The sequence below is a fragment of the Hylobates moloch genome, unplaced genomic scaffold, assembly GCF_009828535.3.
Source record: "Hylobates moloch isolate HMO894 unplaced genomic scaffold, HMol_V3 SCAFFOLD_10, whole genome shotgun sequence".
NCBI lineage: Eukaryota > Metazoa > Chordata > Mammalia > Primates > Hylobatidae > Hylobates > Hylobates moloch.
This window is the reverse complement of record NW_026652285.1, coordinates 66,963,068-67,026,914: the sequence shown is the minus strand read 5'-3', so window position 1 is coordinate 67,026,914 and position 63,847 is coordinate 66,963,068. Positions and strand designations below refer to the sequence as shown.

The 63,847-nt window shown below is 47.6% G+C and overlaps 2 protein-coding genes across 2 annotated transcripts in view; one reads left to right on the top strand and one right to left on the bottom strand.

Annotated features, from left to right (window-relative positions):
• The first annotated feature begins 5,967 nt into the window (after positions 1–5,967).
• FBP2 (fructose-bisphosphatase 2) lies at positions 5,968–45,540 on the top strand. Its single transcript, XM_032164579.1, has 7 exons — positions 5,968–6,233; positions 11,449–11,611; positions 14,409–14,501; positions 27,037–27,177; positions 31,250–31,387; positions 40,820–40,939; positions 45,128–45,540. The coding sequence occupies exons 1-7, from the start codon at positions 6,064–6,066 to the stop codon at positions 45,320–45,322; spliced, it is 1,020 nt and encodes a 339-aa protein (XP_032020470.1). The 5' UTR covers positions 5,968–6,063; the 3' UTR covers positions 45,323–45,540.
• A 12,914-nt stretch (positions 45,541–58,454) lies between these two features.
• Positions 58,455–63,847, bottom strand: part of TEKT4 (tektin 4) — a 6,305-nt gene continuing 912 nt past the window's right edge. Inside the window, exons 2-7 of the mRNA XM_032164577.2 lie at positions 63,186–63,847; positions 61,697–61,767; positions 61,197–61,340; positions 60,308–60,530; positions 59,553–59,707; positions 58,455–58,729 (exon numbers count right to left, since the gene is read on the bottom strand). The exon at positions 63,186–63,847 is cut by the window's right edge and continues 9 nt beyond it. Of these exons, the coding sequence (XP_032020468.1) occupies positions 58,513–58,729; positions 59,553–59,707; positions 60,308–60,530; positions 61,197–61,340; positions 61,697–61,767; positions 63,186–63,719 (1,344 nt within the window). The 5' untranslated portion in view covers positions 63,720–63,847 and the 3' untranslated portion in view covers positions 58,455–58,512. The remainder of the gene's footprint in view (positions 58,730–59,552; positions 59,708–60,307; positions 60,531–61,196; positions 61,341–61,696; positions 61,768–63,185) is intronic.

The window sequence follows — 63,847 nt, the reverse complement described above, 5'->3', positions numbered from 1 at the left end:
ATCTATCCATATAATTCCACTTGGGAACTGAAAACAGGTGTCTGTGTGAATCCTGCTTCTTCCCCTCCAAACAGTCTCCATTCATTTCACATTTTCCCAGCAGGAAACTGTGATCTTGAGCATTGGATCTGCTTCTGTCCACTGACCAGACAGACCCAAAGCCAGTATTTCCCCACTCCAGCTGGGCTGCCCTCTGGGAAAGTCCCCTGACGCACAAAGCACCTGTTGAGTTTTAAACTTCTTGTAACTCAGCTGGCATCTGGTTCTCAAAGCATGAAGGGAGAGACATGTGGTCTGGGAGCCTTTTCCTGATATCTATATCTATATCTATATCTATATCTATAATCTATAGATATATCTATCTATAGATATAGATAGATATATCAGGGCGCAGTGGCTCACGCCTGTAATCCCAGCACTTTGGGAGGCTGAGGCGGGTGGATCACAAGGTCAGGAGATCGAGACCATCCTGGCTAACACAGTGAAACCCCATCTCTGCTAAAAATACAAAAAATAGCCAGGCGTGGTGTCAGGTGCCTGTAGTCCCAGCTACTCGGGAGGCTGAAGCAGGAGAATGGCGTGAACCCAGGAGGCAGAGCTTGCAGTGAGCCAAGATCACACCACTGCACTCCAGCCTGGGTGACAGAGCGAGGCTCATCTCAAAAAAAAAAAAAAAAGAATGAGGGTCTTTGCAGATCTAATTAAATTAAGGAGTGAGATGAGATGAGCCTAGATGACCTACATTACGGTGGGTCCTCCTCTGAAGCCATGCATTTTTGTACAGGTTCATGACGTGGCAGGAGCCTGGAGGCCTGAGCCACCGCCCTGTTGATGTCAGCCTGGGACCGGAAGGAGAGACAAACCTTTGCTGTGCTAAGCCGTGGGGATTTTAGGTTTATTCATTGCTGCACCATAACATAGGCTATCCTGACTAGACCAGACCAAACTTGGCAATATTTTTAACCTCTCTGAGTCTCCCTTTCTTCATTTGCAAAATGTTAATTGTAATATCTATTGTAGTCAAGGCCATTTTCATCGTAGGTAACAGAAACCCATTTATTCTGCTAAAGCAGAAAGGCAATTTGTTGGAAAGCTTCAGGGGACTCTCATGAAACCTAGCACCCACTGCTTTCCTAACCCCGAGGATACACCCTTAGTCCGTCCTGGCATTGTCAGCCAATTCACTGTGTCTCCATGTCTCACACCAAGTTCCCTGGAGAAAACCTGACTGTCTTAGCTTGTGTCCAGTTAGCTGCAGCCATAGACCCGGGTCATGTAAGACAAACGTGGCCTTGGGTTTTCTTTTTATGGGCAGGGCACACTTCTCTCTAAGATGGGGATCGTGGGCTGAGCAGATACTCTAAAGGATCTGCCATGCTGGAAGCAGAAATGCTGAGGTTTCATGAAAGAGCGTTTGTTGGGATCACTGGAGACGGGGCATGGAAAGCATTCTAACAGAGTTTTGCTAACAGAGAATATGCCCTCAGCTAGTACTGTACAGTCACAGCCCAGATCCCAGCCTTCAGGTGGGGGCCCCGCCCTATGAACTGCCCTAAGACTGCCTTCCTGTTCAGAGACTCTGTCCTTACTACTTCCGCCCAGGCCTGTGAGGACCTTTCACCAAGCACAGCAAGCCCATAAATAGCTCTGTGGTCACCAATGCATCAGTGGCCCTGAAAAAAGCGTGAGCTGGATGCTGCCCCCCCTTCCTCTGGGCCTTCCAGACGCCCCGTGTGTCCACGCTGTTGTGTGCCCTGAAAGAACTTTGGCATTTACTGAAAGGTCACCAGCTGCAATTTCAGATCATGTAGGTAACTTGAACTTCCAACATTTAAATGTAGCTGAAAGGGGCATGACAGCTGCACAGGTGCCAGCCTGGGCTGGAGGGTGGCAGAAATAGCAGGCCCTCCCTTGGATCCCTTTAGGGGGTGAGGTGACTTATAAATGGCACTGGCCAATCCCCCTCCCTCCTGATCCCCAAATTATCCAGGCTTCTGCTCATCCTTGACACCCACAGTGCCAGACAACCAGCGCCTCTCCAGAGATCTGTGTATAACACTGGCTTGTTGTGAACAGATATGTTAATAAAACATAATAAGCCAAGTGTGGTGGCTCACGCCTGTTATCCCAGCACTTTGGGAGGCTGAGACGGGAGGATCACCTGAGGTCAAGAGTTTGAGACCAGCCTGGCCAATATGGTAAAACCCCAGCTCTACTAAAAACACAAAAGGTAGCCAGGCGTGGTGGTGTGTGCCTGTGGTCCCAGCTATTCGGGAGGCTGAGGCGGGAGAATCACTTGAACCTGGAAGATGGAGGTTGCAATGAGCCGAGATCGTGCCACAGCACTCCAGTCTGGGCAACACAGCAAGACTCTGTCTCAAAAAACAAAACAAAAAAACAAAAAGCATAATAAAAATAATTACAGGAGTGGCCAATAAGCACCTGCTCAACATCACTAATCATTAGGAAGATGCAACTACTGTAAGCCACAGTGAAGATACCACCTCACACCCATTAGGATGTTTACTGTACAACAAACAGAAAATAACAAGTGCTGGCAATAAGGCAGAGACCCTGGGACCCTTGCTCACTGCTGGGGAGTGTGAAATGGTGCAGCCGCTGTGGAAAATGGTGCAGCAGTTCTTCCAGAAATTAGACATAGAATTACCATATGACCCTGCAGGTCCACTTCTGGGCACATCCCCAAGAGAATTAAAAGCAGGGCATGACAGCATTACTCACACTAGCCCAGAGATGGAGGCAACCCAAGCGGCCATGGAGGATGAATGAGTAAACAGACTGTGGTGCGTCCATACCAGGGAACACTGTTGAGCCTCAGAGAGGAGGGGACTCTGACCCATGCCATACCAGGGTAGCCATATTCATAGAGACAGAAAGCAGAACGGCGGGTGCCGGGGACTAGGTGTTGGGAGGGGGAGTGGGGAGTTCTTGTTTAATGGGTGCAGAATTTCAGTTTGCAAAATTTGAAATTGGGGTTATGACTATAATTGGGGTCTAGAACTGTTCTATCATGCGAACCCCCCTTGCCCTGTCCCCTCCCCACACCCCTACCCCGGCAGCCATGAGAGTTATCTGTCCCCACAGGTTTGCATTCAGGAGAGTCCCCTACAAATGCAATCAGACTATAGATACCCCCTGGAGACCACTGCTGTCACTCTGAGTGACACAGTGCCTCTGAGACTAGCCTAAGTGCCACACGTGACACTAATGTTTGTGTTGTTGATTAATAGTATTCCACTGTGGCCAGGTGTGGTGGCTCACGCCTGTAATCCCAGAACTTTGGGAGGCCGAGGCGGGCAGATTACGAGGTCAGGAGATTGAGACCATCCTGGCTAACACGGTGAAACCCCGTCTCTGCTAAAAATACAAAAACAAAATTAGCTGGGCGTGGTGGCAGGCGCCTGTTGTCCCAGCTACTCAGGAGGCTGAGGCAGGAGAATGGTATCAGCCTAGGAGGCCGAGACCATGCCACTGCACTCCAGCCCGAGACCACACCACTGCACTCCAGCCTGGGCAAAAGAGGAGACTGTCTCAAAATAAAAAAAAAAAAATATTCCATTGTATGGCTCTCCCAGTGTGTTTACCCATTCACTGTTGAGGAGCTTTTGGATGTTTGCAGTTTCTAGTTTAACTATAACTGCTATAAATACCTGTGTGTGGGTTTTTGTGTGAATATAGATTTTCAGTATTGTTTTGCACCATCACAGGGGAAACCTTTTTTTTTTATTTTTTTTTCTGAGACGGAGTCTCGCTCTGTCGCCAAGGCTGGAGTGCAGTGGTGCAATCTCAGCTCGCTGCAAGCTCCGCCTCCCGGGTTCACGCCATTCTCCTGCCTCAGCTTCCCGAGTAGCTGGGACTACAGGCGCCCACCACCACGCCCGGCTAATTTTTTGTATTTTTAGTAGAGACAGGGTTTCACCGTGTTAGCCAGGATGGTCTCGATCTCCTGACCTCGTGATCCGCCTGCCTCGGCCTCCCAAAATGCTGGGATTACAGGCATGAGCCACCGCGCCCGGCCTATATTTGGGATCTTAAATCTGCATATTAAGAACTGCTGGTAGATCTTAGTTTTATCTGAAAGTTTTCACATAAATTGTGAGCACCAATGCCCATCTCAACCACTTGGTTGCCCTCCTCAACCAGTTTGGTTGATCCAATGCCAGTGCCCAGCTCCCGCTGCAGGCATCACCACACGACCCTGATCTGGCCGATGCTGTGCACAGGGAAGTCTACGGGGGTGGGAGGTTGGGTTCCGGGGAAATTGTTCTTTCCTAATAAAAGGGAACTGATGTGGTTGGAGCTGCCCTTGCTCCCCTCTTTGTATCTTCAACGTGGGCTAGGTGTTCAGAACTGCAGTGACATTTTGTGCTCACAGGATGCCAAGCAAGGGGCACAATCCAGCAGACCAAGGATGACAGAGACGAGACAGAGAGGGGTCCCAGTGGAACCACAAACAGCTGAATGAATGCCAGCCACCACCTCCTAGTGCACTCGTGGTCTATGAGGAAATAACCCCCCACTTGTAAATTGCTCTAAGTGTTCTATTACTTGCAGCTGGACATATTCTTTTTTTTTTTTTTTTTTTTTTGAGACGGAGTCTTGCTCTGTCGCCCAGGCTGGAGTGCAGTGGCGCAATCTCGGCTCACTGCAAGCTCTGCCTCCCGGGTTCACGCCATTCTCCTGCCTCAGCCTCTCCGAGTAGCTGGGACTACAGGCGCCCGCCACCACACCCGGCTAATTTTTTGTATTTTTAGTAGAGACGGGGTTTCACCGTGGTCTCGATCTCCTGACCTCATGATCTGCCCGCCTCGGCCTCCCAAAGTGCTGGGATTACAAGCGTGAGCCACCGCGCCCGGCCGCAGCTGGACATATTCTAACTGACATAACTGTCAGGGGAAAAAACCTTCAGAGAAATGTGCATGTTCTACTGTTTTGTGAAATCAGATTATGTATGATTGCACAATATTTGTGTGCATGTTGAAAGACTGGAAGGGCAATAATAGGTAACAAAGTACTGAGCACCTACCATACTAGGCATATCTCATTGCAGCCACTCTATAAGGTGGATGCTTCATGGTTATCCTCATTTAAGAGTGAGACAACTGAGGTTCCAAGGGATTTAATAACTTTCCCAAATCATGCAACCAACAGACAGCTAGCTTGGGACAGAGAGCCAGGTCTGGCTGGCCCTAGAGAAAGTGCTTCCACCACCATATGCACCCCACCAGTGCCTACTGGCTGTGCAGACCACCACCAGCTCTAGTAGCACTGATTTCTGGAGAGTGGGATGGGAGGATGGGCTGGTGGTGAGGAGGTTTTTCTTTATCCACTTCTTTGGTGTTTCCTTTATAATAAGCAATTTTTGTTACAAAAGTGCACATCCAGAGATATTGACAAAATAACACTGGTGCCAGGAACTGTGCTAGGAATATAATAGTTTTCTTCCAGATCTGGATCTCTACTGTGAATATCCACCGGTCATACATGCTTACTGGAAATAAAAAGCATTCTTTCCTAACTTATTCCAAACCCTGGCTAAAGGAATTCTGAGGTTGCCATTATGTTACTATGTGACCTTTGTCCCAGATAAGGAACCTGCCAATTTGCCACCTCCGCCCTCGGGAGAGCCAGGCCCTGCAGTCACTATATGTGAAGAATCCTTTGGAGCCTGGAATAAGAAGGTTTTATGCATCATTTTTTAATCAACTGGATTTCTCACCTCCCACCTGTGCCTAAATTGTGGCTTCTTGGTATCTTGAAAGGGGGTGCTCAGCAGGAGAAAGCGGCTCCATGTTTCTGGGCAGCCCGTCCTATTTACAGACTGCTGCGGCTCCCTGGCAGCTGCCACAGTCCCCGACGCCAGAGGGAGTTCCTTGAGGGCCCCAGCAGTTGTTTGAGTCATGTGTTTTGGGCCCTTTTCCTTAGAGATCCTGGCAGGGCCAGCATAGATTTCTTATCGGCTTCCACACTGTGGAGCCGCAGCCCTCAGAGGTAAGCAAGGTTTCCTGCCTGGAGAAAAGGATTTGAAGCATTCCAGCCATAATGACGGACAGAAGCCCCTTCGAAACCGACATGCTCACCCTGACCCGCTACGTTATGGAAAAGGGGCGTCAGGCCAAAGGGACTGGGGAGCTCACCCAGCTGCTGAACTCAATGCTCACGGCCATCAAAGCCATCTCCTCGGCCGTACGCAAGGCCGGCCTGGCCCACCTGTGAGTCCTGGGGAGCAGGCATGGGGCACAGAGCACCCCAGGCCCACGCAGGGGTGTGGGAGTTGCAGGTGCTTTGGCAAGAAACTGGGTCCAAAGCTTATTGGCCCTGTGTGCCCTAGATGGAAGCTGCATTTCAAGTTCCTATCATGTGTACTTTGATAAAGGGGCCTTTGACTTGTTTTGAGAAAGGAACGAAAACATGCTATGAGAAATATGCATGTAATTTTTCCAGTTATTATAATGATACCAAGTGCAGTGGCTTGTTGCATTAAAATGTGTCGTGTTATCATGACTTGTATTTGCACAGAGTGAGTCTCACTGGCACAAAGAAGTAGAGGGATTACGTGAAACATCTCTTTATGTCTTTTGCAGACATGAGTGTTTTATTTTAATAAGCTTTGCAAATATTTTAGGAGCTGGAAATTATTTACGACATAGGAAGCTTGGTAGAGCCCCTTCCTGCATCTGCTCTCTCATCATCTAAAGGAGTGTTTTGCTGGCTACGTGTTTTATTTCTTCTCTGTGACTCTTTCTTTATCTTCACCTCCACTTGGTGTGCAGGAAGCTGGGAGCTGCTAGTCCTGGGAGGGGAGTGCAGAGGTTTCTTCCACGGGGTTCTCTTTGGTGCTTTATCCAAGCACGGATGAGGCCAAGTTCACATTACACTGCTGATGGTCACAGCCCAGTGTCCCATTTAAGTCTGTAATAAAAAGAACCCGGTGGCCAGGCACGGTGGCTCATGCCTGTAATCCTGGCACTTTGGGAGGCCAAGGCGGGTGGATCATGAGTTCAAGAGATCAAGACCATCCTGGCCAACATGGTGAAACCCTGTCTCTACTAAAAATACAAAAGTTAGCTGGGTGTGGTGGCAGTCACCTGTAGTCCCAGCTACTTGGGAGGCTGAGGCAGGAGCATCGCTTGAACCTGGGAGATGGAGGTTGCAGTGAGTCGAGATCGTACCACTGCACTCCAGCCTGGGTGACAGGACAAGATTCCATCTCAAAACATACAAACAAACAAACAAACAAAACCCCAGCTTTCTTTGGGCTTCCCTTATAGTAATTCCAGGGGAGGTCCTCTCAGGAGCTGAAGGAACACATATTTTGAGGATGAAAGAGACTCAAAATGAGGAGCTAACAAAGTCCAATCATTTAAAATATTTACTCTGAACAATTAAGTGCTTTTAACACAAAAAGTGATAGCATTAGATTACAAGATGTAATTATCATTTGATCACCACAGACTGTATTTATTTAGGAGTGGTGACCCAGTAGCAGGACTCAGGTTAACGGTGCATTATCCTTGCTTTTTTCCTGTGTGTGGATGCTTCAGCTCTGTTTTTACCTCATTTGGCAATAACAGCTATGCTTTGCATTTAATTGCCTTCCACTATGTAAGGGCAGCCGGTACCCTGTCCTGCTCCTGCGGGTGACAGCTCTGCTGAGTGACGGTAGACAGGGACTTTGCCTCTCCCTGTGTGGACCCTGCTATCCTCGCGTGGTTGCCTGAGCCCATCTCAGGGTAATTAACCCACATAAATCGGGCTCCCCTCTGTGCAGGGCTCTTGGTTAGGCAGTGGCTGCCGTGGTAGGGGTCTTGCTTATCTGCTGCAAAACTTGACTTTATGGCGGTCGAGGAAGGAGACAAAGTGGCCCTAGGAAACGGATAATTGAGGTGCTTATTAATTTGGCATCTCCTACCGTGTAATGATGGGCAGTGATTTACTCTCGCCAGGACCTTAGATTCCCTTTGTGAAATGGAGAGGATACGAGCACCCCTAACTCTTAGGGTTGTTGCAGAGTTAGCAAGCGCATGTGATGACGACTTCAACTGTGCCGGCCCCGTAATACACGCACAGTGCCTGTCACTACCGCGATTCCAAGCCCAGACCAGATTTGCCTGTGCCTGCGCCGTCAATGACCACTAGGTGGCAGGCGCAGCCAGTGGAAGCCTCTGGGCGGCTGAGGCAGGGTCCTGGGGCCACCAAGGGCCCCATATCCCAGCCGGAACCCCATATTCTGCCAACTCAGACAGCATCTTTCCCTGGCCCCTGTGTAACAGACACCCAGGGAGGCAGCAGGGGAAGCCCAGTGGCTAGAAATTCTTTCTTTCTAAGAAGATACTTGGATTATTTTTAAAAAGACCTGGCATTGTTTCCCAGGAAGGGAAAAGGTGGTGTTCCATCCTGCAGCAGCCAGGCTATGTGTGGCCTGTCTCACACTCCCACCACCGCCCAGGCAGGGGACCGCAAGCCCCTGGCTCCTTTTGGGGAGATATTTCTAGCACGGGCTCCGTGAATGCAATTTAAAAGTTTTGAGAGTCTCCTTTCCCCCTTCTCTTTCCTCTTCTCCTTATGGTGGGAACAAGAGAGGCCGCAGTGCTTGCCCGGAGCCTCTCCTTTGCTTTCTCATGGCTGTGGGGGAACATTCCTTTAGAGACTGTCAGTGAGCTTTAGTGCCAGTCAAAACTCTGCAAGATACTGTCCTACGGGCTAGAGAGCCCCTTTCACCCATCATCTCAGGTGAAGCTATTGCCAGGAACTCACATCTCCTGGTGAGTTTCCATTCTTTCCGGGAGGAGGGGTGCTGCCCAGTACCTGGAGGGAGGGTGCAGGGGGTCGGCTGAGGGGTGGGGTTAGACGGATGAGGGGGGATTTGCAAAGCGCAGGACAGAGCCTGTTTCTCAGCTCTGCCCACCGCAGGCCTGGGCCCGCTGTTCATTCTCCAGCGGCAAGTGCATCCAGATTCCATATCGAACCAGGGCCTGCGTTTGTGGTCCCCTGAAACTCAGATGCAGTCAACCTAGTTTTGTTGCTGCTGTTGCTTACTTGCTTTTGTCTTGACCAGGAGGCACAGTCTTTGGGGTGAGGCTGCTAGGACTGTTTTCCAAGACAGCTGACTGCTCACATCATGGTTCCTCAGACACCAAATGATGTGCCATGGGTGGGGGTTGGTGTTGAGGGGGTGAGGTGGGGGTGCCGTTCAGGGAAGAGGGTAGGAAATGAGTTTGCCCCCAGCTTAAGGTAGATCAGTGGTTCTCAACCCTGGCTGCTTGTTAGAACCACCTGAGATTTCCTTCCACAAATAAATAGCATTAACATCAGAAGGGAAGGGAAATTCCTTTCTTGCCATCCTTTCCTCATAACTCAGTGAACAGACATGGAGCATGCGCTGTGTGTCTGGGCACTGCAGAAACAGACAGAAGGACGGATCCTGCCCTCTGCAAGCAGGCCATGCAGCAGGAAGCCGGTCCGTGAGTGTGGTGAGCACTGAGGAGGGATGATGATGGGGTGTTTCTGGTGTGTGGGGCCCACTTGAGAGGACCAGGGAGGCGTCCCAGAGAGGAAAAGGAGGAAGAGCAGGAAGAAAGCTGGGCAGAGAGCACTGCTGTGGTGGGAACACCATTAGTGAAGGCGAGAAGGACCAGAGCCCCTTGCTGGGTGTTGGCCCAGGGACATCTGCTGCTGTTGGAACGTGAGAGGGTGGCAGGGTGACTGAGCCTTGCTGTAGTGGTGCAGGGTGGACACATGAAGGATATGACTTCCCTCAGAATGGAAAAAAAATTCCTGCCATTGTGGAGCTCACAGACAATAAACAGGAGCTAGATGGTGGTCAGGGCAGAGGAGAAAATGCATCGAGTAAGATGTTGGGGACCAGGGCATGCTGCTCCAAACAGATGGCCAGAGAAGGCACCACTGAGAGATGATCCTTGAGCCAAAGCTTGACTGGGGTGGCCGCCACATGGCTCTTGAGGAAGAGTGTCCCAGGTGGGGCAGCAAGGCCTGTGGGCAGTCCGTCACAAGGCAGGTGTGTGCCTTGGAGGTTTCAGAGGCTGGGGCTGGCCCTGTGAAGACAAGAGAGACAGGCAGCCATACCAACCCGGGCACAGAGATTCCACGGTGGTGCCTGACACCCACTTGAGGACTTGGATTTTGCCTCTGGGTAAGACTGGAGGGCACTTTAGGAGGACCCCTCCTGCTGCTGTGTTGAGAACCCCCTGAAGGGGCGAGGATGGAAGTGGGGAGACCTTTGCATATGAATGCTGTAAAACCCAAAGCCTCTAGATAGAATTATTTTGAGGGTCTCACTCCATCGCTTAGGCTGGAGTGCAGTGGCGTGATCACAGCTTACTGCAACCTTCACCTCCCCAGGCTTAGATGATCCTTTCATCTCAGCCTCCCAAGTAGCTGGGAGTACAGGTGTGTGCCACCACATCCAGCTAATTTTTGTATTTTTTTTGTAAAGACAGGGTCTCACTGTGTTGCCCAGACTGGTCTTGAACTCCTGGGCTCAAGCGACCTACATGCCTCAGCCTCCCACAGTGCTGGGATTACAGGCATGAGGCCCTGGCCCTGACTGGCATAGAATTCTCATAGTAGCACTCTCTTATACCGCTTGGAATGGCAGTGAAGAAAAAAATGAAGTAAGTCTGCCCCCAAATTTCCTTCTCAGTTCAAGTAACACCAAGCTACCACAGGGCAATTTTAATTCGTTCCAGCAGGGCACTGTGTGAGGAGAATCCACAAAGACTTGAAATTCCAGGGCTTGGCCTGGCATGGTGGCTCACGCCTGTAATCCCAGCACTTTGGGAGGCCGAGGCGGGTGGATCATGAGGTCGGGAGATCAAGATCATCCTGGCTAACACGGTGAAACCCCATCTCTACTAAAAATACAGAAAAAATTAGCCGGGCATGGTGGTGAGAGCCTGTAGTCCCAGCTACTTGGGAGGCTGAGGCAGGAGAATGGCGCAAACTTGGGAGGTGGAGCTTGCAGTGAGCCGAGATCGCGCCACTGCACTCCACCCTGGGGGAGAGAGTGAGACTCCGTCTGAAAAAAAAAAAAGAAAAAGAAATTCCAGGGCTGGAGGCCACGGCCCTTTACTTTTGGAGTCCTCAGTTATGGCGATGGGTCTGATTTGATGAGCCCCCTGTCTGCTCCATCTCCCTGTGCTGAGAGTGGGTTTGTGTTTTAGTGAGACTGAATCCTGGGTCATCTCACTGGGAGGCTAAGAAAATATGACAACGACTCCAAGGTGTAAGGGAGGCAAAGCTGAGAGACATCCTGTGAGGCATAATCGCCTTCTTCTGCACGTGTGACTTGGAGACTCCAGAGACGCAGAACGAGAGGGGAGTACACTGCTGGCGTTTTAGGGTCCCAGGCTCTGCTGGAGTTAAGACCCCCTAGTGACTTCTTCATTCAGCCTTTTGTCTTCTCAGGTATGGAATCGCAGGAAGCGTGAACGTGACGGGAGATGAGGTGAAGAAACTGGACGTGCTATCCAATTCCCTGGTGATCAACATGCTCCAATCCTCCTACAGCACCTGCGTCCTGGTCTCAGAAGAGAATAGGGACGCCATCATCACCGCCAAGGAGAAGAGGGTGCGTCCTGGGGCTGCGGTGCCGGCGCTCGCAGTAGATGATGATACTGAGCTGGAAATAAGCTGCCTTGCTTTTCTTTAATTCCCCAGATTTTCCTCTATTTCTTAACATTTGTTTTCTGGAAACAAACGGTTGCATACTTCTCTAGTTGGAAATCTTGTGCCGTCTAGAGAAAGAAGACTCCACAGTAGGACAGTGATTCATTAAGGAAATAGTTCAGAGTGATGTAGGAACCGCCTCAGTGGGCTCTTGTTCGTGGCTGTTCACTTAATCAGTAACAAGAGCCAAATTTTTGGGGGCTTAACCTTGTGGAGTCCAGGGAAGAGCTGTACTGTACAGCCTCTCACTGCCCCCGCCTTCTCATCTCCACCCCCGCCCCTAGCCCGCACTTTGCGAGGGGTTACAGTTTCAGCAGAGATTTCTTTGTGCCTGACGAGCTGTCAGACTGGTCCAGAAACAAAACCACAAGCCTCCTCTGCTCTTGCCTCGTAGGATGGTGAAGTCGGTGAAGGCGGTGAAGGCAGGCACGGCTGGGGAGGGTCTGCATTCACTATGGGTTCACACATAGCTTATTATACAGAGAGGTTTGCTGATGGCAAAAAGTTTCAACCAATGTTCAGCTGCAATACGGTCAATAGACAAGAGGCCATTTCTTTGTGATTAGCTGGAGGAATGGAAAAGAAGTTAAAGTAAAGGCAAATTTATTTAACCTCTGCTCTATGCAAGGTACTGCACAAGGCACTTTTGCCCTCGTCTCACATAATTTTAGCTACATCACACCTATTACTTCCAACTTTCAGTTTCAGTTGATATGACCCTTGTTTCTCTCTCCAGTCTGATCTACCATTATCTTTTCTGATTGGCCTGAGCCACATAGGTCTTCATGTCAGTTCCTTTATTTATTTATTTATTTATTTTGAGATGGAGTCTTGCTCTGTTGCCCGGCTGGACAGGCTGGAGTGCAATGGCACGATCTCAGCTCACTGTAACCTCTGCCTCCCGGGTTCAAGCAATTCTCCCGCCTCAGCGTCCTGAGTAGCTGGGATTACAGGCATGCACCACCACGCCCGGCTAATTTTGTATTTTTAATAGAGACGGGGTTTCGCCATGTTGGCCAGGCTGGTCTTGAACTCTGACCTCAGGTGATCCACCCGCCTCAGGCTCCCAAAGTGTTGGGATTACAAGTGTGAGCCACCACGCCTGGCCCGTGGCAGCTCTTGAATACTCCAAACCTGCTGATCTCTCTGCCAAAAATTCTCTCCTCTAGGATGGGCGCAATGGCTCACGCCTGCAATCCCGGCGCTTTGGAGGCTGAGGTGGGAAGATTGCTTGAGCTCAGGAGTTTGAGACCAGCCTAGGCAAAATAAAGATACAAAAGATAAAAATTTAGCTTGGCATGGTGGTGTGCACCTGTAGTCCCAGCTAGTTGGGAGGCTAAGGTGGGAGGATTGCTTGAGCCCAGGATCTCTAGGCTGCAGCAAGCTGTGACCACACCACTGCACTCCATCCTGGGCAACAGAATGAGACTCTGTCAAAAAAACAAAACAAAACAAAAACAAGAAAACAAAAAAACAATTTTGCTCTCTAGGTCTCTGTGTGTTTCTTCATTCCTTAATTCTAGTCAGGCCTGTCATCAAATGTGACACCCCTCATGGCTCTCCAGCCCCCAGCCTACGTGGGTTTTCCTTAGGGCATGTGCCACAGCCTGCTTGCGTGTGTGCTGACCTGTGTGATCTCTGTCTGTTCTCCCACTGGAATGTCAGTGCCAGGAAATCCAGCCTTGCTGCTGGGATCGCCGCCCCCCCCGGAAAAAAACCCCAGGGCCTTGAACAGTTCCCAGCATAAGCTGGAAGCTCAACATGTATCTGCTGAATGCATGCATGCATGAACGAATGGGCTAAATTGGATTATTTTTTAAAAATTGGATTATTATAGAGATGTTAGGGAATTTCCAAGTTTACAAATTATCTAACTTTTCTTTTCTACTCTGGCTGAGCAAGGAAAAAAAAAACAGAAACAAAGCTCAAATGAAGCTAGGCCAATATTCACTGGAAAGTCAGGGAAAACTAAATCAAGTGGACCCTCATTTCTCTTGAAGTTGCATTACCCGTGTTTAATTGGCCTGGGGATTCCGGTCCCCATCACTAAGGGTGTCTCGTGACCTTGCACACAGGGGGCTATAAAAAGGACCTGGGGGCCGGGCGCAGTGGCTCACGCTTGTAATCCCAGCACTTTGGGAGGCCGAGGCGGGTGGATCACGAGGTCAGGAGATCGAGACCACGGTGAGACCCCGTCTCTACTAAAAATACAAAAAATTAGCCGGGCGTGGTGGCGGGCGCCTGTAGTCCCAGCTACTCGGAGAGGCTGAGGCAGGAGAATGGGGTGAACCCGGGAGGCGGAGCTTGCAATGAGCCGAGATTGCGCCACTGCACTCCAGCCTGGGCGACAGAGCGAGACTCCGTCTCAAAAAAAAAGGACCTGGGGCTTCCCTTGATGGCTGGAGCTGCCTGTGACAGCAGAGTGGGTGGGTGTGGGGGACATTGGTCTCTCAAGACACACCCACTTTATCTTCTGGTCTTCGCATCAGACAGGCGAGATGGATACAAAACCCAGAGGAGTATTTGTGTATAAGCTGGCACCCTGCCCTCCGTAAGTCATGGTGTTTTTTGATAAGGATATGCCATGGTTCTCAATCTCTTTTCGATGTGGTGTACTCTGCCATGCACAGCCTTGACATAGAGCAATTGTGCTAATGGGAAGATGTGCTGACCAGTTGGTGCTTTCCTCTCTGATTTAGGGGAAATACGTGGTCTGTTTTGACCCACTGGATGGATCTTCCAATATTGACTGCCTGGCCTCCATCGGAACCATCTTTGCCATCTACAGAAAGGTAAGTAGACAGGCTGACATTTTACACCTCTTTCCTGTGGTGGTCTCTGGAAGGTTCCTGGGCTGAGAGCCGTGTGTTTGGAGTCCTACCCTCTGTCTTCCCACTAACGAGAAAAGCCACTGTAGGCAAACCACCAACTTCTCTCTCCCTGGGGCTCCTCATTAGAAGAACTGGATTGACGATTCTCCCTCTGCCCACTTTCTGGCATTCCTGGGATGGTAACACAGAAGGACAGCTGAGATCTTGTTTTGAAAGTCTGGGTGCAACACAAATGTCAGACATGGCATTAGGTTCCAGGTGGCATTCTGAATCTCTGACATCCTCTCCCCCTCTTGCCCCATCTCTCCTGTCCCCAGCCACAGAAAGTTTTCTGCTAACGCTCTTTGGATTAGATTGAACTAATCTAACCTGGAAGGCCCACGGTGATCTCCCTATTTGAAATCCGAACCCCTGAGTACACCTGCAAAGTCTTTGTTGCTATGTAATGCTGAGTATTCACAGATCCTGGGGACTGGCGTATCTTTTGGGCCATTCTGCCTATCCTGAATTCCTAGCAACAGAGAGCTGGGTGGGTTTGTGACATCCAGCAGGACTAGAAACTTCACAATTCAGAAAACTTGTCCTTCATTCCATATAAAGTGTACAACAGCAATAAAATCCATAGCAACCTCGCCAGGTGCGGTGGCTCACGGCTGTAATCCCAGAACTTTGGGAGGCTGAGGTGGGCGGATCACTTGAGGCCAGGAGATCAAGACTAGTCTGGGAAACATGGTGAAACCCCATCTCTACTAAAAATACAAAAATTAGCCAGGGTGATGGTGCACGCCTGTAATTCCAGCTACTCAGGAGGCTGAGGCATGAGAATTGCTTGAACCCAGGAGGTGCAGTTTGCAGTGAGCTGAGATCACGCCACTGCACTCCAGCCTGGGTGACAGAGCAAGACTCTCTCTCAAACAAACAATCCATAGCAACCAAAAAGAACAATAAGCAGAGTGCCAGTTACATTGTATTTGAGAGTCTTCTATGTATTAGGAAGTTGACTAAACCGTGCTCTTACAGAGTCTTGAGATAGGGAATCTATGGCAGAAATATGAGTATTTAAGGCCTGTATAGTTTGGGTTATATTGTGAGAATAATCTGGTAGATATCTAATTCTCAGCCTTAATTCATGTACAAGTGTTGCCTTGGGCTGTAGTTAGGATATCTAAAGCCATATGATTTAAAGACATTATGGGATTAAGACATAGTAGCAGTTTGCTTTTCCGTGTCTGGTGGGGCTGAGGATATGTTTTGGGCATTATTCAGGAAGTATGTATGGCACTTAGTTTTAATTATACTTCATGGTCCCCACTGTCAATTATATCTGAGGTTCCTGTGGGGCTTGACAACAGGTTGGCGAAATATACATATTTAATAGGCTGGGCATGGTGGCTTATGCCTGTAATCTCAGCATTTTGGGAGGCCGAGGTGGGCAGATCACCTGAGGTCAGGAGTTTGAGATCAGCCTGGCCAACATGGTGAAACCCCATCTCTACTAAAAATATCAAAAATTAGCTGGGCATAGTGGCGGGCGCCTATAATCCCTGCTACTCAGGAGGCTGAGACAGGAGAATTGCTTGAACCCGGGGGGCAGAGGCTGCAGTGAGATGAGATTGCGCCATTGCACTCCAGCCTGGGCAACAAGAGTGAAACAGTGACTCAAAAAAAAAAAAAGGAGGCCAGGCAGGGTGGCTCACGCCTGTAATCCCAGCAATTTGGGAGGCTGAGGCGGGCGAATCACGAGGTCAGGAGATCAAGACCATCCTGGCTAACATGGTGAAACCCCGCCTCTACTAAAAATACAAAAAAATCAGCTGGGAGTGGTGGTGGGTGCCTGTAGTCCCAGCTACTTGGGAGGCTGAGGCAGGAGAATGGCATGAACCCAGGAGGCAGAGCTTGCAGTGAGCCAAGATCACGCCACTGCACTCCAGGCTGGGTGACAGAGCAAGACTCCGCCTAAAAAAAAAAAAAAAAATTAGCCGGGAGTGGTGGCATGTGGCTGTGGTCCCAGCTACTCGGCTGAGACATGAGAATTGCTTGAACCTGGAGGTGGAAGTTATAGTGAGTTGAGATTGCACTGCTGCACTCCAGCCTGGGCAACAGAGCAAGACTCCCTCTCAAAACAAACAAACTATATACACACACACACACACACACACACACTTAACAGATTATAGGAGGAGCTATGAATATTTATGAAGATGATCCTGACATATGTGTATTGAATAAATATGCATGTATGACCCATGTTTATTTTGGGGTGGGATGTATTCCATTTAGGCCCTGTATATCAAAAGGTCTTTCTAGGACATAAAGGCACACAGTGTGTGCTTTCGGTAAACTGGCCAGACCTAGCCCATGGTTGGTGGTCTTTTATCAGGAGAGCTACTGAAATTAGTCTCTTGTCTAATTAAAGCTGTAGTTTTGGCTGGTGCAACAAGAGGCTGGGGGTGAGTTAGTCAGCTGATCTTAAGGCCAGCGCTTGTTTGGCTGCTAGAAAAAAGAAAAACCTATGGCAGTTAGGATGTGGTTTCCTCTTCAATATAGGAGTGAGTGACTAACCCTTGCCTGGCGTGGCCTTAGGTCCCGTTTCTAATTGGGTATTTTCTTGTGACAAACAGCCTATTTTGTCAATCTTAGGGTTTTCAGTTGTGCCTAATTCCAAAAAGTGGGGGAAGGTATAGGGAGGCATGTCTGATCCCGCTTCCTGCCATGGCCTGAACTCGTTTTTCAGTTTATCTGGGGATTTCCTTCGGCCAAGAGGCAGGTCCATTCAGTCTGTTGAGAGGCTTAGGATTTTATTTTAGTTTATATTCTCCCTTTTTTGTCAAGGTATTCCAGGGGCAGTATTGATGGCCAAGCTTTTATTTTGTCCCATATGGATGCTGGGGTGGTATGGTTGCCTTCTCCAGGTCCATCATGTTCCTCGATGGGACCCCTATGGCCCGGGGACTTAGAGTCAAAACAGTGAAAGCCAGTTAAATGTTCCAGGCCAGATGGGAATGGAGGTGGGCGGGCACTCATTAACCTTAAAACCTCTTTTAAGCAATGTAAAAGCCAAAAACCCAAAGCCTAAAGGCAAGGTTCCAAAATTGACTTATGTACAAATCTATACATTGAGCTACTGTGAGCTTGGCTAGTAGCACTTAGCTGCACAAAACACAAGCATTTTGTTCAGCTGTTGAAGCCTCTCTGTGTCCGTCCTGGATTTGGAGGCTGTGAATTAATTTGATCCCATAAGACCGGCCCTTACTCTCTCAGACGCTCACTTCTTCCACGATAGTCTTTAGGCCTGGGGGGATTGAATAGTTTCAGTTCTGGAGGTAAAACAAAATACAAAGAATTAGTAATGTTTTAAAGCATCATTAGCCTAGCCTAGTTCTGAGAATGACAGGAAAGGAGGCTTATAGGTAGTTAAGCATTTTAATTATTTGGTATTAAGGAACAGAATAAATCATATTACTTTAGATAGAGGCAAAATTAATAAATTAATCTTACTGGTTTTGACTACAAGGCTGTCCTTGTGTCTCATTAAAGCAGGCGACTTTGATTGTAACCTTTGCCTGGATCCAGGGACAAGGCTTTGGTTGCCTTGAGTTTGGTATCAGATACCGGCAGGAGCCGATGCCTTCTTTAGATGAAATATGTGCACCCAGGAGTCAAAGCCCTGTAACTTAACTGCACAAGGATTAGTTAATAGTACCTGATAAGGGCCTTTTTTAGGGACTGGAGGTAGTGATACTAGAGCCTTTGACCTGACTGGAACCTGTAAAATGATTTTAAAACCTCGTGGCGATTAATTTTTATAGCTTTGGTAAACCCCAGCAGAAAGTCAGAAACTTAATTTAGGATTCAATTTTGAAAATGTCAAAGATGTTAAAAGGCTAAAAACAATCGATTAAAACAGAACTGTAGGTCATTGTTAAACAATAGTTGCTCATTTAACCAGAGTGATAATTGAAAGATTTAAAAGGCAATCCAGGCTGGGCATGGTGGCTCACACCTGTAATCCCATCACTTTGGGAGGCTGAGGCAGGTGGATCACTTGAGGCCAGGAGTTCAAGACCAGCCTGGCCAACATGGCTAAGCACTGTCTCTGCTAAAAATACAAAAATTAGCTGGGCGTGTTGGACCAGCCACTTGGGAGGCTGAGGCATGAGAATCACTTGAACCTAGGAGGCGGCGGTTGCAGTGAGCTGAGATTGCGCCACTGCACTGCAGCCTGAGCAATAGAGTGAGATTCTGTCTCAAACAAACAAAGGCAATACAGAAGGTTATATGGATGTACAAACTTTAACTCTTTTAGATCTCAACTTTTCTAAGCAATTAAAACCTAATAAAGACAACATAGGAATTATTTTGATAAAATGTAAAATGTTGTTTCTTAAGTGAATTACCAGACAGGGAAAGAAAATCTTGCAGTGTAGCTGCTTCTCTTCAGGGGAAGCCTATTTGGATAACCTGGAAGTTAAACTGGGAGTGTATCAGGGAAATACATAATTCTCAATAACTGCATGAGAAGCTTTCTAATCATGTTGACAAATTTAGACATATCAAGGAAAGTACAGAATCAAGTAATAATGTAGGAAAACATTGCTTTTCTAGACCTTTAAGATAAAACATTTTAGTGCCAGGCCATAATAATAAAGTTGGAGGAGAAAGGTCACAAGAGTTGAGGAAAAAGCTGAATGAGAGAGTTATCCCCTCAGGCCTTCTCAAGGGGAGAAAAAGCTGAAAGCAGCAAGCCACAGCAAAGCCAAACTTCTGAGATATGATTCTGAGAAGTTTTTAAGAGAAAGAGGTTATAAAAGTAAAATTTCTTGTTATTAGGAGCAAATAAATACCTTAAGACAGACAACCTTGCTTTAAACATAGGGGGCTATTACAAATAATCCCCTTTTAATTATAGTTAATCACATGCAAAATTCTTTTATAAATTCTCCACAAACTTTAATACAATTTATACAAACCATTTATGATATGCTTAAACTTTTTGACTTGTCCTAAATTTTGTTTCTTTAGATATCAGTCATTTTATTTTTAGGACAAGAATTTACCACACAAGTTTTTTTTTTTTGAGACAGAGTCTCACTCTGTCACCCAGACTGGAGTGCAGTGGCCTGATCTCGGCTCACTGCAAGCTCCACCTCCTCGGTTCATGCCATTCTCCTGCCTCAGCCTCCCGAGTAGCTGGGACCACAGGTGCCCGCCACCACGGCCGGCTAATTTTTTGTATTTTTAGTAGAGACTGGGTTTCACCGTGTTAGCCAGGATGGTCTCTATCTCCTGACCTTGTGATCCGCCTGCCTCGGCCTTCCAAAATGCTGGGATTACAGGCCTGAGCTGCTGCGCCCGGCCTATAAAATTATTTTTACAATAAGAATACAATTTATAGAATTATATAGTCATTAGAATTTTTATTTCTACTAACTTTAAATTTTAGTGGAAATTTAGTAAGCAAGAAGTCCTGAACTGTTTGTCAGATGTTAGTATTTTATAGATGAAGTCATTTCACAATTTTAGAACCATGTTTTCCCATATTTTATTGTAAATTATTCCCATAATTTGTTATAATTTTTAAAAAATTGGAAACTACCCAGACATTCAATAAGCATTTATTATTTAATTTAAAATAATTTTAAGATTTTAAATTGCAGAAAAAATTCACTTAAAAACATATATTTCATTTATGTGTATTTAATTTTTTAATCTTTAAGTTTATCTAGATTCTTTTTGAAAACAGATATTATACAAAGTTAGTCATTATTTAAAGTTATTTCCCTGTTAACCATTTTAAAAGTCTGAACATTAGCTGAACACCTAAGTAAGAACCTCAAAGTTAAATCCATGGGCATTTTGCCAATAACTCAGAGGATTCAATTGCTTTCCTTGAACTAACAATCCTAACTTAGTCTTATTTGTCAAAAAAATTACACAAAGATTACTCTGTGTTTGGCTGGGTTATAGTCTTACAATCTTTGCGCCAAACCCTGACACTTTAAACATTTAGCAGAGACAAATATAAAATGTATTTGCTTAGACACAAATGTATGCTGATGATTCTGAAGGCATTTTTGTTTTTATTTTACTAATAATTTTTGAAGCCAGTTTTATTTATCAAAGATTCACGCGAACTTGGAAAGCATTTGAACTTAATTTATGTGTACTCATTTACTTATAAGCCAATTTGGTAGCATGCTAGACACGACACAGAACATAACTGTAACATGTACATTACATAAACATATCTAAACACGTATACATCTATACACAAACGAAGGTCTAAGAGCTTTTATCTGAGAACTCTAGTCATGAGATAGCATCACAAACTGACCTATAAAAACTGGCTCCAAGTTACTTTTCTGACAAAATTGGAAGCTGTTCACATGGCTAACTTTGTTTACCCTGATAGGTAATCCAAGGAAAGCTGGCAGCCAAAATCTGGGGTAAAGCAGTCTCTATGGCAGTTTGGGTTTTTTTCTTTTTAAATCTTTTACCCCTTTTTGCTGTTCAGTTTCAAATGAGTTTTCAATGTTTATATTCGATTTAGATCATAAATAATGAATCTTGCCTCAGCACCAGCAGTTTAATAACAGCAGATTTAAAGCAGGCAGAAAAGAGAGGAAGGTAAAGAGCTAAAGAAGGTTCTACTTAACTCCACAGTGTAGGTTAACCATTTGAACTCTGAGTTTTTCTTCTTGTAATTTGCCCATCAGTTTAAAATGTGCACAAAAATGGGCCAGAATATGTAACCAGTCCCAAAGAAGATGACAAAATCAGAGGCCATGATGTTGGAAATGGTTTTTCTCCTTCAAGGCTGAACCCCTGGACTGGACAGGAAATGAGAAAAAGAAAAGAAAGAGATGTAGAGGAGAAAGGTCAAGTTTTACAGGAAGGAAGAGGAAAGAGAAAGAAAGGAGGGGAGGCTTGTGAGCCCTTCAGCCACTGCAAGGCATGGGGTCAGTACCCTCACCACCCAGGTTTACCTCCTGCCAGGGAGATCCTCAGTGCCATGGTGTGGGATGAACCCTTCCCACCTTTGCAAGTCACCAGTCAAGGTGAAATGTTTCCAGCCAGAGGGAGCTATGGGTGCTTTTGGCCAAGAGGAATAAGGCTGTAGGTGCTCCAAGATCATCAGGAGGATGACTTGGAAGAAGTGGGGGGAGGGAGGGCTGAGTAGAGTCCCAAATATCTCACCTCAGTTTCCAATGCTCCCCCAACCCCCGCCCTGGAACAGCCTGAACCCAGCAAGGCCCCAAGGGTGCCACAAATACAAACAAATACAAATGCATGAAATGCTCAAATGGTGTCACGAGCGGCCAAGTCTAAATAGAGCAGAGTCCCAGTGACATCCCAAAAGAGGCAGAGGGTGGTCAAATGCACTCCGACTAACTCACCAAGTTCCAAAGTTTCAAAGTTCCAAAATTCCAAAGTTTGTCACTTCTCTAAAAGTCACTTTCGTTGCACCAGTGAAACATTGGAGGTATCAGGCACTGCAGCAGGAAGAGAAAGAGAGGATCCCCAAGACAAAAGCATCTAGGCAGCTGCAGGAGACTCCCTAGTGTTCCAGCCAAGGGGTCAGGTAGCCACAGCAACTGGAGCCCACAGGCAGCCCCACAGGCCCTGTCCAATAGAAACCAGACCGTGGGCTTGGGCCCCCAGAGCACACTGTATGGGCCACTAAAATTGTAATTGTATGCAGGTCCACATGCTCGCTGCCTGCAGAGTCCAGTTAACAAGAGTGAGGCCTGGTAGCTAGAAAGTGACTTTATTAACCACAACTAGTAAAGGGGAAGTGGCCAGATTCTCATCAAATCAATCACTTTGACTATTTCAGGGGAAGGGAGGGGTTTAAAAGAGGAAAACTTCATTAAGGAGGGCATGCAAGAATTGTGCTGAGTACAGTATCTCTGTGTCTTGTTTTTGTGACTATCTTTGGTGCCAGTCCACCTGGACCTCAGGCTGACATCATCTCAACAGTGGCCGAGTTGTTAATTAGCTGCATTGAAGTAATCTCTGGAATTTTGCAGCTAGGTCTCCATGCTTGGTCTGTCTGTCTCAAGATTACCTCCTGGAACTTCTAAGAAGGCACATAATAGATACTAGCATGCAGTTAGCTAAATGCACAGGGAGTATATACGGTGAGAAAGGGAGTTATTTTATAGCTAAGAGAAAAGGCTTCTGCAGTTTGCTTCAAGGCTATATCTTGAAATCCAAGAGAAGGGAAACATGTTTTAAAATATATTATGAAGTTAAGCTGCCCAGTTACGTTAGGAAGATGAAATTAAAACCACAGTGAGGCACCATTCTCCTCTTCCAGAGTGGCTAAATCTAAAAAGACTAAGCATACCAAGTGTTGGCAAAGAAACTGGAATTATTATACGTCGTTGGTGGGACTATCAAATAGTATAACTACTTTGGAAAACATTTGATAGCACCTACTAATGCTAAACAGATATTTACACACTATGGCCAAGCAATTTCACTCCTGGGACCCACACAGAAGAAAGGAATGCTGCGTCTGCCCGAAGATGGAGAAATTAGTCATAGTAGCCCCAAACCGGAAAAATTCAAATGCATATCAACATGAGAATGGAGAATAAATTGTGATATAGTCATACAACAGAAAACTACATAGCAATGAAAAAGAACAAACTACTGCTATGTGTAACAACATAGATAAAATTGCAAAGAAATAAACTTGAAAATCATAAGCCATACAAAAGAACACATGCAGTGTCATTTCATTTATATGATGTTCCAAACCAGATAAAGTTAGATTTGGTGATAAAGGTGAGAATAGAGGTTACCTTTGGCAGGAGGTGATAGTGACTGGAAGAGACTACTAGGCCTGGCTTCACTAGCCGTAGAGACCACTAGGTTGCTGGAAATGTTATATAAATGGATCTGGATGTTATGTAAAATATTCTATAAATACACATAAGTGTATATTATACATTTGTAAAAATTTATCGAGATGTACCATTAAGATTTGTATGCTCTGCTATATGCTTTATTACCTCAACAAAAAGGAAAAAAGTCCACATTTCATAATTTCTACCACCAAATACATGGAGCTCTTGCAATTTTCATTAATTTTACCAAAAAGTAGTGGTAGGAAGCACCACCTGTCTGGTGGACTTAGATATTTACTGGTGTAGAAAAAAATAAAAAGACAGCACTAAATCATTTGCAAACTACTATAAAATTTACTGAGAAAGGTGTCATGGCAATGAAGATTGTTGATATAAACTGGGTTTTTGAAATCTCAGGACCGTGTTAGACAAATACAAAAACTGAACCATTCTTTTTTTTCCATGCGTAGAAATAAATTATAGATGAGTCGATGAGTTTGGTGGAGAAGTGGGGAATATTTGTGTCATCCTGTCTTGATGTAGGAGAAATTCAGTCTAAACATAAAGACAAGAGAAGAAAACATATGGAATGTCATGAATAATTTTAATTTTAAAACTGCACTGCAAAAACAGGCACCATAAATAAAATAAGAAGGCAATGACAATCGAGGAAAATATTTGTAACATATACAAGACATTAATATCCTTTATATACAAAGAACTATTAAAATAAATAAGAAGATGAATATCCTGATAGAAAAATAAGCAAGACATGAAATAGACAACTTACAAAACAAAAATGGTCAAAATAAATATATAAAAGGTTTTACCTGACTCACAAAAAATAAAAGTTAAAACAAAAGAGATGTCATTTTGTCCACCTGTCAAATTGACAAAGTTGAAAAGACAATGCTATCTTGTGTTTACCAGGCAGAATTAAAATGAACCCTCTTATTATTGATGGTAAAGGTATAAATTGATGCACTCTTTCTGGAGGACAATTTTTCAATATATATCAAAAGATTTTTACTCAATTATTTAATTATTGGGAATTTATCTTGGGAAAATGATCAGAGAATTGTGTATTTATGCAGTAGATTGTTAATCTTAGGTTGCCTTATTTTTTAAAAGGATAAAAAGAGAATATTAGAAACAACTCCACATGCATACATGTGACAACTTAGATGAAATGAACCAATGTCTCAAAAAGTACAATACTCTAACTCACCCAACAGAAAACAGATACTTTGAATGGCTACCTACAGGGCTCAATACTATTAAGAAACTAATGTCCAAGAAAAGAACGCTCCAGGCTCAGATGGTTTACTGGAAAAACATACCAAATATTCACAGATTATTCAGTCTCTTCCAGAAAAGAGAAGAGGAAGGAACACTTCCCAATTCATTTTATGAAACCAGTGTTATCCTGATACAAAAACCAGACAAAGATTGTTCAAAAAAATACCACAGACCAATGTTCCTCATCAATAAATGCAAAAACTCTTAACAAAATATTGGCAAATAGAGTTCAACAATACATAAAACAAATTATACACCATGACTGAGTGGGGTTTATTCTGGTGATGGAAGACTGATCCAGTATTCAAAATCCGTCAGTGTAATCCACCACATCAACAGGCAAAAGAAGAAAAATCACACAATCATATCTATTGATGGAGAAAAAACATTTGAACAAATTCAACACTCATTCATTATTTAAAAAAGAAACTTGCTTAGGTAGGAGGATTGCTTGAGGCCAGGAGTTTGAGACCAGCCTGGGAAACATAGCAAGACCCCCATCTCAAAAAAGACATAGCTGGAGAGGGGGGTGGTAATGCATACCTGTAGTCCCAGCTACTCAGGAAGTTGAGACGGGAGGATGACTTGAGCTCAGGAGTTGGAGGCTGCAGTGAGCCATGACCAAGCCACTGCACTCCAGCCTGGGCAACAGAGCAAGACCCTGTCTCTGAAAAAAAAGAAAGTCTTAGAAAACAAGAAATGGAGGAGGAGCGTCCCTTAACTCTATCAAGTACATCTACAGCTAGCATTACGTTTAATGGTGAAAGAGTGAATGCTTATCCTCTAAGATCAGTAACAAGGCAAGGACGTCCTCACTTGCCACTATTACCCAACATATGTAATCCTGAAAGTCGTAGCTAGCACGATAAGGCAAGGAAGATGATGAAACACATAGAGATTGGAAAGCAGGTAGTAATGCTGTCCTTGCAGATGCCATGATGGTCTATGTAGAAAATCCCAAGGAACGTACAAACAGAAAACCAAAACACTTCCTAGAACTAGTGAGTTTAGCAAGGTCACAGGATACAAGATCAAGATACAAAATCAACTGGATTTCTATATATTAGCATTAACTAATTCATAATTATAATTACATTTTAAAATATGTGCTATTTACAATCACTCAAAAAATGAAATAGCATAAATCTAAAAAATGTGTATAGGATTCTTATGCTGAAAATCACTACATGCATGCATGTATATATGTGTGTGTGTAAACTCATGCGTATGTTGTGTGTGTGAATTAAATGCAATATCCGTGGACCGGATTGTGCTAGGTGATGGGAAAACAGACATGAACGAGATGGAGTTGGTACTTGCCACCATGTTGCTCACAGTCTAGCTGGGAGATCAGACACTAAGCCCATGAATGAAAATGTTTTGGGAGCTTCAAAGAAGCAGCTCTGAGTGCTCATGGCATCAAGGGCTGGAAGACCAGACCATGAGGTCAGAACATGGGGGCGAGAACATTCGGGTTTACAAGGCTTCTACGTACATCGCAACAATGCTATACTCCAATTCTAGGTTTCTGGAGGAGAGACTCACATTGGGCCAGTTTAAATCACAAATCTATGAATCTTTCTTGGCCCCATCAATATGTGTGCGTGTGTGTGTGTTGTGGGAGGTGGGGTAACTCAATACAAATGTAGCAGCTGAGAGCCTCCATTTTGGATAAGGGGGTGAGGAAGAATCATTTTGCACTGGTTGGATGTACCAAGGGCTAGAGAAGGACCAGAAGGAGCACCAACATTTAAGGAATCAGAGGAAGAGGTCCTGCGGGGAGGAGAAGCAAATGAGAAGGAGCATCCATAGAGTCAGAGGGAAAGCCAGAATCAGGGCTTCCGGCTGCTGGGTGAATTGTGCAGCCACTCCAGCTGCAGTAGGTTGTTAATCTCAGGTGGTTTTGCTCTCAGCGTTCTCCCTCTGAGTCATGGAGGTGATGGTGCTGTCTGCCCCAAAGGGCTGTTGAGTGTGCAGAGTAAGACACTGCATCTGCATGCTCAGCTCAGTGATCTGAGTTGTGAGTATCACGGCTTGGGAACATGGCTTATGACGAAGAGGGGCTACAGTTTTAGCATCTGGGAGTGCTTTTCTTGGCAGGCTACAGACACATGCGTTTGGAAAACAGGAAGGAAGAAGTCCAAGAATGGCCTTTGCCATGGTTGAGCTAGAACTGTTGGCAACATGGCCACTCGTTTCCTCTGGATAGATTTGAAGCAGCTTAAAATTCTAAGAACTGCCCTTCCTTCAGTGATTCGAGGAGATCTGAAGCCCAGGCCCCTGGCAAAGGGTTCTCTCCAGAGACAACAATAACACATGGCATTTCTCCCTCTCTTCCACAGACCTCAGAGGATGAGCCTTCTGAAAAGGACGCCCTGCAGTGTGGCCGCAATATTGTGGCCGCAGGTTATGCGCTGTACGGTAGTGCAACCCTGGTGGCTCTCTCCACAGGGCAAGGCGTGGACCTCTTCATGCTTGACCCGGTAGGTACAGAATATGGCATCATCTGTGCCTGGGGACTCCATGGGCCTCTGTACCTTAATGCCAGTTCTCTGGGATAATGTCCTGGTTATTCCTCATACTTGTTTTGGGGACCAGGCAGCCTGAGACCCTAGTTTGGGGAGCCAACACCATCATCAGAAACCATGAAGGGCCTCTGTCCCAGTGAGGGCACTCGGGGGTAGGAGTGTCCTGCAGAGCCAGTTGTGTCAACTCAGGCCCTGTCCTTAAGGAGCTCATTTTCCAAAAATGCGCTCAATCCCTTTGGCTTATGAGAACGCCATGATTTAAGAATCACAATGCTGCAAATTTCCAGCAGAAGCACGGGTTTATTAGAGCAGCACCATCCAGTAGAATGCTCCGTGAATTTCACTTTTAAATGCTGGGTGCCTTGCCCATCACTTGCGAAATGCTTTGCCAAGTATACTGAGGTCTTGTGAAAACTCAGCTAACGTTGACCAAAGAACAACCCAAAACCTCTTGGGTTCACTTAGACAAAAGGTAAGTATTTAAGTTTTTTATTTACAGCTGTTTATTGAGCATCTACTGTGTCCCAAAGCAGCATTCCAGACAGTGGAGATGGAGCATTGATCAAACACGCATGACGGCCCTTGTGGAGTTCACGTGTTAGTGCACATGTGTGGAGAGAGGGGTTTGCAAAATTTCAAAATGACATGGAGTTAACTCACAAAACAGAGTTTACAGTATGGAAAACCAGAAACTTTTCAAATAGAATCTTTTCACCTATATGCCCATTAGACCAAGACCCATCGCTGTGTCAGTTTGCTAATGCCTCAATTTCTCTTTATGTTCAAAGAAGCTGGCAAACCCTGAGAAATTCTACGGCTTACAAATATTACCCTCAGACAATAAAACACCCTTTCTAAAGTTGTTGTAGAATAACAGCTAAGAGTTAGATAATTCTTCATAAGTGGTAGGAATGTAAAATACCTGTCCTATGAAATTTATATCTATTAATGCATTTAAATGTCACAGTGGCCTTATGAGGTATGTCCTACTATTATTCTCATTTTCAGATGGGGAAAGTGAGGCGTAGAGAGAGTGAGTAACTTGTGCAAGGTCAAGCTAGTGACTGGTGTCAGGAGTCACGCTTCAGCAGTCTGTGTTTTAATTACTCTACCACGCTAAATTTCCAACACAACTGCTCTTGAGTACAAGCAAAATATCTCCATGAACATTCTGAGCAGTTCTAAAGGCAATGGGAGATGCTTTGACTCAGGGACCCAACTCAAGGATTCCCAGGCACAGACAGAGCCTCTGTTTTCTGCCCTCAGTCATGATAGCAGGGCCCAGTCTGGACATAGGTGGGCACCAGAGCTTGTCAACATGACAGAAGGAAGAGATGAACCATAACATCTTTCCGGATCTCTATGTATTAGCCTGAAACCCCTTTGGATCACATCAGCCTACTAAAAAGGACATTTGAGCAAAGACCCAGTGCACAAAGCTTAGTGCCTGTTCGACATCCAGCGGAGGTAGCTTGTGGCAGTTGTCACAGATAGAAATGCCATGGAAGGCGGCCAGTAGCTTATGGAGGCAGCATTCCCTGGTGGGTCAAACTGAGCCTGTGAGGTCTGTGGGTTTGCAGGGCTGGTGATTTGATTTTGTCAGAACACACATATTGTTCAGGCACAGAGAGACCACCCCCTGTTAACCAACTCTCCATTGTGGGTAAAGCTCAATGTCAAGGCATTCATTTACAAATGGGAGCTGTTGTTTCTTGTGACAAGGATCTGGTGTCTGATAATTGGTAACAGAGTGTATGAGAGCCCATATTAAAAATCAGCGGTTGTTGGTGACCACACAATCAGAACAAATGAACACATTTTCCAGGTTAATAAAATTGTGGAAACAGTATTCCCAGGGCCTGAGAGTCGCAGCCCCAGCCCCAGGAGTGGATCAACGCAAGGCGTTTTCACCTGTCCTGATGCAGAATGCGCGCCTCTGTTCAGGTGGTGAGTGAGTGCCACTGTTTAGATGACAGTTGTGCATCTCCATCCTCTTTGCTGAAAAGCAAGAACAAAATTGACCCTGGCTCAATTAAGTGAAAGGAGTTACTGCATTGATGGAAAAGCTGAGGACCCTGGCTAGGAATGGGCAGGACTAGAGGACCAGGAAGCAGGAAGCACGGCAGTGGTCTGGCAACATGGCTGGTCTGGCCTGGACACCACCCCTAGTGCTGCGCCTCTCACTCAGGTTTCAAATCCCAGGGAGGGGTATCTCATTTTCAAGCTAAGGTACATGCCTGATCTTGGCCTACAAGAGGCCCAGATATGAGTCTTCCTAGACTGGCATCCAATGAGAAGAGTTAATTCTTCAAAGCAAGTCAGGGCACTTTTCAGAAGTAGAAATCAGCGCCGGGCTGCTCCAAAGCAACAGACACCCACAGTGAGTTAAAGCTCATGAGTCAAAGACCATCACTCATGCACCTGTAATAACCTGAAGTTAGATTTAGCAGGCACTGCAGAGGAACCATGGGGTGTTGCATAAGGAGGGAGTTGAGATGGGCTTATAGCACTTAGGGTTTTGCTTGGTGATTCTAAAGAGGATTTGAGGAAGAGAGGGTCAGTCTGGATTGGATATTGTCTGGAAGTGGGTGCAATTAATCACTAGTTACCTTAATCATTTTTATCTAGGAGGCAGAGAGATTGAAGTCATTGATATAGAAGCAGTTGTCACTCATGTTAGGCAGGAAAGGATTGTTTAGTTGTTTTTGTTATTGAGTCTCCTTGGCACTGACTTGTTTCTGACATGGACAGTGTTACCTCTCGTAGCAACACCTCTGCTATGTGGAGTCATTCTGTGGCCTTGCCTCTTTATATTCTGGGAATACCTCTGATGTTCCTTGGGAACCTTCTGGACTAGCTGCCAACTGTGAGCTGTCATTTTGGAGTTTCACTCTCAAAATCTTGGACATTCATCAAAATGGACCTGGTTTCCAGGCTCTGATTTTCCTCCCAGTGACTTAGACAGACATGAGCATTTAAGGTGGTATCTGCCACAAGCTGATCACATTTTTAGTGACTGATGTCACCAGAACTAGACATAAGGGTATTTGAGAGATGCCCTGCAGGTACTGACCAAGGTGGCTACACGAGTTGTGGAGAGGGACTAGGCACACTTTTATTAATATGTCTGAGGATTCCTTTAGATTTTACCAACTTTTTCCTTATGCCGGGTGAACACAGTTTCTGATGAAAGCGGCTTCCTCTTTTCACCACATAAGAGTGGGATACCAGAAACTATGAATAGTTTCTACGATTGAATCACTAACATAAACAAAATAACTGTACCACAATTTTTTTTTTTTTTTGAAATGGAGTCTTGCTCTGTCATCCAGGCTGGAGTGCAGTGGCACGATCTTGGCTCACTGCAAGCTCCGCCTCCTGGGTTCACGCCATTCTCCTGACTCAGCCTCCCGAGTAGCTGGGACTACAGGTGCCCACCACCACGCCCGGCCAATTTTTTGTATATTTAATAGAGACGGGGTTTCACCATGTTAGCCAGGATGGTCTCGATCTCCTGATCTCGTGATCCACCCACCTTGGCCTCCCAAAGTGCTGGGATTACAGGCGTGAGCCACCATGCCCAGCCTGTACCACAAATTAATTGTTAAAATGCATCCCTCATACAACAATGTAACTTCTTCCTCTCACTGTTGATGGCCTGTCTTCCTGAAAACACTAATCTGGGGGTGAGAACTTGGGAGATACACACAGTTGGGTTCATCATAAATGAGGAGCCTCGCTGACAGTGGAAGATGCAAAGGAAAAGAAAGAAGACTATGGGCCTCTTCCTTAGAATTGTCTTCCTGCTTGCTATGTTACTGCTAGAGCTTCCTGTGTGGGCTCCATATGGTCCCTATTCTTCCCACCACTCATGAAAACACCAAAGAGCAGGCTCAGAGTGACCACAGCCAAGCCCCAGCTCTGCCAGCAGGCCCCCATCTTCTCCTGCTCTGATGTGGGGATCATGCGGTTGGCTTCTGTTTCCTGGCTTCTCTCTTCTTCCTGGCATCTCTCTTCATGTTGCTAGGCTCTTGGTGAATTTGTCCTGGTGGAAAAAGATGTCAAGATTAAGAAGAAAGGAAAGATTTACAGCCTGAATGAGGGCTATGCCAAGTATTTTGATGCAGCCACCACTGAATATGTGCAGAAAAAGAAATTCCCTGAGGTGAGTGAAGAAAGCCAGGTGGGTGGCAGACAGAATGCTGTCCCCATGGGGTCCTGTTTGGGTGGTGGCTTCAGGGGCTTTGCTGAAAGAGGTTGGTGCCACTGTTTGTGGCTGTGGTCAGTATGAAGATGATGGACTCTGCCTTTCTTCATAAGCATTCAGTATCTTATATAGCTAAAATTTACCTTCTAAAGGTAGCACTTATCTTTACATTTGAGTTTTTCCAGGATAAATTCTTTATAAAGAAGGTAGGGATCACATTTACAAAATTCAGAGCTCAGGCCAGATCCTCTCTGAAGTCATTTGTTTAATCTAAGCTCCAACCTACAGACTCACTCACTCAGTTGCATTTGCTTTTAGAATAAATAATTATATGAGAGGCCTTTAAAAAGTTCATGGAAAAATGAAATTAAAAGAGATTAGAAACATAAAATATAAACTTTATTTCTCAACATAAGCTCCATCAAGTTCAGATGCTTTTGTAAGGCTTCATACCAACCCTTTAATCCCTCTGTAATGAACTGAGGTACTGGGAATTTAATCTTAAGGCAGTCTTTTTAATGTTATTTGCTGAAGAAAAATGGGTGCCCTGCCAAGACCAGTTTGGTGGAGGAGACCCTAACCCAGCAGTGCTAGAGGAATTAAAGACACACACACAGAAATATAGAGGGGTGAAGTGGGAAATCAGGGGTCTCACAGCCTTCAGAGCTGAGAGCCCCAAACAGATTTACCCATGTATTTGTTAACAGCAAGCCAGTCATTAGCATCGTTTCTATAAATATTCGATTAACTAAAAGTATCCCTTATGGGAAAGGAAGGGATGGGTCAAATTAAAGGAATAGGTTGGGCTAGTTATCTGCAGCAGGAGCATGTCCTTAAGGCACAGATCGTTCATGCTATTGTTTGGGGCTTAAGAATGCCTTTAAGCGGTTTTCCACCCTGGGCAGGCTAGGTGTTCCTTGCCCTCATTCCCGTAAACCCACAACCTTCCAGCGTGGGCGTTAGGGCCATCATGAACATGTCACAGTGCTGCAGAGATTTTGTTTATGGCCAGTTTTGGGGCCAGTTTATGGCCAGGTTTTGGGGGGCCTGTTCCCAACAGTGCCCTTTAAAGGTTTTTTAAGATTAGGAAACAAAAAGGAATCAAAAGGAGCTAAATCAGGATTATAGTGATTTTCCATCAAAACTCTTGCAAAATTGCCATTGTTTGATGAGAAGATTAAGCAGGACCATTGATGTGGTGGAGAAGAACTCTATGGTGAACTTTCCTGGGCTTTTTCTGCTAAAACTGTGGCTTTCTCAGAACACTCTCATAATAAGCAGATGTGGGCCAAGGATGTTTTTCCCAATGTTGTAAAAATGAATGGGCATAATTAGTCAAGGACAAATTGTATCCTACACCTTCAGAGGCCCTTGCTCGCCTCCCCCAACTTACGAGCATCTATAGTTATCCCTCCCTCCTGCCCTCGCTCTCTCCCTCACTCTCATCTATCTATCTATCTATCTATCTATCTATCTATCTATCTATCATCTATCTATCATCTATCATCTATCTATCATCTATCTATCATCTATCTATCTATTATCTATCTATCTATATCTTTAACTGAGGGATTTCTCATAGCTTTTCTCTATAGAGCAAAGGTAAGTTAGAGTAGAAACACCTGTCTCTGTTATGTCAAGTCCTTCTGGGCTAAAAAACTAGGAGCTTAGGAATGTGGGTTCCATCTCCAGTTCCTGATAGTTCACTGTGTGTCTGCTGAAAGATTCTTTCTGTATTTAAATGTTTTGATTTTATGACTTAGTGTTTTCCCCAAATATAAAAATTGTGTTCCTGTGTAACACATCACGTAAAGACAACAAAAAATATAAGAAAATGTAAACAAAATTCATGTGTAAGATACTCCACCCTCAAAAACCCCACTGTGAACATCTTTTTTTTTTTTTTTTTTGAGATGGAGTCTTGCTCTGTCTCCAGGCTGGAGTGTAGTGGCACGATCTCAGCTCACTGCAACCTCTGCCTCCTGGGTTCAAGTGATTCCCCTGCTTCAGCCTCTCAAATAGCTGAGATTACAGGCACGTGCCACCACATCCTGCTAATTTTTTGTATTTTAGTAGAGACGGGGTTTCACCATGTTGGCCAAGATGGTCTTGACCTCCTGACTTCGTGATCCTCCCACGTCGGCCTCCCAAAGTGCTGGGATTACAGGCGTGAGTGACTGCACCTGGCCCAACACCTTGACATTTCTCTAGGGTTTGTTTTCTGCAAATGTGCTTACACAGTTACCAAATGTAATTCAACTGGAAAGTTTTAAACCTGCTTTTCTGCTTATTTCATGAGCATTTCCTAGTCAGTAAAAATTCTTCAAAAGCACATTGCTGCACCATAACATAATCATTCTCAAGTTGTTCCACACTTAGGCTGTGTCCAGCTTTTCACTCCATAAATAATGCTGCAGTGAGCCCCTTTGTACCTCATCTTTGCTAATCTGAAAATTCCCTTAGAAGGCATTCCTAGAAGTAAGGCTGGGCATGGTGGCTCACGCTTGTAATCCCAGCACTTTGGGAGGCCAAGGTGGGCAGATCACTTGAGGTCTGGAGTTCGAAAACAGCCTGGCCAACATGGAAACACCATCTCTACTAAAAATACAAAAATTACCTAGGTGTGGTTGGCAGGCATCTGTAATCCCAGCTACTCGGGAGGCCGAGGCAGGAAAATCACTTGAACCTGGGAGGCAGAGGAGGTTGCAGTGAACTGAGATTGCACCACTGCCCTCCAGCCTGAGCAACAGAGCAAGACTCTGTCTCAAAAAAAAAAAAAAAAAAAAGGTATGAAGGCATTCCTAGAAGTAGGATTTCTGGTGAAGTGGAATTCTGGAACCTCACTTCAGTCTTCACTGTTAAGTCAGGCCAAGGTGTTTCATCTTAGGTCTGATAAAGTGCTAAGTAACTAAAATAGAAGAAGACTTGGTAATGTTTACCTACAATGTGGTTTCACGGCATGCAACTAGAAGACAATAGAATATAATGATGTTCATTGTAATTATGACTTGGGGATATTTCAAGGTGATAATAATAATAGCTAACATGTATTGGGGGATTAACATGTGGTAAGCCCTGTTTTAGTGTTTTATGTGTAATAGCTCCTTTTATCTCATAACAACTCTTGGAGGCAGGTACAGACGAGGAAGCTGAGGCACAGAGTAGTTCAATTACTTATCCAAGGTAAGTGGCTGAGCCAGGATTCTAACCCAAGCATTCTGGCTGTAAACCCATGCTGTTAACCACAACGTGAGCCTGCTTGGAAACAATCAAGTGGGGAAGAATCCTCACTCCCACACACAGGTGCATGGTTCAGGGCTGCCTAACGTGGAGGGAGACAGAGCCTCCCTGCTGGCTGCGGAGTTTCTGCCTCCTCCAGCCCGGTTCCTGTTCCTGCTTTATGAGCTGTGCACCTGCTGGGTGTGGACCAGACAGAAGCCCAGCTGCAGAGCGCCCAATTCCGTATCTAGACGGGAAGAGGAATACGAATCAGGCTGTTCTCAGGAATCTGCTTATTGTGGAAGGGAAGGTGGAGGGAGGAAATGAGTGAGAAAACACTGCTTCAGGGGTCTGATAATTTGTTTTGCATTCATTTTCATTTTTGACAATTGTTAGAGCATTGGACTTGCCTAATTAGCAGAAATATTTCCTTACATTTTTCACAAATTCCACCTGTTGGTGCAGTGCCGAGTGTGAGCTATAAAATTGGAGTTATTAAAAAAGATGGTGACCATGAATTATGAAGGAGGTGACTAATCATTAAAATAGTCATCATTTTATTTATTTATTTAACTTTATTTTATTTATTTATGTATGTATTTATTTGTATTTTAAGATGGAGTTTCGCTCTTGTTGCCAAGACTGAAGTGCAATGGTGCGATCTCGGCTCACTGCAACCTCCGCCTCCCTGGTTCAAGCGATTCTCCTGCCTCAGCCTCCCGAGTAGCTGGGATTACAGGCTCCAGCCACCATGCTCAGCTAATATTTTGTATTTTTAGTAGAGATGGGATTTCACCATGTTGGTCAGGCTGGTCTTGAATGCCTGACCACAGGTGATCCACCTGCCTTAGCCTCCCAAAGTGCTGGGATTACATACAGGCGTGAACCACCATGCCAGGTCCATTGTTTTATTTTTAATTGACATATAATAATTGTACATATTTATGGGATACATAGTGATGTTTCATTATATATAATATATAGTGATCAGATCAGTATAATTAGGAAATCCATCATCTCAAACATTTATCATTTCTTTGTGTTGGGAACATTCAATATCCTCCTTCTAGCTTTTTGAAAATATGTCATATATTATTGTTAACTATATTCATCCTACAGTGGTTTAGAACACTGTAACATATTCCTGTGATGCAAGTGTAATTTTATTTTATTTTCTACAATTTTATTTTAGATTCAGTCGTAGTTGTGCAGGTTTGTTATATAAGTAAACTCCTGTCATGGGGGTTTGCTGTACAGATTGTTTTGTCTCCCAGGTACTAAACCTGGTATCCAATACTTATCTTTTCTGCCTCTCCCCCTCCTCCCTCCCTCCACCCTCAAGTAGGCCCCAGTGTCTGTTGTTTCCCTCTTTGTGTCCATGTGTTCTCATCATTTAGCTCCTACTTATAAGTGAGAACATGTAGCATTTGGTTTCCTGTTTCTGTGTTAGTTTACTTAAGATAATTAGGCCTTCAGCTTCACCCATGTTCCTGCAAAAACATGATCTCATTCTTCTTTATGGCTGCATAGTATTCCATTGTGTATATGTAGCACATTTCTTTATCCAGTCTACCACTGATGGGCATTTAGGTTGATTCCATATCTTTGCTATTGTGAATAGTGTTGCAGTGAATATACATGTGCATGTGTCTTTACAATAGAATGATTTCTATTCCTTTGGGTATATACCCAGTAATGGGATGACTGGGTCAAATGGGATGGCTGCTTTTAGCTGTTTGAGAGATCATTACGCTGCTTTCCTATATGGTTGAACTGATTTACACTCCCACCAACAACGCATAAACATTCCCTTTCCTCTGCAACCTCGCCAGTATCTGTTATATTTTGATTTTTTAATAATTGTCATTCTGACTGGTGTGAGATGGTATCTCATTTGGGTTTTCATTTGCATTTCTCTAACAATCAGTGATACTGAGCTTTTTTCATATGCTTTTTGGCTGCATGTATGTCTTCTTCTTTTTTGAGATGGAGTCTCTCTCTGTCGCCTGTGTTGGAGTGCAGTGGCGCAATCTCGGCTCACTGCAACCTCCACCTCCCGGGTTCAAGTGATTCTTCTGCCTCAGCCTCCCAAGTAGCTGGGACTACAGGCACACACCACCATGCCAGGCTAATTTTTGTATTTTTAGTAGAGATGGGGTTTCACCAAATTGGCCAGGCTGAATATGTCTTCTTTTGAAAAGTGTCTGTTCATGTCCTTTGCCCATTTTTTAATGGTTTTTTTTCTTACCTATTTAAGTTCCTTATAGGTGCTGGATATTAGATCTTTCTCAGATGTATAGTTTGCAGAAATTTTCTCCCATTCTATGGGTTGTCTGTTTACTCTATTGACAGTTTCTTTTGCTGTGCAGAAGCTCTTTAGTTTAATTAAATCTCATTTGGCAATTTTTGCTTTTGTTGCAATTGCTTTTTGTGTCTTTGTCATGAAATCTTTGCCCATGCCTACATCCAAAATGGTATTGCCTAGGTTGTCTTCCAGGGTTTTTATGGTTTTGGGTTTCACATTAAGTTTTTAATCCATCTTGAGTTAATTTTTGTGTATGGTGTAAGGAAGTGGTCCAGTTTCAACCTTCTGCATATGGCTAGCTAGTTATCCCAGCACCATTTATTGACTAGGAAGTCATTTCCTCATTGCTTGTTTTTGTCAGCTTTGTTGAAGGTCAAATGGTTGTAGGTGTATGGCCCTTTTTCTGGATTCTCTATTCTGTTCCATTGGTCTATTTGTCTGTTTTTGTACCGGTGCCATGCTGTTTTGGTTATTGTAGCCCTGTAGCATAGTTTGAAGTCAAGTAATGTGATTCCTCCAGCTTTGTTCTTTTTGCTTAGGAGTGCCTTGGCTATTCTGTCTCTTTATGGTTCCATATGAATTTTAAAATAGTTTTTTTCTAGTTCTGTGAAAAATGTCATTGGTAGTTTGATAAGAATAGCACTGAATCTGTAAATTGCTTTGAGTAGTATGCCCATTTTAACAATATTGATTCTTTATATCCATGAGCATGGAATGTTTTTCCATTTGTTTGTGTCATCTTTGATTTCTTTCAGCAATGTTTTGTAGCTCTCATTGTAGAGATCTTTTACCTCCCTGGCTAGCTCTATTCCTAGGGATTTTATTATTTTTGTGGCAATTGTGAAAGGGATTATGTTCTTGATTTGGCTTTTGGCCTGGCTGTTTTGGGTGTATAGGGATGCTAATAATTTTTTTGTATGTTCATTTTGTATCTTGAAACTCTGCTGAAGTTGTTTATCAGCTTAAGGAGCTTTTGGACCAATACTATGGGGTTTTCTAGCTATAGAATCGTGTCATCTGCAAAGAGGGATAGTTTGACTTCCTATCTTCCTATTTGGATGCCCTTTATTTATTTCTGTTGCCTGATTGTCCTGGCCAGAACTTCCAATACTATGAGAATAGGAGTGATGAGAGAGGGCATCCTTTTCATGTGCCAGTTTGCAAGGGGAGTGCTTCCAGCTCTTGCCCATTCAGTATAATGTTGGCTGTGGGTTTGTCATAGATGAATCTTATTATTTTGAGATATGTTCATTCCATATCTAGTTTGTTGAGAGTTTGTAACATGAAAGAGGTGTTGAATTTTATTGAAAGCCTTTTTCTGCATCTATTGAGACCATCAAGTGGTTTTTGTCTTTAGTTCATTTTACGTGATGAATCACATTTATTGATTTGCATATGTTGAACCAACCTTGCATCCCAGGGATAAAGCCTACTTGATTGTGGTGGATAAGCTTTATAATGTGCTGCTGCTGTGTATTTTGGTGAGAATTTTTGCATCAATATTCATCAAGGATATTGGCCTGAATTTTTTTTTTTATTGTGTGTCTGCTAGGTTTTGGTATCAGAATGATGCTGGCCTCATAGAATGAGTTGGGGAGGAGTCTTTCCTCTTTAATTTTTTTGGAACGGTTTCAGTGGAAATGTTATCAGTTCTTCTTTATATATCTGGTAGAATTCGGCTGTGAATCTCTCTGGTCATAGGCTTTTTTTGGTTGATAGGCTATTTTTACTGATTTAATTTTGTAGTTTGTTATTGGTCTGTTCAGGGATTCAGTTTCTTCCTGGTTGTGTTAGGAGACTGTATGTGTCCAGGAATTTATCCATTTCTTCTAGATTTTCTAGTGTGTGTACATAGAGGTGTTCACAGTAGTCTCTGATGGTTTGTATTTCTGTAGTGTCAGTGGTAGTATCCCCTTTGTTATTTCTAGTTGAATTTATTTGGATTGTCTCTATTTTTCTTTATTAATCTAGTGAGCAGTCTATCTTATTAGTTTTTTTTTTTCAAAAAACAAATTCCTAGATTCACTGATATTTTGAATTTTTTTTTTTTTCCTTTTTGAGATGGAGTCTCACTCTGTCACCTAGGCTGGAGTGCAGTGGCACAATATCTTGGCTCACTGCAACCTCTGCCTCCCGGGTTCAAGCAATTCTCCTGCCTCAGCCTCCCGAATAGCTTGGATTACAGGGGCACACCACCACGCCTGGCTAATTTTTGTATTTTTAGTAGAGATGGAGTTTCACCATGTTGGTCAGGCTGTTCTCGAACTCCTGACCTCAGGTGATCCACTTGCTTTGGCCTCCCAAAGTGCTGGGATTACAGGCGTGAGCCACTGTGCCCGGCCTGAATTTTTTTTTTTTTGAGATGGAGTCTTGCTCTATCGCTCAGGCTAGAGTGCAGTGGCACGATTTTGGCTCACTGCGATCTCTGTCTCCCGGGTTCAAGTGATTCTCCTGCCTCAGCCTCCAAGTAGCTGGGATTACAAGTGACTGCCACCATACCCAGCTAATTTTTGTATTTTTAGTGGAGACGGGGTTTCACCATGTTGGCCAGGCTGGTCTGGAACTCCTGACCTCAGGTGACCCATCTTCCTCGGCCTCCCAAAGTGCTGGGATTAAAAGCATGAGCCACAGTGCCCAGTCATGAATTGTGTGTGTGTGTGTGTGTGTGTGTGTGTGTGTGAATCTCCTTCAGTTCAACTCCGATTTTGATTATTTCTTGTCTTTTGCTAGCTTTGGGGCTGGTTTGCTCTTACTTCACTAGTTCTTTTGGTTGTGCTATTAGCTTGTTAATTTGAGATCTTTTTAACTTTTTGATGTGGGCATTTAGTGCTATAAATTTTCCTCTTAACACTGCCTTACCTGTGTCCCAGAAATTCTGGTTATTTTATCTTTGTTCTCATCAGTTTTAAAGAATCTCTTTATTTCTGCCTTAATTTCATTATTTATCCAAAAGTCATTCAGGAGCAAGTTGTTTAATTTTCATGTAATTGCATGGTTTGAGTGATTTTCTTAGTCTTGATTTCAATTTTTATTGAGCTGTGGTTGGAGAGTGGTTGGTATGAGTTCAGTTCTTTTGCATTTGCTGAGGATTTATGTCTGATTGTGTGTTCAGTTTTACTGTATGTGCTGTGTGTGATGAGAAGAATGTATATTTTGCTGGTTTTGGGTGGAGAGTTCTATAGATGTCTAACAGATCCATTTGGTCTAGTGTTGATTTGAGGTCTTGAGTATCTTCGTTAATTTTCTGCTTCAGTGATTACTGTCAGTGAGGTGTTGAAGTCTCCCACTATTATTGTGGGGGGGGTCTAAGTCTCTTTGAAGGTCTCTAATGACTTGCTTTATGAATCTGGGTGCCCCTGTGTTAGATGCATATTATTTAGTATAGTTAGGTCTTCTTGTTGAATTGAGCCCTTTACCATTATGTAATGTCCTTCTTTGTCTTTTTTGAACTTTATTGGTTTAAAGTCTATTTTGTCTGAAATTAGGATTGCAGCCCCTGCTTTTTTCTGTTTTCTATATGTTTGGCTTCCATTCCTTTATTTTGAGCCTACAGGTGGCACTGCATGTGGGATGGGTGACTTCCTTTTTCTTTCTGTTTGTTTAGCGGCTCTTTTAAGATTGCTGCAGGATATTGTCTCATACTTTAAGCAGTCCTACATTTGGTAAGTCCAGTCACACAATAAGGTTTGAGGAGCTCATAATGAATGAAATGCACAATTATATAATCTTTTCAATTCCTACACTAGTGGGTGTAGGATAGGGGTTCAAGAAGGCAGAGGTCACACCAACTGGACTTGTGACCACGAGCAGGTGCTGGCTAATCCTGAAAGCCACTGGATCTTGTCTCTTCGCTTTCTGTCTTCTAGGATGGCAGTGCTCCCTATGGGGCCAGGTATGTGGGCTCCATGGTGGCTGACGTGCACCGCACCCTGGTCTATGGAGGAATCTTCCTGTACCCAGCCAACCAGAAGAGCCCTAAGGGCAAGGTAATTCTCCCTTGTCCACTGGCTGTGCATCCGGTCAGGGAGGCAGGGGAGCTCGCTCCCCTCATGCCTGCTGTTTGGCTACTGCACTGCTTCATGGCATGTCTGTGTGGGGATGGGCAGGGGAGGAAAAATGAGCTCTGTTTTCCTTGAGTGAGTCTCCAGGCTGTGGGAGGTTTGAAGAAGAAGGCGGACAGGCTGACGTTATGTGACTGGTGATTCTCACTGGTCTTACTCCCTCCGGCCTCACACCCACCGTTCACCATGAGCCAGCTGTGTGTCTCACTTTCCACAGGCTGCACCTGACTTTTAGCTTCAGCACCAGCTGATTTGGGATCATGGACCCTATAGGGAGCCTAATAAAACTTATCAACACACTTCCCAGAACAAATGCATGTAAACGTACACATTACATACACATTACACATTGAGGGAGTTCACTGATGCCCTGAAGTCTGCCCAAGTATCCCCTAGAGAATTTCTAAACCCCAGAATAAGAACTTCTACTCAGAACTCAGCCAATATATCTGGAAAGGTAGTTCCTGGAAGGTCTAATTGCAACTTAATGATGCAAAACTCAAAATACTTGTGTTATCAAGTGAGAACCTTATGATCCAGCTATCTTGCATAGAACCTCCCATAAAAATGCATCTGAATTTTAGCCGATCACAGAAATCGTAGGTAAGTAGTAAAATCAAATAAAGGCCTCTGCTTTCTTTGACACACCAACAACCAGCGACACATTTTTCTGTCTCTCAGAGTCACCTTGAGATTTGAATTATTCGAATGCTAAGAATCAAAGCCACGCTGAGAGATCTAACACAGCACATGAAGCCAGAGAGATTTTAATAGGTTGGTGTATCCGGTGTTTCTCTTCATGTGAGTGCTTAGCCCAGGTGTATTCACCCACTGAACTAAGAACACCGGTAAGCCTGCAGAAGAGGTGCTGAAGGAAAGCTAAGTGCCATGGAGGACTAAGTGAGGCAAGTAGAAGACATGGACATTCTTTTTTTTTTTTTTTGAGATGGAGTCTCCCTCTGTCACCCAAGCTGGAGTGCAGTGGTGCCATCTCGGCTCACTGCAAGCTCCGCCTCCCAGGTTCACAGCATTCTCCTGCCTCAGCCTCAGAGTAGCTGGGACTACAGGCGCCCGCCATCACGCCCGGCTAATTTTTTGTATTTTTAGTAGAGACGGGATTTCACCGTGTTAGACAGGATGGTCTCGATCTCCTGACCTTGTGAGCTGCCCGCCTCAGCCTTCCAAAGTGTTGGGATTACAGGCGTGAGTCACTGCACCCGGCCAAGGCATGGAAATTCTTAGAACCACTCTGGTCACTTACTCAGTTACGTTGGGGAGAACATAAAGATCAGTTATTACTGATTATTCAAATGATCGTAAATGAGTCAGAAAATACCCACATGGGATCACATACTCATATCCTGTAAGCACATGTCACTCCATAGATAGATCTGCATTTGCTGCGCATAACCACCATCCATACTGAAAGTTCTGTTGGATCCTAATCTCTGCGTTTCTGCTGTCATGGTCCCTGTGCCGACGTCTCTGTGTGTGTGTCTGTGTATGCATGTGCACACTCCTATCCTGTGCGTGCCTGCATCTGTATAGCTGTGTAGATTTAATTGCAGAGAAAGTGCAGGTCATGGCCGGGTGCAGTGGCTCATGCCTGTAATCCTAGCCCTTTGGGAGGCTGAGGCGGGTGGATCACGAGGTCAGGAAATTGACACCATCTTGGCTAACAATGTGAAATCCCGTCTCTACTAAAAATAAAAAAAAAAAATTAGCCGGGCACGTTGGCACGCCCCTGTAGTCCCAGCTACTCAGGAGGCTGAGGCAGGAGAATGGCGTGAACCCGGGAGGCAAACGTTGCAGTGAGCCGAGATCGCGCCACTGCACTCTAGCCTGGGCGACAGAGCGAGACTCCGTCTCAAAAAAAAAAAAAAAGTACAGGTCACATGTCACATGGCCTGCAGGCCAAGGTGCCATGAAGTCCTGGGCATTTTGGTATTAAATTTCCTACAACGGGGGCATCTGAGGTCAGAGCAAAAGTAGCTTGGCTCCAAGACAAGCACATTATGTACTAATGCTGAGCATTTTTTGGTTAAAGTAGTTGAATCAACAGGGTAATTGATTACAATCTGAGACTTTATTGTCTGATACCCCAAATCCCCCACATAAAAGGGGAGAAAAATGCTGAGCGCTATAAGCTGTCAAGGTGAGGGTCTCCTTGGCTAGACTGTCCTGGACAGCGCGGCCTCCAGTGTCCCTCCTGTGAGTAATGAGGGACAGAACTATCTGCCCCCAGACAGCCCGCATGCACCACAACTTTTTTACAACCTCTGGGCACCCACTACTTTAAGAGCCAGAGGTCTAGGGTGAGGGCACCTTACACTGTCTGACCAAAATGGCACTAAATACCTCCATGGAGTCTTCACTTACTTTTTCTTGAATGCCTGGATCTCCAGCCTAGACCAAAGGTATCGTGTTCCTCTCCCTAATATATATAATATATACAATAGAAAAAATATATAATAACATTATATATAAATATATAATAACATATGATATGTAAATATATAATATGATATAATATATCAATATATAATAGAAAAATAGAAAAAATTTACCATAATGTATGACTGTATCTCAAAATAGTTTAAACATATCACCAAAATGGACTGGAAGAAAAGAATGGTAAGGAAAGGCTGCACACAGCTGGGTCAACCATTTTGTAAGGTGATAATGGAGAATGAACTTTTGGGAAGTTACACAGGTTGCACTGATGGGGAGAAAGGAGAAGATGATACTGAGTCATGCACAGCAGCAGGGCCTCTGGCCAGAACAACACCCTGAATCTAAGGTGATGGGGGTGTGTGTCGTGAGTCAGGCTGGGGGTGTCATGACATCATCACAGAAATAGACCTAAAAAGTCCATTCAATCCAACCCCATTCATTTCAATGCACTGCGTACTCACAGGACACAGGCAGTCTCCTGCCAGTTCTCACGTGCCTGCAGGAGGGTTAGAGAAGGTCTTCCTTCCTCTGAACAGGCTCAGCCCTGGGTCTTGTGCAGAGACTGGCAAGCAGGGCACAGGCTGATTTCAACCCAATTTCTGCCCTCGGCTGGGACCCCTCGTGCAGGAAACACAGTGGCCTTGCTTGGACACTTTCTTCGTTTTTGAGACAGGCTCTTGCTCTGTCACCTAGACTAGAGGGCAGTAGCGTGATCACAGCTCACTGCAGCCTTGAACTCCGGGGCTCAGTTGATCCTCCCACTTCAGCTTCCTGAATAGCTGGGATCACAGGTGTGCGCTACCACACCTGGTTAATTTTTAATTTTTTTGTAGAGATGGGGTCTCACTATCTCAAATGGGGTCTCAAATTCCTGGACTCAAGCAATCCTTTTGCCTCGGCCTCCCAAAATCCTGAGATTACAGGCCAGAGCCAACACTTTCTCTGTGTCGGCACTACTGAGAATACAGATAGTACAGTGACCAACTGGGATGGACAGCAGCCTAGGGAGGAAGCCATGCATTAAAGAGGCCTCAGTGTGATGAGTGTTATGAGAGGGGAAGTACAGGACGCTATGGGAGTGCAAACGATGGGATTTCACTTAGTCTAAGGGTCAAAAGACAAGACCATTGAAACACCAGCAAACTAGTTAGAAAAGTCAAAGCTTAAGATGTGGAGTTCTTCCACACAATCCCAGCCACTATGGCTGTCCCCAGAGAGATAAGCCGGCATGGTCAAGGTGACCTTACTGTCCCATCCAAGGTTGACTCTTTACCAGCCTGGAGGTCTAACATATAAAGGCTTCCACCCAGGCCTGCAGCATCAGTTTGCTACTTGTTGAACCAAGAAATAGATGCCTAGATCTCATATCTCCAAGTCAAGAGGCAGGTCTCTCATAAGCACAAGGATCACAAGATGGGTAGATACATGACTCAGTCACCTGGCTAGAGGGGCCCCCAAGGCTTCTGGATGAGTGCCATCTGATGCATCTGGCCTGCTGTAGGCTCTAAAGCTTGGGCCCACTCTTGTGAGGTGCATGGTGCACTCATGCTAGCCAGATGGAAGCGCCGCAGTACAAACTCCCTCCCCCAGCTTTAGGGGCATGGCTCGGGACATTTGGCCACTTGCAGAGTTTACTCACCTGCCTCTGTTCCTCCACAGCTCCGGCTCCTGTATGAATGCAATCCCGTGGCCTACATCATTGAGCAGGCAGGAGGCTTGGCAACCACGGGGACCCAGCCTGTACTGGACGTGAAGCCCGAGGCAATTCACCAGCGAGTCCCCCTCATTTTGGGGTCACCAGAGGATGTGCAGGAATATCTCACCTGTGTGCAGAAAAATCAGGCAGGTAGCTAGCGAGTTTGACCCCACATGCCCTCTTCTGTTTGTCTTGCACCTTGTCTAAGGATCCTAAATGAATGATAAACAGAGATAGTAGCGATGAGTATATAAAAGGTAAATCCACCTAATCACATACAGAAGAGCAACAACAAACTGCTTACGACAGGTTTGGAAGCCACAGGCGATTCTGTGGTCAATGTGAAGGACTAGAAATAAAAACCCACATGTGGAAAGAGCGACTTTGGCTTGTCTTCTGTCAGAAACAGTGGCAAATATGGTTACAATTCTGTCAACCTACATAATTGGCGGCTGCATGCTTGCGGGCAAAGAGTACATAGATTAGTTAAGAATTTGTCAGCTGGGCGCGGTGGCTCACGCCTGTAATCCCAGCACTTTGGGAGGCCAAGGTTAGCAGATCACGAGGTCAGGAGATGGAGACCATCCTGGCTAACACGGTGAAACCCCCTCTCTACTAAAAATACAAAAAATTAGCCGGGCATGGTGGTGGGCGCCTGTAGTCCCAGCTACTCGGGAGGCTGAGGTAGGAGAATGGCGTGAACCTGGGAGGCAGAGCTTGCAGTGAGCCGAGATCGTGCCACTGCACTCCAGCTTGGGTGACAGAGTGAGAGTCCATCTAAAAAATAAAAATTGTCTTGGTTGGCTTGAAATTTGAACCTAGTGTCTTATCCTGTAGTGATTACCTCCCTCAAACACATATAAATTTCCAACTGAATATCTTAGAAGAGTATTTGTGTCTTATTTTGGATAAACTTGAGTTAGAAATCTCATGGCAATTAAATTCTGAAATTTCTGATTGAGCCTATCTTAAGAGTCTATAACTTGGATGACCAATCAGTTTGAATGGAAAATGGGGTCACTTATTGTTAAAGCCAGAAACTAAACAGAGTCAATATTTAGAAATTAACTACTTTTGGCCGGGCGCGGTGGCTCACGCTTGTAATCCCAGCACTTTGGGAGGCCGAGGCGGGTGGATCACGAGGTCAGGAGATCGAGACCACGGTGAAACCCCGTCTCTACTAAAAATACAAAAAAATTAGCCGGGCGTGGTGGCGGGCGCCTGTAGTCCCAGCTACTCGGAGAGGCTGAGGCAGGAGAATGGCGTGAACCCGGGAGGTGGAGCTTGCAGTGAGCCGAGATCGCGCCACCGCACTCCAGCCTGGGTGACAGAGCCAGACTCCGTCTCAAAAAAAAAAAAACAAAGAAATTAACTACTTTTCTAAACCTCTTAACCTTGCATTTTCAGTTTTTGGGGAAATGTTTTAATCTATTCTAGGGACTAACTGGTGTATGCTGGTTAAATGACTCGTCACTTGTCCAAATTATGTTAAGACTGGGGAGGGGGTGGCTTATGCGTCTGAAATCTCGTTTTGTTTTACGAAGAATTGCTCTGAATATCTATGGACCTGGAGGCTAAGAAAGACATTCATGAAAGATTGACCAATCAAATCAAATCCAGAAGTATTTAAAGCAAAGGTGCATCAGGAGAAAGTCAGGCTTAACCTAGAAATTCAAGAATGATTCAACACGGAAAAATCTATTACAGTAATTCATTAGGTTAGGGGGAGGCAGTGTCGGGGGTGGCACCAGGCAAGGCCCTGGAGGAAGCAAGGCTCTCTTTTCCCACTTTAGCTTGGGCAGGGTGGGGCGTACAACCCACAGACACATTTCAACTTGGGTGTTATTCTGTACGCAACATCGTTCCTCAGTCTAGCATGGCTTGGCAGCTTTAGCAGATGCAGCAAAATCTTATTACACAACCAAAAAATTTTCACCTTCTCAAAAAGGAACAAAGATTTTCTTTGTTCTGGGAAGAATTCTGATTCTAATCAATGGGCTCTTAATGCTTTCTTAGATACTTCATCTAAAACTTATATATCATAGATCCAAACTGAAATCCTCACTTTGAAATATCTTTTGAATACCTTGATTTAGTGAGTTTGCCCCATGTAGTCTCAAGATTACACACCTAGAAGGAGAAGGCCTTGCTGGAAGCAGAGCTGAGAGGCAGCGCCTTCAATCCTGACCTCATTCGTCTGATGCACGTGGTGGATGCTCATGGAAAGATCGATTTGCCCTTCGTATGTGTTCTTAAAGCTGAGACTGTGGGTCCCTGTATATCAAAGCCAAGAACAGGGAACTAGGGGAGAGGCTGGGACTCATGTTTCATTCTCAGAGGCTACTTATCAACTGTTTGAAGGCATTGGTGGAATGATGCCTTGGTAACCCTTCCACCGGCAGGGTCCACAAAGACCATTAGCTGGGCTCTGCCTGAGTGATCTGAGAACGCCTTCCTCTTGGTTTCTCATGCCCTGCTGACTGACTGCCTTTCCAATTTAAATGGTGGCTTCTGTCTCAGGAGAAATCCAATTGTTCTTTCCATTTTCAAGGATTCCTGAGGACTTCACTCTGCAGATCTGGCTCCACTGGGAACCTGGGAGCATTCAGGGAGGAGGGCTGTGGGCAGATGGGCTCCAGCAACTGGGAGGCGGATCCATTAACACATCAAAAGAAGAAAAGCCATAAGGCCATGTTAATAGGCACGTTTTAAAAAGAAGACAAGCTGGCTGGGCGCAGTGGCTCAAGCCTGTAATCCCAGCACTTTGGGAGGCTGAGGCAGGTGGATCACGAGGTCAAGAGATGGAGACCATCCTGGCCAACATGTTGAAACCCCATCTCTACTAAAAATACAAAAATTAGCTGGGCGAGGTGGCGTGCATCTGTGGTCCTAGCTATTTGGGAGGCTGAGGCAGGAGAATCGCTAGAACTCAGGAGGCGGAGGTTGCAGTGAGCTGAGATCATGCCACTGCACTCCAGCCTGGCAACAGAGCGAGACTCCGCCTCAAAAAAATAAATAAATAAAATAAAATAAAAAAGACAAGCTGTTTCAAATCAGTGGGAAAGAATGACTGGTGTGAAGGTAATTAGCTAGTCATTTGGGAAAATAAATAAAGCTTGACCCTAAAGTAGATTCCAGATGGATTATAGAAGTAGGCATTAAAAGTATAAAGCTGTTAAAAAAGATACAGGGGAGCATATTTTGACCTTAAATGGGACCAAAATACACAGAACAAATGATATACAAGAAAGAATGATGTAACTACATCAAAGTAAAAACAACACACCACAAAGTTAAAAGACAATTGATAGGTGAGAAGAAAATATTTGCAACATACAACAAAAAATGAGCAGCAAGAATCACACACGTTAAGAGGAAAAAGATAGGCCGGGCGTGGTGGCTCATGCCTGTAATTCCAGCACTTTGGGAGGCCGAGGTGGGTGGATCACGAGGTCAAAAGAGTGAGATCATCCTGGCCAACATGCTGAAACCCCGTCTCTACTAAAAATACAAAAATTAGCTGGGCGTGGTGGCATGTGCCTCTAGTCCCAGCTACTTGGGAGGCTGAGGCAGGAGAATTGCTTCAACCCCGGAGGCAGAGGTTGCAGTGAGTGGAGATCGGGCCACTGCACTCCAGCCTGGCCACAGAGCGAGACTCCGTCTCAAAACAAACAAACAAAGAGGAAAAAGATAAACTATCCATAGAGAAATTAACTAAAGCTATGAAACTGCAAAAGTTTATTTAGTAAATGGTCCTGGCACAACTGGCTATTTTCCTGGAAGTAGAGAATGTGGACTCCTAGTCCCTACATAACCCCCAAATAAGTGGATAAAATGTATTAAACATAAAACAAAAACCAATATGTATCTCGAATGAGAATTTAGAAGAATGTATTTTTAAATTAACTTGGGACAAAGAAAGGCTTTTTTTTTTTTTTTTTTTTTTGATGGAGTCTCACTCTGTCGCCCAGGCTGGAGTGCAGTGGCACGATCTCCACTCAATGCAAGCTCTGCCTCCCGGTTTCACGCCATTCTCCTGCCTCAGCCTCCCCGAGTAGCTGGGACTACAGGCGCCCGCCACCACGCCCGGCTAATTTTTGTATTTTTAGTAGAGACGGGGTTTCACCATGTTAGTCAGGATGGTCTTGATCTCCTGACCTCGTGATCCGCCCGCCTGGGCCTCCCAAAGTGCTGGGATTACAGGCATAAGCCACTGCGCCCCGCCAAAGAAATGCTTTTAAACCAAGATAGAAATCTCTAGGATTTTTTCCAACGTACTTCTTTGACAACCTAAAATATCTGTAAATTTTTTTCTGACAAATAAATTCAAAAAACAAAGCTGAAGGGTGAAATAGACTGGGGAAAGAAACCTTCTCAATGCCTTTGACAGATAAAATGTTAATATCCATAATATCCACAAAGCTTTCCAAAACTGGTTAAAAAAAAAAAGGGTCCCCCACCCCCTCCCCCCGCATCCGCAGCCATCCGGGCCGGGACCGGCCACCCTGAGCCGCCGTCCCGGCCCCTTGGACCCGCGGCCTGAGCTCGGGCCGGCCCGCTAGGACCCCGATCCCCGGCCCACGAGTGCCTCGCCCGGCCCTGCCGGGCTGCTGGGTGAGGGTGGGGAGGGCAGGGCCGGACTATGCAGGCCCCGCGGGCTGGGAGGGCGCCGGTTCGTCGCCACGAAATGCCACCCCAGCCTGACCCGAGGAGGCCCGGCGGCCCACAGGCTCAGGCACCAGGGCTCCCGGCCCGCCGCCCCCTCCCCCGGCCGCCGGGAAGTGACACGTTGTTCTTTGGCACTGGCCAGAGCTGCGCAGGGAGGGCGCAGGGGCGGGAGGCGGTGACGGCCGGCAGGGAGGAGACCCCGGCCACGCCCGTCCTCCGGGCCGACCCTCACTTGCCTGAAACCCGCTCTTCGATGGCCGCTGCCCGCCTTTCCTTTTAGGGCCTGACTCCCGCCCTTCCTGGCCCAGGAATTCTATCCTATACAATTCTACTACTGAATTGTAATTTTTCCTTATGTATTCTAGATACAAATCCCTTGTGTTCATCAGGGTTGCAGGATACAAGATCATTATACAAAAATCAATGGTATTTGACACACTTTAACTGAATACTACATACTTACAATGAACAATCAGAAAATGAAGAAGGCAACTTCATTTGTCATAACATCAACAAGAATAAAATACTTAGTAATAAATTTAAGAAGTGGAAAACTTGTACTCTGAAAACTATAAAACATTGTTGAAAGAAATGAAAGATCTAAATAAATGTAAAAGTATCCCATGATCACGGACCGAAGGCTTAACATTGTTAAGATGGTGGTCCTCCCTAAACTCATCTACAGATTTAACTTCACCCCTGTCAGAATCCCAGATGAGTTCTTTGTAAAATCGACAAGCTGACTCTCAAATTCATATGGAATTGCAAGAGACTAAGAATAGCCGAAATAATCTTTTGAAAATGAGGAACAAAGTAGGAGAACTCATACTTACTGACTTTAAAACTTACTGCAAGACAATGGTAATAAGGACAATATAATACTGGCAGAAGGATAGATGTATAGACCAGTGGGATAGAATTGAGAGTCAGATATGAACCCATACATATATAACCAACTGATTTTTGACAAGGATGCCAAGATTATTCAGTAGGGAAAGAAGTTTGAAAACTGGCACAGGGACAACTAGATATGTAAACATATGCAAAACCTGGAGTAGGACTTTTACCTAACACCATATACAAAAACTATGGATACAAAAAAATGGATCAAAGGGATCCATTTTGAGCCAATCCACATAAATGTAAGGACTAAAACTATAAAATCCTGAGATGCAAACATAGGAATAAATTGTCATGACCTTGGATTTGGCAAAGTTTTCTTAAATACGAGAGCAGCAACAAGAATAAAAATTGATGAATTGGACTTCATCAAAATTAAACATTTTTGCACTTCAAAGGACACCATCAAGAAAGTGAAAAGACAACCCACAAGATGGAAGAAAATACTTGCAAATCATGTATAGCACTTTTTGATGGTAAACTTGAGGAAGACATTTATTTTTTTATTTTTTATTTTTATTATACATTTAGTTCTAGGGTACATGTGCACAATGTGCAGGTTTGTTACATATGTATACATGTGCCATGTTGGTGTGCTGCACCCATTAACTCGGCATTTACATTAGGAATATTTCCTAATGCTGTCCCTCCCCCCTCCCCCCACCCCACGACAGGCCCCAGTGTGTGATGTTCCCCTTCCTGTGTCCAAGTGTTCTCATTGTTCAATTCCCACCTATGAGTGAGAACATGCGGTGTTTGGTTTTCTGTCCTTGCGATAGTTTGCTGAGAATGATGGTTTCCAGCTTCATCCATGTCCCTACAAAGGACATGAACTCATCCTTTTTTATGGCTGCATAGTATTCCATGGTGTTTATGTGCCACATTTTCTTAATCCAGTCTGTCATTGATGGACATTTGGGTTGGTTCCAAGTCTTTGCTATTGTGAATAGTGCCGCAATAAACATACATGTGCATGTGTCTTTATAGCAGCATGATTTATAATCCTTTGGGTATATACCCAGTAATGGGATGGCTGGGTCAAATGGTATTTCTAGTTCTAGATCCTTGAGGAATCGCCACACTGGAGGAAGACATTTATTTTTTATCTCTTACCTACACAGCAGTAACATCCTAAAATCTCTCTCCCTGCCTCTTTTTGCCATTCTTTAAATCTTTTCTCACTTACTTTTCAGATTTAATATTTAATACATGGCAACACTGCCTGTAGTCCCAGCTATGGGGGAGGCTGAGGCAAGAGGATGGCTTGAGCCCAGGAGATGGAGGTTAGATTAGAAAGCAGGGATAATGAGATCAATCAAAGGGGTCCTCAGGACACTAGTCACAGTGTTTGTACTAATACCAGAACTGGTTTATTTTCAGGCATTTCTAGTGTGATCAGATGGCAAAGAACAAGCATATATATATGTGTGTGTATATATACATAGTCAGTTGCCAGGACTGCTGGGCAAGCCTGAGAAAGAGAGTACCTGGGGAATGCAGCCTCCTGCTCCCCTGTGCCCTCTTTGAGCCTGATGATCACTTGATGTGGTACTATATAATCACATCCAGTTTACCCTCTGAAATTCCTTGATTGTTCTTTTCTATATCCTTGACGCTGTCCTTTTACAGACCAAATGATCTTATCTGGAATACTACAACAGTTTTCTTTTCTCAGTGCTTTTAGAATAACCTGTCAAAAACTCATCTGACTGTAGTACTACCTGCTTACAACCTTTTAATTACTCCCCATTCCCTGCCGGGCTGTGTAGCTCACTTGAGCTCTGCTAGGTGGTGAGGGAATCTGGGTCCTTTTTCTGGTATTTGAATTCAGTGCTACACAGGTTACTGGCTGGGTTGACAATCTCAAATTGTAAATCATGAGTATTCTATGTAGATAGTTTGTCACGATTTACAATAAAACATTGACATTTGTGTCAAAGATCATGGTGTTGTGAGGTTGGGTACTGTCTGTGAGAATTAATTGAGGAAATTTAAATTATGTGGTTTTATTCACATATAATGTATAACAACTAGTTAAGGGATAGATGTCTTCTTATCTGACTTTAAAGTAGCTAAGAGTGGATCATTGTGATTGTTAAAGTTCTGGGAACCATGGCTATTTTCTGAAAATACCTCAGTGATGACAAATAAATGACTACCAGCCTATCGTAACATTAGGACTCCAGTTCATCCCTTTGCTTCATAAATGTGTCTTTTCCTTTTGTATATATTTGCTTTAGTATAGAAAATAGGTTTTCTTGATTAGAAATCTAAGGAGAATAAATTGAAAACTGGAGATTTTTCTATTGCTTTGAATTACTAAAATTTAGTGTAATTTGGCAGTATATCCCTGTGCCATTATTGTCTCTCCGGTAAGTAGATGGTAGGCTTTTGGGTGATTAAATTTTTTTTCCTATTTTGCTTATTTAATGGGCATGTGTTTGTATTAAAAAGGGGAAATAAACAGGAATGTAGAAGATGTTAACTAATCGTGAAAGTTATTGGGAAGGGTTACCTAATTCAAAAGTTGGCCAGGCATGGCAACACTGCGTGTAGTCCCAGCTATGGGGGAGGCTGAGGCAAGAGGATGGCTTGAGCCCAGGGGATGGAGGTTACAGTGAGCTATGATTGTGCCACTGCACTTCAGTCTGAGGGACAGAGCCGGATCCTGTCTCAGAAAAACCTAGACAATGACAAACAGAGAGAGGAGCCTGGAGGGATTGAGCTATATTAGTGTCCGGGGGCTGCTGTAATGATGGCTTACAACATCAGGAATTTATTCCCTCACAGTTCTGGAGGCCACCAGTCCAAAATCAAGGTGTGGGCAGAAATGCGCTCCCTCTGCAGACTCTTGGGGAGGATCCTTGCTTCTTCCAGCTCTGCGACTGTGGTGCCTGCAGCCACTGGAACCAGCTCTGCATGGCTCAGACCTGGTAATGAGGACACAGCTTCTCAGGTGGGCAGCCACATCCCCAGGGGCAGCCTGTGGGCCTGTGGCAGGGTGGGGCCAGGCAGGGCAGGGGCTCCCCATGGTTGCGCCTGAGCTGCTGGGGCTTGTGGAGAAAGACGGGTGGACACACACATACTGCAGCTCCCTGGATCTGAGACTTGGTTTCCCTACCTGTGAAATGGGCACCCATGGCAGCTCAGAAGTGTCTGGGAGCATCCCCTGTGGCGGAAGGTGGAGGGGGGCTGCTGGGGCACAGTCACGGGAGACCCCAGTCCCTCTCCCCATGTGCTTCCCTCAGTGCTCCCTGATGCCAGCAGAGCTGTCCCCGAAAAGAGAGGGGCGTTCCTGTGAGTTCCTTGTGTGGGGGATGGGTCACAGAGACTCCCCAAGTGCAGGGCAGGGTGGAGGGAGGCTGAGGGGTGGTTGAAAGGCCAGGAGACGAGCTCTCTCGAGTTCCTCGGGTCTGGGTGGCCTGGGGAGCATCCGTTTGGGCAGGCAGCTGGCGGAGCTGGTGGCTGAGCCACTATGGCTCAGGGTCCCCATGCCAGGCAGGAGTAGGGTGGGCAGGGAGAGCGGAGGGTGAGTGTACGGGGCAGGACAGCGTGTCTCCTGGACAGAAACAGCCCTGGTCACTCATGGCTGCAGCATAGCCATGGCGACAAGAAAGTGCTGCTGTAGGCCGGGCGCGGTGGCTCACGCTTGTAATCCCAGCACTTTGGGAGGCCGAGGCGGGCGGATCACGAGGTCAGGAGATCGAGACCATGGTGAAACCCCGTCTCTACTAAAAATACGAAAAAATTAGCCGGGCGTGGTGGTGGGCGCCTGTAGTCCCAGCTACTCGGAGAGGCTGAGGCAGGAGAATGGCGTGAACCCGGGAGGCGGAGCTTGCAGTGAGCCGAGATTGCGCCACTGCACTCCAGCCTGGGCGACAGAGCGAGACTCCATCTCAAAAAAAAAAAAAAAAAAAAAGTGCTGCTGTACATTGTGCCCCTGGGGCTGGCTCCCAATGGACACCCAATAGCATCTCCCCCACTGTACTGTGGGATGCTGGCAGGGGTGCTGGGCACTGGGGGAAGAGCCTTGACAAGCCCTTCCCTCCCTGGGCGTCAGAACTTGGGCTCCCGGATGCCTGGGTTCATGTGGCCAATTTTTCCTGTGGAAGACGTTTGGGGTGTTCCCAGAAAATGGGGAGGGCCCTAGGGGGTCAGGATTGTATTATTAAACCCAGAACGTCTGGGATTCCATTTTTAGCACAAGTCAGGCAGCCCATGCATCCCAGCCCAGCGGCCAGCCTGTGTCGAGGGGAGTGGGGGCCTGAAGGAGTGAGGCTCCTGTTACCTCAGCCTCCACTGCAGCCAGCCAGGGTGGCCAGTGTGGGCTGGACAGTGGGCACTGCACCAGGGGCACTGGCGCTGACCTTGAGCCATGCATCTGATGCCTGTGAGAGTGATCTCTAGGAACCACCGTACAAGGGGGCAGATGAGGGAACCCTGACATGGGACAGCCGAGGGTGACCCCAACACGGAGGGGGGCAGCTGTGTCCAGGCTCCATTGGATTCCGCAGAAGACAGAACACAGCTCTGACTCTAGGGTGTGGGGTCACTGAGGGTTAGGACAGGCTGGGGTTGGGAGAAGGCCATGCTGCAGCTGGGGCACATCCCACCTGCACCCCTCAGATGGCAGGGCCCGGCCCTCTCCATCCCCACCCTGAGCCGGTCAATAACAGCCATGGGCCAGCAGCCCCCAGCAACCCCTCCCTCCCTGAACTGCTGGGGACAGGAGGTATCAGTGTCTTCCAGGCGTGAGCTGCTGGAGCCTTCTTTATCCTTGTGCTAGAAGCCCAGGGTGGCTGGGCTGTGGGCCCAGTGTGGGGAGAGGGGCCTGAGAACAGCCCAGGGTGGGTGTCCACTTTCCTCCCCACTGTGGAGGACTGAATCACCCCTGGCCACTCTCCCAATCCCCAGGAGCCCAGATGCTTCCTGGAGGAAGCCACACCTGATCTCAAAGCCAGAGTTCCTCCATGGGTAGGAACTCAAGGCCAGGCCAACAGGGACTCCACAGAGGGTCCTGTGGGTTAGCAGCAGCTGCCAGTGTCCAGATGGCCTCAGGGGTGGAGGTTGGACAATCTGGAGGTCAGCAGGGAATTCAGCATGAGGAGATGGCCCTTAGGGTTCTGGCCCAGCAGCCCCAAGTGCTGGCTGTCCACTGAGTCATGAAGCTTGCAGGCCAGGGGCGCGTTGGCCTCTCTCTAGCTGGGAGTGACCTCCATCACTGCTGTCATTAGCCTCCCCTGCATCAACCTGTCCTTGGGGTAGGAGCACAGTGGGCGCAGGGACCCTCAGGCCTCAATTTTCCCTGCTGTAAAATGCATGTGATGGTGAGGCTGTCATGAGGCCTGAAGGAGTTAAAATGTGCCATGTGCTCAGGATGGCACCTAGCTCGGCGCCTCCTCGCCTGGTGCCACCATCTGGCATCAGAGATGAAACACTTCTCCCAGGCCCCCTCCCCTGGCACCCCCCACACTCAGCTCTCCATCAGCCACCCCCTCCAGGGTGGGACAAGGAGGTCCTGAGCCTGATGGGGACCCGACAAGGCTGGGCAGCACCACCTGGGCCTGGGCGATAATGGGAGCCTGAGTGTGGGGTCTGCGTGGAGGGAGCCATTGTCTCTTGGGCCTCTTGATGGCTACTTCCCTAGAGTCCGGGAGAAGCACTGCTGCTCAAGAGGGGACAGTGCCAGCAGCTCCCTCTGGGACTGGGGTGGGCACAGCATGGTGGGGCCTCACCCCCACCCACCTCCCATGGAGGTTCCTGGCTCTCCTGGGGGACTCCTCGCTACTGTGCTGAGGCTAGCACCAGGGCTGACCAGGCCCAGGATGGTGTTGGACCACCTGCATCCCCCTGCAGCAGGCAGGGAGGGCTCTGCAGCCACCCCCCCACCCATACCTGACCCCTCCCTGGCCATCGTGTCTAGGGTGGCAGGGAGTGAAGCCCCCACCCAACAACCTCCCCCAGCTCAGGGGCCTTTGAGTTCACCAGCATCTGCCTCACTGCAGGTTTCCCCTGTGCTGGGGGTGATTGCAGGGAGATGGTTCTTTGGTGTTCCCTGGGCAGATCATTGCCTCAGCCCCTGCCTGGTGTCCTGGAGCAGCTTTGAGGAGCTACATGGATAGGACATGAACTGTCTGCAGCCCCCAGGTGAGGCTTGGCTGCTGTGTCTCACTGCCTCTGCTCCTGGCTGTCAAAGCCCCATGGTAACAGCATCCAGGGTGAATTTAAATGGCACCCCAAAGAATAAGAGTGGGCCTGGTTGTCACTGTAGTGACTGGTGGCTTGCAACAAGTAGTGTGGCTTCTGTGGTGACGGGAAGTGACATTTCCCCCTGAATCTGCACTGGAGAGAAGGCCCCGGAAGCTTTCGGGCTCACCCTCCAGGGTCTGGGTCTGCATCTCTGAGAGTGGTCAGGTGGGCAGAAGAATGCTCGCTGCCCGGCAGTCGGGTTTGGAGCTGGGGAGGGCTGGGCCTGGTTAGCAATGAGCCTATTGCAGTGAACCAGAGCTCAAGATAAAGTGAGAGGCCCAGCCCAGACACCTCCTTCCCTGGTCCCAGCCCCTGTGCCTTGGCCTGTGCGGTGGAAGTCAGGCTCCCTCCTCCAGGAAGCCCTCCCTGCCCTGCCTACTCACACACAGCCTCTCCCAGATTTCTCCCTATCCAGGCTGAGTAGGATTCCCAAGAAGCCTCCTCCCCAAGGCAACTGCCTGCAGTCAACATTATCACCTCCCCCAGTGAACGGCAGTAGTGTTTTTTGCCTTCAGCAGTGGCCTCTGAAGGGGTCCTAGCAGGTGGGGGAGAGAGGTCTGAGTTAACCCCACGTGAAAGGCAGCCCATGCCTCTCCTCCTAGCAATCCCCAGCAGCAGCTTCCTCCTGGCTGACCCCACCCAGCTCACAGAGCTGCCTAGCTGGGTGTCCTTGTGGTTGATTGGGGGGAAGGGACTGTTATCTCCCAGTCCCCTCCAGGCTGAGACAAGAGCCCTGTGGGCCTGGATCTTTGAGATGGGACCCCCACCCACATGCTCTCCTGGTGGACGCCCACCCTGGGCTGTTCTCAGGCCCCTCTCCCCACACTGGGCCCCCACCCAGGAGGGAACTCCATGTACTCCTGTCGATCTGTCCATCTGAGCCTCAGGGGTCCTGGGCACTGAGAGTTGGGCTGCGCTGGGCTGGGCTGAGCTTGGGTACGCACTGTCATTGGGGACAGAGAGGGGATGCTGAAGTGGGCGCTTCTCGGTGGGGCCTGCCTGGAGGATCACCCCAGCAGGTGCACCCAGCAGCCAGACGAGTTTCTAGCAGAGTAAGCGCCCTGTCCACAGGGGTATGTGAGCTGAGGCTGGGGACCTGGAGGTGCAGGGGGAGGAGTTGGGGAGATGCAGAGGTCTTAAAGATGTCCCAAGGCCCTAAGACCCTGGTGAAGGAATGGAGGAGCCAGCACTGGTGGGGAGGGGGAGCTGGATGGCCTGGCTCTGAGCTGGACACATGGTCTGTGCCCACACCTGAGCTGTGCTGTGGAGCCCCAGTCCCCACCTGGGCATGTCCTGTCCTCTGAGGCACAGGGATTCCTGGTCCTCGGCTCTGACCCCTCGTCTCCCACTGTTGGGATGATGAGTCCATAGGCAGAGCCAGCCTCACAGGGGACCCAAAGGCCAGTTCAGATGGGCAGCAAATCGAGGTCCCACCGGGCACACACACACACACACACACACACACACACACTGTGCAGAAAGCTAATGCGCTGTTTATTTGGGGGATTGTGGGGAAGCACCGTGCCGCTGCTCACTGGTAGCCAGCCAGCTGCAAGATGGTGGGGTAGTGAGTACGATGGGCCATGCACTTCTGGCGGTCTATGAAGAGACTGTTGGTCATGGCAGCGATGTCCTTCTCCAGGCTCATGTGTGTGTCCTCGAGGTTACGCAGGGACTGCTCTGCTTCTAGAAGCTTCTCCCGCAGCGCTGTGAGGGACATGTTCAGCTCCTCCACCTCACTCACCAGCCTGGGGGTGTTGAGGGGTGTGAGCCTGGGCTGGGAAGGGCAGAAGTATGCACCTACCGGGGTGCAGGGGACCCAAAACTCCCAATGGGAGCTGGCAGGAGGTCCTGGGAAGACTCCATGAAAGGACCCCACCAGGAAAGCGGCTCTAGGGCAGAGCATAAATTACGAAGGTCCTCCCAGGGAGCGCAGGCCTGAGTGGGAATGAGTGACCCGCATGCAGTCTCGACCCTGGCAGGACAGGACCAGCCTCAGCCGACCAGGCTCAGTTCTTTCCATTCCTGATGTTTGACGGAGGGAGGCCCCCAGTTCCTTGAAGGAACTGAGGGGCAGAGAAGGAAGAAAGGTACTTAGACTCAGAAGAGGCCACTGGGCATCTGTTAACAAGGGAAACAAAAGGACGGCCCATCTATGCCTGAGCCCAGGCGTAGGTCATACTTTCCACCAGAGGTGTGGACAGCACCCTCAGGGCAGCAGGGAATGGCCCTGCCTGGCCTCTCTGGCCTTGTGGCGTCCTGGAGCTCACCGTGTCTGAAGGAGCTTCCTCCCGGGAAGATGAGGTAGCACAGGGTGGGGTGAGACCACGTGGGCACAGGTCCCTGGTACTGGGAGCACCCCCCAACCCCGACCTGTCCAGTGTCATATCTATGTCTGTGTTTAAGGCATGCTTGTGTGTTGCGTGTGGCCCCACAGTCTCCCTCCCCTCTCAGCACCTGGGGGGGATGTGTGTGGGGGGGTTGGGGTGTTTATTGGAGGCTGAGATCAGAGAGTAGCAGGGAGGAGGTGGACGCGGCCACCTGGGACTGCCTCAGAGGCCCAGGCAGCACCTGAACTGGGCTGCGTCGCGGCACAGCTCCACGTTGGGCCGGTGCCAGCGCAGGTACAGCCGGGTCTGGGCGACGTGCAGAGGTGCCTCCTTGTCCTTGATGGCCTGCTTCAGTGCCGCCACATTGTACTCCTGATCTGTGATTTCCCGCAGCGTCTGCAGACAGGATGGTGCCCCTTGGGCCTGTGCTCCCATGCCCGGGCATATGGAACGCCGAGACCAGGCTGGTCCTACCCAGGTCCTGGGGCTGTGTCCAGAGGGCAGTCCTGACCAGTGGCCCCGGGGAGGCGTGGATGAAGGAACAATGTGCACGGGGCCCCCATCAGGCTCTGGAGAGTCAGGCAGCCTGTTGTCCCTTAGCTCTGGTCCAAGAACCCCCATCCTTGGTGGTCACCAGGACCCGAATCCTGCTCAAGGACTGGGGACTCAGAGGCGGTAAAGGCCACGCTGAGACCCTAGAGTCAGAGCCCTGCCTGCCAGGCCGGGACTCTTGGGGACCTCCTGGGCGGTCAATGCTCCCCAGACCACCTCCTGCCTCCATCCTCCCCACAGCTCCTCTTGCTCAGTCATGGGGATGGCAACACCCACCGATCATACTCAGTGTCACCTGGTTTCACATAGGTTTACAGAGAGGCGACACTTGCTTCTGGGGTCCCTTGGGGTAAATGGGGCAGAGGAGAGAGGTGTTGAGGGCCCAGGCCAGGTGATGAGAGTGAGCAGACGCGGGAGCCGTCTTCGGGGTTCAGGGTGCCCCACCTTGTGCAGGTGGTGCTGCAGCTTGTGCCGCGCGTCCTCCAGCTCCTCGCAGCGGCGCCCAAAGGCCAGGTTCACGGCGTCGCATTGCAGCCGCAGGTCCTCGGAGGTGTCGCGAAGGATGCAGTCCACCAGCACCCGCAAGTTGGCGGAGGCCAGGCGCTCGCGCTGGGCGCGGCACAGATTGTCCTGCGTGAACTTGGCCCAGGTCTCCGGGGTGGAGGCGCTGTGGGGCGGGGTACAGCCAGGGGAGGGTCGGAGACACTCTGCCAAAGGCTGGGGGCCCTGCCCCGCCCCCATGCCCTGTCCACGCCCCGTGCTCCTGGAGGACCTGCATGGACCCTGATGCACCCCATGCCGCCCCACGAAGCCCAGTCCCCCAGGCTCCCTGCCCCCGAGTGTCCCCCGCCCACAACTCCCCTGAGACCCCCCACACCCTACCCACCCCGAGCGCTTAGTCCCCTCGTGCCCCCGCGACCCCGTTCCCAGCACCGTCGCCCCCAAGGCCCCCTCTGCAGGACCTCCGGCCCCCGTAGCACCCCTTCCCTAGTACCCAGCGCCCGGTCCCCTTCTCGCACCCAGGAGTTTGCCGCGTTCAAGTGGGCGGTGGTCACGCTCTCTCTGCTGGCCTCGGGCGGAAACGCAGTCCTGCCGGCGCCTGGGGCTGACCCCACCCCACCCTGTCCTGTCTCCCCGCGACCAGGCTGTGCAGGACCTGGGCACTTGAGAGGGTCTTGCTCGCTTGCTCATGCCAGGGGCAGACAGTTGCCCAAGTGCCCTCGGGGGCGAGGGCCTCCGGGCCAGGCTGGGGGAAGCAGCGCTGCTGGGGCCCCCAGGCAGAGAGAGGCGAGACCACAGCCAGGTCAAGCGCAGGGGCAGAGCTGGGGCCCACCTCTCTTGGAAGGTGGTGGAGTGCGGATGAGCCTGCACCTCGGTGCTCTGGCTGTGGTGGCGCCCGCAGGTCTCGTCGATGTTGTAGGCCTCCAACTTGTCCGACCAGTCCATCTCGCAGGTCTCCTTGTGCTCCCGGTTCAGTCTGAGGCGGGGTTGAGTAGGGCCTTGGTGTGTGCCCAGGGAGGACCATTCCCCCTGCAGGCTGGGCCTTCATGCCCGCTTCAGGAGGGAGCTCTGGGCCAGCCTGTCCCAGGCGGCCCTCGTGCTCAGCAGTGACCAGGTGTGGTGGCCCAGGCTGGCAGATCAGATGTGGGACTGGGCTCTGGCCACTCAACCTCAGGCTGGGCCAGAACCTCCCCCACCCAGCCCTGCGCTCCCACTGTGACCTGGGGCAGCCCCTGCCGGCTCTGAGCCTCTGGGTCCTGTCGTTCAATGCCTTGCCCCACGACCAGCCATGGGTGGGGTCAGGAGTCATCCCTCGGGCAGCCCTCGACCCACCGGATCTGGCTCACTGCTTGCATGATGGTTCTCTTCAGCAGTTCCTGAATGTTCCGGATGAGTTCGGCTTCCTGAGGGAGGAGATGCCCTGAGCACCAGAGCCCGTCCCTGGTGAGGATCCCAGCAGGCCCAGCTGCCGCAGGCCTTGGTCAACACCTGAGCAACCAGAAGGAGCTGAATGCCGGGCCTGAGCTCTGACTATGGAAGCTCTGCTCTCTCACTGGATTTATCTTGGGCTTTTGGGCATTCTCCTTGGTGGGTTGTAAGTGGGGTGTTTTCCTCCAGGGCCTTCTATGGGCTGCTGGGAAGGTCCCTCCATGGCAGTTCCCACGCCCCAGGCTTCAGGAGTCATCACAGCTGCTCACTCAGTGCACCCAGGAACGTTGGCCAGCCCCTGGACAGCCCCTGAGGACTCAAACTCTGGGGGCCCAGATGCCCGCCCAGGCTGCCCCTCAGGGCTCTGTGCTGGGAAAGGCCATCCTTACACCAAGAACAGGAGGAGGACCCTGTGTTTCTTCTTACTGCCTGGCCAGTTTAATTTTCTGTGTGTAGGAACAAGCCTTTTCCCTGTGATTGGGGTCTTTGCCTCGACCACTGGCTACCTCCTTGTGTGCCAGGGCCGGAGTCCTGCACCCCTCTGTCCCTGGGTTTGCCTCTTCCTGCACTGTGTCTCCATCACTCAGCAGGCACCGTTGGTGCGGGCAGAGGGTTTTCGGGAGCTGCAGGAGTTCTTGAGGCACTGAGAGGGTGCAGGGGGAAGGGCCTGCAGAAGGGGAAGGGAGGGAGGAGGGAAGGCATGAGGGGAGGGAGGGACTCAGGGTTCTTGCCTGAGCTTGGGGGTATGGCAGGAGACCAGCTGTCCCCACCCCCACATCTTTTACAAATGTCTACAGGCCTGTAGTGGTTCTCAGGGAGGCCCCAGGCTCTGAGAGTTCAGATAATTATCCAGAGCCAGCATCAGGGCCAGGACTGAGTTACTCTCTCACCCTATGGGGCTGCCCCACAGACAAGCTGGGCTAGATTGGGAAGTTACAGGGGACATGGAGGAGAGTGCAGATCTTTGTGGCCCCTGCTCTGTATAGGATGAATGGGAGCAGTGGCTCCCAGCCCACCCCACCCTACCTGTCCACACCCGCAGTGCTGGCCCAGGCCTGGGTTTTCACCTCGGGAGCAACTGTCCCAGCCAGGGACGGTCTCTGGAGAGGTGCCTTGTGGCTCAGCCCAGGCAGCCCAAGGTCAGGATGACTGTGCCAGGACTCAAAGGGATTGGAGGACAGGAGGAGAAACAGCTGCTTGGAAGTCAGGGGACTTCTGGGGCAAAGCTGCCTCCTGTCTGTCACTAAGAGGCCAGATTTGGGGACTCAGTGGTCTCACGTGCAGAGGGCTGGGCTCCTGCGTGCTTGCAGCAGCCACGTGGCTTGTCCACATCAGCTGCCGGGGCCCCTCCTCTCTGCGCCCACAAGTCCCGGCCACCCAAGGCTGCTGGCACCTTCAGCAGCTCCGTCTCCACATGGTCGCGCACGAGGTTGGGATGCTGGCGGCGCTCACGGCACTGCAGGTTGTCAGTGGCGATGGAGAAGGGCACCTCCGTGGAGTCCAGGGCGCGCTCTAGCCGTTGCTTCTGGACCAGCAGCAGGTCGGTCTCCGCAGCCAGCGCCTCCACCTCGCGCTGCAGCTCCGACTTCCAGCCGTGCGTGTCCTGCAGTCGCTCGCCCACCCTGCGCGTGGAGTCTTGCTGCGTGCGCTGCGCCAGCGCCTGGGTCTCCGCGGCCAGCTGCTGGCTCTCGTGCCGCTGCCGCTCCGACTGGTCGCAGTCGGCGAAGGCCTGGTGGTAGCGAGCATGGCAGTTCTGGAACCACTCCTCCAGCAGGTACTTGGCGGTGCGGAAGCCGGCGGTGGCCAGGCCGGAGGACGTGTAGGCGCCCGTGTTGCGGGCCACGTCGTACTCTTTGCAGGGCAGCTCGCAGGGCGGCACAGTCTGCGGGGCCGGCTCTTTGGTTAGGAGCACATCCTTCTGCGCCATGGTGCCCGCCGCCCACCAGGGCCAGGGGAATGAGGTGTGTGTGGTCAGTCGGTTGCGGTCAGCCCAGTGCGGTCAGCTGGGCAGGTCCAGCGGCTCAGTCCCAGAGCAGCACGCGGCTCCCAGTCGCC

Coding starts and splice junctions, on each gene's coding strand:
- FBP2 (XM_032164579.1), top strand. CDS start 6,064: ATGACGGACAGAAGCCCCTTCGAAACCGACATGCTCACCCTGACCCGC. Junction 11,612..14,408: donor TCACCGCCAAGGAGAAGAGG/GTGCGTCCTGGG, acceptor TCTCTGATTTAG/GGGAAATACGTGGTCTGTTT. Junction 31,388..40,819: donor AGAAAAAGAAATTCCCTGAG/GTGAGTGAAGAA, acceptor TCTGTCTTCTAG/GATGGCAGTGCTCCCTATGG.